This window comes from Zea mays, chromosome 3, assembly GCF_902167145.1.
Source record: "Zea mays cultivar B73 chromosome 3, Zm-B73-REFERENCE-NAM-5.0, whole genome shotgun sequence".
In the NCBI taxonomy this organism is placed as follows: domain Eukaryota; kingdom Viridiplantae; phylum Streptophyta; class Magnoliopsida; order Poales; family Poaceae; genus Zea; species Zea mays.
This window is the reverse complement of record NC_050098.1, coordinates 130,117,614-130,189,702: the sequence shown is the minus strand read 5'-3', so window position 1 is coordinate 130,189,702 and position 72,089 is coordinate 130,117,614. Positions and strand designations below refer to the sequence as shown.

The 72,089-nt window shown below is 44.1% G+C and overlaps 3 protein-coding genes across 3 annotated transcripts; 1 reads left to right on the top strand and 2 right to left on the bottom strand.

The window, feature by feature from the left end:
* Positions 1–16,755: 16,755 nt before the first annotated feature.
* LOC100282989 (uncharacterized) lies at positions 16,756–21,411 on the top strand. Its single transcript, NM_001155893.2, has 6 exons — positions 16,756–16,923; positions 18,183–18,240; positions 19,460–19,531; positions 20,508–20,627; positions 20,780–20,881; positions 20,975–21,411. The coding sequence occupies exons 1-6, from the start codon at positions 16,781–16,783 to the stop codon at positions 21,044–21,046; spliced, it is 567 nt and encodes a 188-aa protein (NP_001149365.2). The 5' UTR covers positions 16,756–16,780; the 3' UTR covers positions 21,047–21,411.
* Positions 21,412–42,640: 21,229 nt separating this feature from the next.
* LOC103650549 (probable glycerol-3-phosphate acyltransferase 3) lies at positions 42,641–45,826 on the bottom strand. Its single transcript, XM_020551126.1, has 3 exons — positions 45,559–45,826; positions 43,976–44,917; positions 42,641–43,867 (listed from the first exon to the last, which is right to left on the bottom strand). The coding sequence occupies exons 2-3, from the start codon at positions 44,729–44,731 to the stop codon at positions 42,944–42,946; spliced, it is 1,680 nt and encodes a 559-aa protein (XP_020406715.1). The 5' UTR covers positions 44,732–44,917; positions 45,559–45,826; the 3' UTR covers positions 42,641–42,943.
* Positions 45,827–49,083: 3,257 nt separating this feature from the next.
* On the bottom strand, positions 49,084–51,670 carry LOC100284375 (30S ribosomal protein S6-like). The gene is made up of 5 exons (NM_001157270.2): positions 51,327–51,670; positions 50,673–50,727; positions 50,511–50,567; positions 50,320–50,397; positions 49,084–49,854 (listed from the first exon to the last, which is right to left on the bottom strand). The coding sequence occupies exons 1-5, from the start codon at positions 51,579–51,581 to the stop codon at positions 49,367–49,369; spliced, it is 933 nt and encodes a 310-aa protein (NP_001150742.2). The 5' UTR covers positions 51,582–51,670; the 3' UTR covers positions 49,084–49,366.
* Between the last annotated feature and the right edge of the window lie 20,419 nt (positions 51,671–72,089).

Sequence of the window (72,089 nt, the reverse complement as noted above, 5' to 3'; positions counted from 1 at the left end):
ATAGCTGACCCTCTAACACTCCCTTAAATGCTATTGAATCATCACTTCTTCTAAAGACAGTAACACATGTATCTGTAAAAAGACAGTTGTAGCCCATTTTACATAATTGCGAAACTGAAAGCAAGTTATAATCTAAAGAATCTACAAGAAAAACATTGGAAATGGAGTGGTCAGGAGATATAGCAATTTTACCCAATCCTTTGACCAAACCTTGATTTCCATCCCCGAATGTAATAGCTCGTTGGGGATCTTGGTTTTTCTCGTAGGAGGAAAACATCTTCTTCTCCCCTGTCATATGGTTTGTGCACCCGCTGTCGATGATCCAACTTGAGCCCCCGGATGCATAAACCTACAAAACAAATTTAGTTCTTGATTTTAGGTACCCAAACGGTTTTGGGTCCTTTGACATTAGATACAAGAACTTTGGGTACCCAAACACAAGTCTTTGACCCCTTGTGCTTGCCCCCAACATACTTCGCAACTACTTTATCAGATTTGTTAGTTAAAACATAGGATGCATCAAAGGTTTTAAATGAAATGTTAGAATCATTTGATGCAATAGGAGTTTTCTTCTTAGGCAATTTAGCACGGGTTGATTGCCTAGAGCTAGATGTCTCACCCTTATACATAAAAGCATGATTAGGGCCAGAGTGAGACTTCCTAGAGTGAATTCTCCTAATTTTGTGATCAGGATAACCGACAGGGTACAAAATGTAACCCTCGTTATCCTGAGGCATGGGAGCCTTGCCCTTAACAAAGTTTGACAATCTTTTAGGAGGGGCATTAAGTTTGACATTGTCTCCCTTTTGGAAGCCAATGTCATCCTTGATGCCAGGGTGTCATCCTTGATGCCAGGGCGTCTCCCACTATAGAGCATGCTTCTAGCAAATTTAAATTTTTCATTTTCTAAGTCATGCTCATTAATTTTGGCATTAAGTTGAGCTATGTGATCATTTTGTTTCTTAATTAAAGCTAGGTGATCATGAATAGCATCAACATTAATGTCTCTACATCTAGTGCAAATGGAAACATGCTCAATGGTAGATGTAGAGGGTTTGCAAGAATTAAGTTCAACAATCTTAGCACGTAAAATGTCATTCTTATCTCTAAGATCGGATATGGAAGCATTGCAAACATCTAATTCTTTAGCCTTAGCAATTAATTTTTTATTATCATTTCTAAGGTTATCAAGAGAGACATTCAATTCTTCAATCTTAGCAAGTAAATTAACATTATCATCTCTAAGATTGGGAATTGAAACATCACAAACATTTGAATCAACCTTAGCAATTAATTTAGCATTCTCATCTCTAAGGTTGGCAATAATATCATGACATGTGCTTAGCTCACTAGATAATTTTTCACATTTCTCTACTTCTAGAGCATAAGCATTCTTAACCTTAACATGCTTCTTATTTTCCTTAATTAGGAAGTCCTCTTGGGAATCCAAGAGTTCATCCTTCTCATGAATAGCACTAATTAATTCATTTAATTTTTCCTTTTGTTGCATGTTTTGGTTGGCAAAAAGGGTGCGCAAATTATCCTCCTCATCACTACAATTATCCTCATCACTAGAGGTTGCATATTTAGTGGAGGATTTTGTTTTTACCTTCTTCTTTTTGTCGTCCTTTGCCATGAGGCACTTGTGGCCGACGTTGGGGAAGAGGAGGCCCTTGGTGACGGCGATGTTGGCGGCGTCCTCGTCGGAGGAGGAGTCAGAGGAGCTCTCGTCGGAGTCCCACTCGCGGCACACATGGGCATCGCCGCCCTTCTTCTTGTAGTATCTCTTCTTTTCCCTCCTCTTTCCCTTCTTGTCGTCGCCCCTGTCACTATCACTAGATAATGGACATTTAGCAATGAAATGACCGGGCTTACCACACTTGTAGCACACCTTCTTGGAACGGGGCTTGTAATCTTTCTCCTTCCTTTGTTTGAGGATTTAACGGAAGCTCTTGATGATGAGCGCCATCTCCTCATTGTCGAGCTTGGAGGCGTCGATGGGGATTCTACTTAGAGTAGAATCTTCTTTCTTCTCCTCCGTTGACTTGAGTGCGACCGGTTGTGCTTCGGGCGTGGAGGGGTCGCCATGCTCAATGATATTTTTGGAGCATTTGATCATTAGCTCAAAGCTCACAAATTTTCCTATCACTTCCTCGGGAGACATTAGTGTATATCTAGGATCACCACGTATTAATTGAACTTGTGTAGGGTTAAGAAAAATGAGTGATCTAAGAATAACCTTGACCATTTCATGGTCATCCCATTTCTTGCTCCCGAGGTTGCGCACTTGGTTCACCAAGGTCTTGAGTCGGTTGTACATCTCTTGTGGCTCCTCCCCTTGGCGAAGCCGGAAGCGACCGAGCTCCCCCTCGATCGTTTCCCGCTTGGTGATCTTGGTCACCTCGTATCCTTCGTGCACGGTTTTGAGCATGTCCCAAATCTCCTTGGCGCTCTTTAACCCTTGTACCTTGTTATACTCCTCTCGACTAAGAGAGGCGAGGAGTATAGTGGTGGCTTGGGAGTTGAAGTGTCAGATTTGGGCGACCTCGTCCGAATCATAGTCTTCATCCCCCGGTGATGGTACTTGTACTCCAATCTCAACAACATCACAACTGCTTGTGTGGAGTGAGGTTAGATGATGCCTCATTTTATCACTCCACATATTATAATCTTCACCATCAAATATAGGTGGTTTGTCTAATGGGACGGAAAGTAATGGAGTACGTTTGGAAATGCGAGGGTAGCGTAGGGGGATCTTACTAAACTTCTTGCGCTCATGGCGCTTAGAAGTTACGGATAGCGTGTCGAAGCCGGAGGTGGATGGAGGTGAAGAGTCAGTCTCGTAGTAGACCACCTTCCTCATCTTTTTCTTCTTGTCACCGCTCCGACGTGACTTGTTGTGTGAAGGGGATCCCTTCACCTTGTTGGCGGACTCCCCGGATGGAGCCTTCCCATGGCTTGTGGCGGGCTTCTCGCCGGTCCCGATCTCCCTCTTGGCGGATGCTCCTGACATCACTTTGAGCGGTTAGGCTGTAATGAAGCACCGGTTCTGATAACAATTGAAAGTCGCCTAGAGGGGGGTGAATAGGACGAATCTGAAATTTATAAACTTAAGCACAACTACAAGTTGGGGTTAGCGTTAGAATTAAATTCGAGTCCGAGAGAGAGGGTAAAAAACAAATCGTAGGCGCATAAAGAGTGAGACACAAGGATTTGTTTTACCGAGGTTCGGTTCTTGCAAACCTACTCCCCGTTGATGAGGTCACAAAGACCGGGTCTCTTTCAACCCTTTCCCTCTCTCAAACGGTCACTTAGACCGAGTGAGCTTCTCTTCTCAATCACACGGGACACAAAGTCCCCGCAAGGACCACCACACAATTGGTGTCTCTTGCCTTGGTTACAATTGAGTTGATCACAAGAAGAATGAGAAAGAAAAAAAGCAATCCAAGCGCAAGAGCTCAAATGAACACAAATGTCGCTCTCTCTAGTCACTATTTGATTTGGAGTGATTCCGGACTTGGGAGAGGATTTGATCTCTTTGGTTGTGTCTAAAATTGAATGCTATAGCTCTTGTAAGGTGTAGGAAGTTGGAAAACTTGGATACAATGAATGGTGGGGTGGTTGGGGTATTTATAGCCCCAACCACCAAAAGTGGCCGTTGGGAGGCTGTCTGTCGCATGGCGCACCGGACAGTCCGGTGCGCCACCGGACACTGTCCAGTGCGCTAGCCACGTCACCCGGCCATTAGGGTTCGACCGTTGGAGCTCTGACTGGTGGGGCCTCTGGGCTGTCCGGTGGTGCACCGGACAGGTCCTGTAGACTGTCCGGTGCGCCGTCTGGCGCTACTCTGACTCTAGCACGCACTGTAGCGCATTGAATGTGTTTGCAGTCGACCATTGGCGCGAAGTAGCCGTTGCTCCGCTGGCACACCGGACAGTCCAGTGTGTCACCGGACACTGTCCGGTGCTTCACCGGACAGTCCGGTGAATTATAGCGGAGCGGCCTTCCATTTTCCCGAAGGTGGCAAGTTCAGCTTCGAGTTCCCTGGTGCACTGGACACTGTCCGGTGGCACACCGGACAGTCCGGTGCGCCAGACCAGGGTGCCTTTGGGATGTCTTTAGCTCTCTTAATTTGAACCCATCTTTGGTCTTTTCATTGGCTTGTTGTGAACCTTTGGCACCTGTAAAACTTATAGACTAGAGCAAACTAGTTAATCCAAATATTTGTGTTGGGCAATTCAACCACCAAAATCAATTTAGGAAAAGGTGTAAGCCTATTTGCCTTTCACATGGAAACAAAAAAAACTAATTTAAATGCTATATTTCGTGCATAAAAATATGATCTCTACAACATCCATGCAGCTAGGCTTGTTAGAACCAATTTATAACATATACTGATACTAATTATGCTACACGGCGTAGATATGTATGCAGTGTGGTACACACCGCGTAAAAACTAAAATATATAAATCGCAACAGAGTTCACAACAACATTCATAATTATAACATACATACAATATAAAATCAACATATATAGCTCATAACCATCATCACATCATAGTTCACAACTAAGTGCTTACAATCACCTCAAGGTTCACAACTCAGAGTTCACATTCACTACGTTGTTCACATTGTAAGGAAAATGTACTCGACCCATTTGGTTAAGGATTTTGGTGTTTGATAATCAACATAACTTTGTGGACTGTTTTCCAAATGTTTGTGTTTTAAAGTTCACAGGATGCGAAGTGGATTGGGCTTAGGCCCTGAGGATGCAACACCTCAAATGAAGACCTAAAAGACACATAGAAGACTCTAAAATATTCAGCACAAGTGCAAGACACAAGACCAAAAGAGTCCAAGCAAAGAAAATTGAAGAATGAAGAAATGGACAACTGACTGGGTGCACTGGACTAGTTTTCCAGAGAGCCTTCTCACGTCTTCAGGAAGCTGGTGCACCAGACCAGGTGAGAGCCCCATTGGATCGGTTCCAACGGTCGGCAACGGCTAGTTGGCAATAGCTCTCTAGCACCGGACCGGGTGAGTGTGCCACCGAACCATCTACAGTGCTGACAGAGACCAATGACTAGCTGACGTGGGGATCCGGACAAGCAGTTCGGTGCGCCACCGGACCGGTCCGATGCGCTGGTAGACAGAAAGTCTATAGCTTTCCCGAACAGCTAGAATTGAGTGGGTACTCTATATAAAACCCCTAGCCGACCATTTGAAGATATTGGAGCACAAGAAACTCACACAAATCATAGAGGCATATTTCCAAGAGCTCCATCACTCAAGTGCCTAATAGAATCACTCATTGATTAGCATAGGTGTTTTGTGAAGTGCTTAGGTTAGTTAGACTGCTATCATGCTTGCTCTAGGTGATCCCTAGTTAGTTGAGTGAGTTTAGAAAAGCCACCTAACCCCTTGGCTCTTGTGTGAGCCGTTGTAATTGTACCAAGTGGGGTGCGTCCGCCACCGTGTACCAGAGGGAATGAGGCCCACGACGTTTCGGCCGGAAGCTCAATAGTGAAGACGGCGAAGAGCGTCCGAGAGGAACCGGAAGCAGAGCACCACTTGCGTGTGGAGAAGGCCTCGACTCTCTACTGAGTTACTCGTCCGTGGTGCTTAGACCTTGCATGGGCTACCCTTTGCGTAGGGGCACCAATGAGGATTAGTCGAGACCTTGTGTGGTTTCGAAAACCTCGGTTGAAATATCAGCGTCATCCACATGAGTTTGCATCTCTACCTTTACTCTTTAGCTTCCGCATTTGCATTCAAGTACTTAAGTTCCTTTCTCTCTATTCCTAGTTAGAATTGTTAGGATTGGAACTTAGGTTGCAAAACTCCTTTTGCGATAGAGATAGCAACACTAGGACAAAACCTAGTTTGCACATTCTTGTTTACATATTTGCATAGGTTTTGTTCTAGGGATTTATTTGTGGCCTAGATTAGCGAAAGTTTTAGAAGTCCTAATTCACCCTCTCTTAGGTGTCCATGTTCCTTTCAATTGGTATTGGAGCCCGGTTTGGCTCATTTGGAACGTTTTAGCTTCACCACTAATAGAGCCGACGCTTTTTAGAGAAAGGAGATGGATACCCATAGGGCACCACACTTTGATGGCACTAACTTCTCATATTATACTGCTAGAATGGCTTGGTACCTAGAAGCAGTTGATCTAGGTGTTTGGAGAGTCACTCGTGACAGGATGAAACCACCTAAGAATCCCGAGAAGCTCACTGCGAGTGATGAAAAAGAAATACACTTGAATGCTAGAGCCAAAAATTACTTGTATAAATCTCTTAGCATAGAAATTTTCAATCAAGTATTCACTTTGAAAAGTGCAAATGAGTTTTGGCTAAAATTACATGAGCTCCATGACGGCACATCAAATGTCCGTGAGCAAAAAACATTGTCCAGTTTTAAATAAGTGCAATTCTTTTGCTATGAAACAAAATGAGCTTGTTAGAGACATGTATTCACATTTAAATCTTGTTATTAATGAGATCAATTATATTGGAATTAATAAGCTAGATGATGCAGACATTGTTAGGAAGCTCATCTCCCTTCTACCACAATGAAAATATGGGAGCAACATCACTATCCTTCACAACTTGAAGGATTTGAGCAACATGACCTCAACACTCGTAATCGGGAAAATTGTGGCATTTGAGATGTCACATAAAATGGGTCAAGAGGAGGAACCAACTTCTTCAAAGACATATGCTTTTGCATGTGATGAACACAAAAGGATGAAAGGCAAGAAGAAGGCTCCAAGCTCAAGCTCCTCAAGTGAAGAAAAAGATGATGATGAAGAAGGAGATGGTCAAGCGTCCATATCATCCTCTAAGGATGAAGAAATGGTCCGACGCGTTAAAAAGGTAATGAGGATGATTCACAAGATTAATCTAATGGGTGTGCCCCTACAAGTCGAGGGTCTTCTCTTTAACATTGACATGAAAAAACTAAGAAATAGAGGATGCTTCGCATGTGGGGAGAAGGGCCACTTCCGGGATAATTGCCCAAATATGGCTGAACCCAATAAGAGGAGGAGAAAAGGCAAGGTGCTTAAGACTTGGGATGATTCTTCAAGTAAAGATGATCCTCCAAGGACCCGCAGCCACCGCTCTTCATCACGATCATCACGTTCATCACACAAATGCCTTATCGCAAAAGGTAAATCACAAGACCCACCTTCTAGTGATAATAGTGATGATGATTGTGATGGTGAGGGAAAGCCCTCCTTAGAAGACCTTGTACAATCCATTAAATTCTTTTATGATGTTTGCACTAAACAAAAGGATCAACTTAAAACTTCGAAAAATAAGTTGCTTAGCTCTCAAGATGCTTATAAATGTTTGCAAGAGAAATTTGAAACTTTTGCAAACTTGAATTATGAGATAAAACTAAAATTGAGCAATTAGAGTCTAAAGGTTCATTCTTACCTATTGATGATAGCATGATTAAAAAGAACGAAAAACTTAATGATAAGTTAGCTAGCTCTCAAAATGCCATTGATAATTTGCTAGAGAAAATGGAAATTCTTAGCATTCATAATAATGAGCTGACTACTAAGCTGGAAAACATCAGTAATACCCCAAGAGTATCCTTAGTTGAAATTCATGAAATTATTAAAAATGATGTTTCTAGTTCTTGCTTAGATTTAATTGATGATTCTAACTCTTGCAATCAAGTTATTGTCAAAAATATTATTATAGAAACATGTTCGGATGAGATTGCATTAGAAAATGAATTATTGAAGCATGAAGTGGCTCGACTTAGTAAGGCCTTGTATGATAAGAAAGGCAAAGTCAAACAAATCCAACCTCCCCAGGATAACACCATTGTGGAAGTGAACAAGCATGTGGAGGGTGAAATTGTGGTTTGCTAGCTATGTGATAAGGAAGGTCGCAAGTTTTACCAATGCAAGGCAAAGACTGAGGGAGAAAATAAAAAGAAACCAACAAGTGAAATCTCCAACACTTACATCGACAAGGTGAATAAGAAGGCGGATACACCATACTTAATCAAGAAGAAAAAGAATGAAAAGGTGATAGCCATCAAGGCCAACAAGCAAGCCAACAAGGAAAAAGAGAGCCAAACGCATCTGGTGCCTAAAGAGATTATCTCAACCATGAAAAGCACCAAGAAGGTTTGGGTCCTGAGAGGGAAGTGAGAAGTCCGAAGGACTTCGAGGAATTTTGAGACTTGGAAAATTGGGATGTATATCATGGGACGCATCACATCGGATCAAGACTATTGACAAGTGGGTTAGTGAATACTTTGGACCCAAGTTCCCCACCCATGAATTTATTGCAATTTCCTATTTTTAGATATGCGTATCTAATTTCATTTTGTATCTAGCTTACCTTTCATGCCTAGTATTTCTTTTAGTACCCTTTTCAATTAATATAAGTTTTCAATTGGTGTTACTCATTGCATACATGCTAGGTATATCATATGGTAGGAATGCTCGGTTTTAAATTCGTCATTTTGAGAAAACCTACATGTTTTAAAATGGTTTAATAAAGAACGACACATAGCTTAATTAAAAATCCTAGATAGATGGCACTATTGCTTGTTTCAAAAGTTATATATTTCAATTGGTGGCATTTTGAACTATATGTGCCAAAATTCGGATTATAGAGAATTTTCCCCTCTTGATATCAAAATCAAAGTGCATGTTTCCTACAAATATTCAAAACTTGTATGCACACTTTTTAGGGGAGATTACTCTATAATCTAAGTCTTTGAGACTAACACTACTTTTCAAGTCTATTATGTGTGTAGTAGTCTCATTGAAGGAAAATGGAGTCCCTAGAGAAAGACAATGTACTTCCACTGCAAGAATACCATCATCCAAACCGTTTGATTGGTATCATCTTTCGATTGGTATCTTTTACATATCTTCTCCAATGTTTGAATAGGCTATGTCTTTTTCATCTTATGTCCCCCATGTTGCCATATATGCATATGTTGTTAAAAGTTTCATTTGATATCACTAGAATATCTTTTATCATTTAGCTATGCATAGTTTTAGGGGGGAGTTCGTCTTTTTCAATCATGTCTTGTTTCCTCTTATATTCATGTGCTTTTCTTAAGTAGAGGGTTTTCCGATAGGGGGTATGTCCTTTTCCGTGAAAGGTGGAGAATACTTTTCCACATGAGGTGAACTTTGTTTTAGGGAGAGTAATTCTTTTTAGAGGGCAAGTCCTTATTTTGCTTCATATATGCTTTATCATGTCTTCCTTTTTGGTGTTTGATTCCAAAGGGGAGAATTTTATGGACCAAAGCAAACCAAAGTTATCAAATAATAAAAACCACCAATTTTAACCCTTTTGATCCTATCAATTGGTTATCTTGTTGGTTTCGGTCCTAAATAGGAAGTATGACATGGGGACTAGTTGCATATGCAAGAATGTGCTTAATATCAAATTGACCACATAACTTTCAATTTGGTATCGCTTTCATCTTGCCTATGCACATACATCCATAGCAAGTAGAGTGCATGTTTCTATTCAATATTTGATATCTACTTGCTTTGGTTGTATTGTCATCAATCACCAAAAAGGGGAGATTGTAAGAAAAATGGACGTGGCCCATTTGGTTAAGGATTTTGTTGTTTGATGATCAATGTAACTTTATGGACTAATGTTTTCCAAGTGCTTGTGTTTTAAAGTTCACAGGATGCGTATTGGATTGGACTTAGGCCCTGAGGATGCAACACCTCAAGAAGACCTAAAAGACACATAGAAGACTCTCAAATATTTAGCACAAGTCCAAGACACAAGACCAAAAGATCCCAAGCAAAGAAAGTTGAAGAATGAAGAAATGGGCAGCTGATTGGGTGCACCGGACCGAGGCACCGAACTAGTTTTCTGAGATGCCTTCTTAGGTCTTCAGGAAGCTGGTGCACCAAACCGAGTGAGTGTGGCACCGTACCGGTTCCAACGGTCGACAATAGCTAGTTGGCAATGGCTCTCTAGCACCAGACCGGGTTAGTGTGCCATCAATCCGTCTACAGTGCTGATAGAGGCCAACTGCTAGCTAACGTGGGGATCCAGAAAGGCGGTTCGGTGCGCCATTGGACCAGTCCGGTGCGCCCATAGATAGAAAGTCTGCAGCTTTCCCCAACGGCTAGAATTGATTGGGGACTCTATATAAACCCCCTAGCAGGCCATTTGAAGAAATTGGACCATAAAAAACTTACCCAAATCATAGAGGCAAATTTCCAAGAGCTCCATCACTCAAGTGCTTAATAGAATCACTCAATGATTAGTCTAGGTGTTTTGAGAAGTGCTTAGGTTAGTTAGACTGTTATTGCGCTTGCTATAGGTGATCCCTAGTTAGTTGAGTGAATTTAGAAAAACCACCAAACCCCTCGGCTCTTGCGTGAGCCGTTATAATTGTACCAACTATGGCATCTTCTTGCGAGACTGCATCAACCGCGTTTGTGGTGCGGCCGCCACCGTGTACCAGAGGGAACGAGGCCCACGACTTTTTGACCGGAAGATCGATAGTGAAGACGGTGGGGAGAGTCTGAGAGGAGCTTGAAGTGGAGCACCACTTGCACGTGGAGAAGGCTTGTGGCTCTACGGTGTTACTCGTCCGTGGTGATTAACCCTCGCATGGGCTACCCTTTGCGTAGGGGCACCAACTAGGATTAGTCAAGACCTTGCGTGATTTCGGATACCTCGGTAAAAATATCGGTGTTGTCCATGGGAGTTTGCATCTCTACCTTTGCTCTTTAGCTTCCACATTTACAATCATGTACTTAAGTTCCTTTCTCTCTATTCCTAGTTAGAATTGTTAATATTGGAACTTAGGTTGCTAAACTCCTTTTGCAGTATAGATAGAAACACTTAGATAAAACCTAGTTTGCACATTCTAGTTTATATACTTGCATATGTTTTGTTCTAGGGATTTTTTTGTGGCCTAGATTAGTGAAAATTTTAGAAGTCCTAATTCACCCCCTTTTGTTTGTTCCTTTCACACATCACTCAACACCCACACAATTCATCTAGCTAAGCATCAACGACAGATAAAACATAGTCTTTAGCTTCAAAGTTCTCTAATATCAAGAATATCTGACGTTGTTTCTAATCTTCTTTCAGTATTTTGAGACCAAGTTGAAGTACCTTGACTTTGAAACCACACCTCTTAAGTTTTTTAGTATACTTCTCCATATTCATTGGACCATAGAAAATATCATGTGTTGTTTTTTAGCAACCTAGGAAATTGTTGATCGATGCTTGTTTTGTGTGGGAACTACTAGGTGTGTGGGACGTCCTCAACCTCTTTATGTTGGATGGAGCAGTCGGGGCAGTTGGGACGATTTTAGTCAGAATAAGTAGAGATTTGGGGACAAAGTCAAAATCGACATACTCAAACAAAGCTAGCCATGTAAGCACATTCTCACTAAGTCCTTTTCCTTCCTTCATTACAAAAAAAAATATCAATTAGAAAGGGTCTACTAATGAAAAAGTTTGAGATTATATTATAGTTTCCATTGTTACCCTATGATCTTTGACTTTATTTTCCATATGAATAATATTGTCTTTTAATTCTTCTAAACTCGTGTCTTTTGCAAAATCATTAAATATTAACCATTCATTTACATGATCATTAGTAGCTCTCCATTCAATTCCTCCTCGAATGAAAAACTCGTAACTATAGAGACCAAGACAGATGTCTCATTCGAGTTCTAATAGTTCACTATAAATATATAAAAGAAAATTAAATCATACATAATATATATAATATTGTTATGTAAATCAAAGCATTATTAATCCTCGTAGAGGAGCTTCCACATGATTTCGACTACAAATTTAATTGAGCCAGATAAGTCAACTAATAAGAATAACTTTTTGAACTAAAAATGTGAGCCAAATGCATGTAGCCTTGGGGTTACCTGATTTTGATGTGTGACGACTAACACGGTCATTGGTGAGGACTGGCGCGATCGATTGCTTTGGATCAGGTGTGCACGTTCAATGTCAAACGACCGAGTTTGGCATTTATGTGCGGATCGGTGTTGAGACGCACAACCTGTAGCGGAGAAAGAACTCGAAGAAATGTATTCCATTTGGCGATCCATTTTCACTGACCGAGACAATTGAACTTGTATATATATACAACTAAAAATATAAATTAATGAGAGCATTTTTTGTTGAAATTTATCCCAAATTAAGCAAGTATTTATTGTTTATAAAAATAATATGAAATTCCTAACATGATGTATGAGTTTCCATTGTATCCATCTGTCCCTCAAATTCCTGTGTTCTCCCTAGTCTAAAAATTTCTCTAATCTTTGACATAATGTACATTTCACTATTTTCTAAAATTTTCCCTAACCTTTGACATAATGCACATTCCACTGTTATATAATTTTTTCTAGTCTTTGACATAATCCACATTGAACTATTATCTAAAATTTCCCTAGTCTTTGACATAATGCACAATACTACTTGTTTCTTTCAAATGAAAGAATTTCCTATATAACAAAATAGTATTAGTGTCTAACCTCTGACCTAATGATGACATCGAGGGGGCACTGGTACGGAGATAGCAATGCAGGTGTGGAGATGACAACACAGTGGCGGAGTGCCACAAAGGGCTAGGTTTTTGCAGATAGGGAAAGGATGAGTTTATATAGTGCGATCATTAGTATCAGTCCATGCCATAAACCGATACTAAATGTCCCTCTTTAAGTACCGGTTCGAGTTTTAAACTGATACTGATGCTAAGTCATTAGCACCGGTTAATACCAAGAACTGCTACTATAGATACAACTTTAGGCTTAAGACATGCACCCGTACTAATATTATTTTATTAGTTTTTTCTAAACAAGGTGTTATTGACAAAGATAGTACATTAATAAATATGTGCACATACAAATATACAAATTCTTTCCAAAGGACATGTGCACATACTAATATACAAGTCCTTTTCAATGAGTATGTGCACATACAAAAATACAAACTCTTCTAATAGAAATGAGCACATACAAACATACAAATATCTAAATGTACATATAGGTTTTTTATAAAATATATAAATCTTAAAATAGTATTACATATTTTTAGTCCTACGGAAGTGTGAAAATACGTCTAAGATCCATGGTCTTCCATGCATCCCTAACCTATTTCAACCCTATGACCTTTTGTGCAGAGGTCTTAGGCCAAGGGATTTTGGGCCAAAGGGTTTAGTGGGAGGGATAAAGATGCTCTTATAATTAACTAGCCCGTAGAGTAGGAAATAAAAAAAATATTTAACTAAAGGCTAGTTTGAAGAAGTATTTTCTTATTTTTTTGCCTAGAGACTAGTTCATTTTTCAAGATCTTCTCAATTTCACCATGAGTAGTACCTAAAACATATAAAACACAAAAATGGTGTAAACAATATGGATAGATGTAAGCATTATGGACATTAAACCAAAAGGCTATAAAATAAACCCAGGGACACATACTCTAAACTTTAAGTGATATTCAACACATTCAGACTCAACGCAATAGTCACAAACGAGAAAGGAGACACCCCTACCTGAAAATTGGTACTAAGGCTATCTTCAGCAACTTAATCATCCACATACCTATACTCAAACTTAATACTACGAATAATATAGTCTACAATGTAAAACAGTGTTTTGGATAACCATATGAATAAACTGTTGGACACGGTCTAAATCCTTCACTTTTAGTACATGTTATATAAAAGAACCGGTTCTAAATAAATTTTGGTGGGAATTCCAATTGCTATGGCGGCACAGGAAAATACCTGTAATAAGTATGGTCGTTAAAAAAATGGTACCAAAAGTCATCTCTAGTTTTGGCGCCAAGTGGTTGGTGGTTTCAACCGGTACGAAAAAAAAGTTTTACGTTAGTACTCGTTCATTGGTTGTATCAAAGAACTGTTACTATAATCGGGTTTTTAGTTGAATTGGTACTAAATATCTTAATCTTCGGTTTTGCTGACGTACTCATTTTTACCTTTAGTTGTGTTTTTTTTGTCAGTTTTACCCTTCCCGTGCTATAGAACAGAAGAGTAAAATTGAGAAAAAAAACACAACTAAGGGTAAAAATGAGCACACCAGCAAAACCAAGAGTGCCACCATAAAAACACCAAAAAGTTATATAATTAACGAAGCCCCGCTGTCTAGTATAAGGAACTAGTCGTCGACGCTCGATCGGCTGCCCCTGCTGCATGCCTATATATAGAGAGAGAGAGATGCACGCGAGAGGGATTATATTACCAGCAGGGAATCCCACTGCACTATCCCGAGCAGCAGGGACCGGTCGAGCGAGACATGGCTGCCACTGCCAGCAAGACGAGGAGGGCGATCCTGGCGCTCTTCATCTGGGCCATGGCCATCCTCCTCTTCATGGCGGCGCTCCACCCCAACGGTAATTATTGACCAATCAATTAATCATCTTTTTTATGTATATATATATTCACCGCTGCCTGATTTCGTTGGCTCATCGTCTACAGCGTTGGCCGCCGCCGACGAGATCTACTGCATGTGCTGCGCGGCAAAGACAGAGTGCACGTTCGACCCGACCTGCTGCACGGACGGCTGCTGCCGCATGAGACCTTGACGTACAAATACGCCCACCGCCCGATCGAGCTTAATTATCCTCCTACGGCCGGCCGGGCCCTGCTGCTGCATGCATATGCGCATGCACGCCGCCGGTCGCCGGCCGCCGGTTGCTGCTGCTTGTCACCGGGAATACATATATGGATATATATATATATATATATATATGAATGAATGAAATAAAAAGCCAGCAGCGAGCGGCCCTGAATGTGTTTATGTTGCATGTTAGCTTTATTCATTCAGAGCACGCGCGCAGAAGCCCGAGGGGGGATCGGAGGTTCTCAGGGAACCATTGGAACCGGCCTTAGAGCTTCACAGAGAAGTTGCAAGCTGAAAGAGCCCGAGCCTGATTTTTTTTTTGCAGATTTTGGGACCCTTCCGTGGGTTTTTTGAGTTTTTAATTTGGACATAGCTAGTTTCTTGTCCAAGAAATTTTCTTATTTATATCTCTTTGGACTTTGGTCATACTACTCGATCTTTCACATCTCAATAGAAAAAACATTTTTTTATATTTATAAGATAAATATTGGTCAATAAAATTTACCCTATTTATAAGTATTGGTTAATAAATTTGCCCAATTTGAATGTTTATTCATTATTTATTTTTTTCTTCTTCAAAATTATGAGTTTAAGATGTATTTGAAATTGGCGACAAATAAAAAAATAAAGGGAATATTTGAATCAGGTGTTCGGTTCCACCCAACTAAAGTTTAGTCTCTGCCACATCGAATGTTCGAATAATAATTACAGGTATTAAATATAGCCTAATTATAAAACTAATCACATATATAATGAAGAATAAAATACGAGACAGATTTATTAAACTTAATTAAGTCTATATTTAATACTCATATTTGAAATTCAAACATTTGATTTGGCACAAACTAAACTTTAGTCAAGAGAACCAAAACCATAGACTTATCTTTGTGTAATAGAAAAAGCTAGAAATTGGATTTCAAATATGTAGACCTAGTTTTTTCCCTATAAACTAGCTTCATAAAATTGGGATATAAACCAGTTTTATAAAGTTGTGGTGCTTCCAAATAAACCCTTAGTTTTAGGGATGGTTGGCGTGTAGCCGTGTGCCTTTCTGGTTGGGGCATATCACTTCCTCCCTCCTGTTGCCGGCTATGAAGTCTGTTTTGAAAACTCTAAGCATAGGATAAGATGTTTGCATGCTAATTAAAATTATTAAATATAATCTAATTACAAAACTAATTATATAGATACAAACTAAACAACCAGACAAATCTAATTTGTCTATGATCTGTGCATGTGATACAACAATAAATACTTGCTAATAATGGATTAATTAGGTTTAATAAATTTATCTTGCTATTTAGTTTTATATGCATAATTAATTTTGAAACTAGACTATATTTAATATTTATAATTGGTATTTAAATATTTGATGTGACATGCTGAACACCCCTATAATATGCTTGAGGCGTGTCCCCTGTTTCTGCCAAACAAGAAGCAAATAAGAAGGGGATGGACTCCGCTACTTTGGAATTAGGTATGACAACTGGTATATATTTATTGGGTAGTATCGTCCTATATTTATATCCATGAAAAGAAATTTTACGTGCCAAGTTATCCATATCTGCTCGTGGTCTTCTAGAATCTTATCTATATGTTACTTGTTGTGTAACTAAAAATAGTATTAAATCCTAACATACCAATCCCACAAAAACGTTGAATTTAAAATAAAACAAATCATATAATTACATATAAATAAATTTATAGTTCACAAATGATAACTAGAGAATGATTTTTTCTTTTAGCTAAGATGGACTCGAGTGGTATGATACGAGTAGATTTTACTTAAAGTTATACAGGTATCGATAATACCCATTTGTACTATACCTGTCTATCCGATGGATAGAGTTTTTTACCTACTAATATATTCATGGATAGAGAAATTATTTTATACCCCGGATTAATATTGGGTAAAATCCATCTGATATTCACGTTTCAAGTATCTATTATCATCTCTATCTGGAATTCATCCAGGACGTTTGGCCCGAGCGGTCTAGCAACCATTCCCAGACGGTGGGTTTTGTGGGCCTTTTATTGTTACCCGCCCTGTTTGTGCTCGGCCCTGATATGTGCTTATACTTGCTCTTTAGTTAGTCTGACTGTTGCTCCTCTCTCTCTCTCTCCCTCTCCATTTGGGTCCCCCTTCTCTTTCTCATGGCGGCGGCGGCGGCGTCGACGCCGCAGGGAGTGGCGGAGCGGCGGGGCATCCCGGCAGCGGCCTTCGTTGAGGACGTTGAGGCCTACCTCCGCCAGGTCGGGCTCGACGTCAATTCCGCGCTCGCTTTTCTCCAGGAAAGGTGAACAGAACTCTCAAAAACTTTGGTACGGTGGTAGCCTAGGGATCTCGTTAGGCTGCGGAGCGCGCTTGATTCGGGAGTAGCGTACTGGTACCGCTGGCCTTGCGCCTGTAGTGTCGGACACGATCTGGATCCACTGTGCGAGCACCTCCGACACGTAGCTTTTGGAGAAGAGATGTGGCTGCTATGTTCGGATGCTAACTGCGCGTTTGTGGCTTGTGATAGTGGTGTTTGCTGACCAGATTACGACTGCTAGTAATCGAATTGGCTGGTTCTGGGTTTCTGCGGCGTATTGGACATCCTAGCCCGGATTGCTGCGAGTTGCGAATCTCGATACCCCTTCGCAGGGTCCAATTTGTTTCAAGCCATTTGCCTCTAGTTTTGGAGCACCTTTTGTTTTACTACTTGTTTGGTGCATATGCTGTGCTTACTTGGTCCCTTACTCAGCTACCATTTATGGCTTGGACACTACCGTTTTGCAATTTGCAATGGTCGCTCCTTTTGTTTTGGTTCTAACGTGCTTGCTGATTATGTAGTTTGATAGTAGGAAAGAGCATTTGGTGCTAGTATTTGCACAACATAAGAAAAAGATAATTCTAGTTGGTTGTGGTGGTAATCTGGGTTTATTCTCTGAGACACTTTTTTTTTGGAAAACTTACTGTCTTGTGGATTTATATCGCTTGGTCTATTTTTTTATCTTTCATAAAGCATTACCTTTCCATCCATTCAACATTTCTTCTTAAAAAAAATGTGAACTTCTGAATGTACCCCTGTTTACTACGAAGTGGACATTGCATTTATAATATGTTCTGTTTTCTTTTATTATAGCAGTATCTTTAAGCAATGTCTGTGACTAAATGGGTCATATTTAGTTTCTTTTGTAGTTATGAATGAAATACTGAATCTTAAAATTGCAAACTCTTCCATGAGCTGCCCGATAAATGAGTGGAAGGGCTATGTCCAGTCATTAGGCAATGTTCATTCCATATTGGTTGAACGTTGTGTGAGGTGTTACTTGCTTTGAAAGAGTCATGGCTCAGCTGATATCCTTGACCAGTACAACAGGCCATAAATATATATCCAGTGATTCCTTTCTAATTCCATTGTCTGGGTACTGAACTTGTGACCATTATCTGATGCCAGACCCGACAATACTGAGTGCTGGGACATGAGGAGAAACATAACATGTGCTTTTCATGTTTCCATCTATTGCGCTTATTTCGAGGAGAAACATAACATGTGCTTTTCAATTTGTTTAGGCTGCAGCAGTACAAAATAGTGGAGATGAAGCTTCTAGCACAACAAAGGGATCTTCAGGTGCTCATATTATGTTCCTTAAGTTTTTTGTAGGCTTGCTTATGTGATGTATAATATTCACATGATTAGTAACATGGTTTTTAAAGCGGTAAGGCGGTCCAAGGTGTTGGACCACCGCCTGGACGCCTAGGCGAGGTAGGCGGGCAAGGCGCCTAGGCGTTAGACCACCGCCCGGACGCCTAGGCGACGCCTTAAGAACAGTGATTAGTAAACTTAGTGTTGCCTCATGAAGTCAAAGTGAACTTATGAGTGAAAGTGTGAAGATTTGGTTTTACATCTAAGGTGTTCATCATGAACCTCTTAACTATAAAGAATAGCTCCCAGAAGTTCATAATTTCTTCATGATTCCAACACAAGCCTGGTATTCCATAGCACATGTGTTCTTAATCTAGTATTGATTGAAGTTACTCCCTCCTTTCTAAAATTTAAGTCAATTTAATATTGTACTAATTCAAATCTCTCTAACATCGACCAAGTTCATAGGAAAATATAGCATATAGTCCCTCTGTTTCAAATTGTAAGTTGTTCTGGCTTTATCTAGGTACACAGTATCTAGCTATGTATCTAAAAAAGCTAGAATGACTTTTGAGACCTATGGCTAAGCAAAAAAAACAGAGACCAAGAAAAAAACTAACTCCCTGTGTGGTCGGCTGCTGCTAGCTGCCCATTAATGCAGCAATGCACATTCACCTAACGCATACAGTGACATTGCAAGCTGAACTTCTCTGCCCATTGAATACGGAGACTCTCAGCTTTTGCTGGATGTGTTGCTCGTCGGATATGGAAACCTAACTTGGCTTCAGCGGACGGTGCATGACTGCATGTTCGAAACAAGGCAACACCTGCATACACACTGTGATAAAGCAGGTGCTGATAGAAATACACTGATCAGACTTTGAAGCTTTTCTTGACCTTAGGCAATGAACAAAACTGGACAGAGGGAGTACCAGATAAATGCACTATCAAGTATCAACACATATTTCATCTTGGGTCTAATTAAACTTACTTGATGTTCTACACGTTGTGTATTTTTGTACATAATTGGTCAAATTTAGATAACTTTTATCTAGGCAAAACTAAAACGAGCTACATTTTAGAATGGAGTATTGGATTAGTAGTAAATATTTGAATTTCTGTTCATGGAAGACTTGCCATGTGTGATAAATATTACTTATGTCCGCAATCAAATGTAACATATTAGCCTCTGTTCTGTTGACAGGCAAAGATTCCTGATATAGAGAAGTGCTTGGATATTGTTACAACATTACAAGCTAAAAAGGATTTGGGTGAGGTTTGTACAGTTTCCTGGAATCAAGTTATATACTTTCCATCTTCTATAATGATGATGGCACTATTGTTGCGGCTGTACATTAAGCCTGCTTAATGTTCAGTTTTGACTCTTTAGATGGTCCATTGGTTCCTTTACCTTGTGTTCTGCTACCTAGAAACCTTAGATCCTGTACTTCAACTATATCTCAAATTGTAGCTTACTTGTTTATTGTGTACTTTCTGCAACTTCTGTTGGTTAGTAACTCAGTATGCATTTTCATTTATGTCTAATAATAATAATTTACGTTGTATAAGGATTTAAGCATGAAAAGTAAATGAAGAATTGAATTCTCAGTAAAGCACCCGACCCAAGGAATTTTGATTGGAAAATGTTAGGGCATGTACAACCTAGACACTGCTGCACGGTACTCCAAGTATAAGACACAACTAAAACACAACATAATACAGTGGTCATGTCTAAAACATGTGTTTTACCATATTCATTGTACCAATCAGAACATTCAATAAATTAAGACACAACTAAAACACAACATAATACAGTGATCATGTCTAAAACATGTGTTTTACCATATTCATTGTACCAATCAGAACATTCAATAAATTAAAGTGACCAATCAGCTAGTCTTCTGTCTCGAAGATAGAGCTAAGACACTGTGTCTTCGTCAAGATACATGTCTTGAGTTTTTTTACATCACCCCCTTAGACACACTCTAAGACAACTTAAGACACCCATTGTACATGCCCTTAGTGTACCTGAACCAGGGTCCAGTGGTTTCATTGCTTGCACTACATACGTGTCAAATTGTTTCATCTGCAGTGCCATTTAAAATTGCCTATTGCCTACACATCGTGCGCATTTGCATGTAATTAAGCTGTAGGTTCAATATTTTTTAGGCTAAAATCATGCTGGATTCTAGTTTGAACTGCACTTGAGAAAATTAATTATCTCAATCGAAGCTTCCAACTAACTGATGCAGGCACTCATAGCTGATTTCGAATTGTCCGAGGGGATCTACTCCCGTGCAAAAATTGAGGATACTGACTCGGTGTGCCTGTGGTTGGGTGCAAATGTGATGCTGGAGTACTCTTGCGATGAGGTTATTAAACAATGACCATCCATATTTGTTTTTAATTCCCTCCCAGGCCGAGTTAATATATATATATAATATATATATATATAATACATTTTTACTTTTATTTTAAAAATAGACTCGCTTTTTTTAACCCATATTTCCTGAACCTTTTGCAGGCCAATGCCCTCTTGAAGAAAAACTTGGAAAATGCCAAGGCCAGCTTAGAAGTCCTTGTTGCTGATCTCCATTTCCTGCGAGACCAGCAAACCATCACTCAGGTAAAATCGTTGTGACCAGCTTAAATGATCTTACTTCGCATGGTTACGTTGGGCAATGTTTATACCATGGTCTAACACCTATACCTATACCAGGTTACAATTGCTCGGGTATTCAACTGGGACGTGCACCATCGGAGAAGCAAACAGGCCGTAAAAGAAACCTGATTACTTACATCACGAGGCCGACCAATGCGACTGGGACTTTTTTTTTTTGTACCTTCTGCTACCTCTGGCAGATTAGCCCGTCATAGCAAGCAGTTTGTTGTTGTATCGGTTTGTTCAGAGTTTTACGGTGTGGGAACATTAGTAGAAATGTCATTTCACTGCCTTCTTTTCCCCGCTGGATCGCATTTCACAAAATATTTCCACCATTCTTGCAGAGAAGCCTTGCTATCGCCAAACTACTTGGAACATTTTGTCCCGCCTCGGAACTTTAGGACTTTTTTCCCCGTGTTTCTTGCGTTTTTCTAGTAAGAAAACGAACTGGTTCATGTATAATTCCTGCTTTTCTAAAGGGGCTTCCTTTTTTACATCTGTAGGGCTATACTGCTTGACAATTGGATTTTACCTTGCCATCAGAGAGATTGATGAAATCTCCATAGTTATTGCAAATAAGCAAAATATTTTTTGCAACCTACATGTGCGGTAAAATTGCATATCCAAGGAGATTGATGAAATCTCCGTAGTTATCGCTACTAAATTTCTTTTTACCACCAAGGATCTTTAAGGGGGTGTTTGATTTCTAGGGGTTAATTTTTAGTCCCTACAGTTTATGAAACCAAAAGCCCCCTTAGAATCAGAACACCGAAGCTGAATACATCGGGTTTGATCGATAAGAGAAGAGGCCCTCGCAAGCATACGCATAAAATGGTAGATATAGTATGTCAAATTAATCCACTATATATGGTTTAGCCTAGCATGAATGTCTATTAGTGCAGCAGTTTATATGAAACTTATGATGTGCCAACCACTCTTCCTGTAGTGCGTTCTTCAATGTTATTTGAAAGGTTATTTATATTGGCATTGCATGGATTGACCTTGATTGAGGTTGTGGACTTATGCTTGTTCTTGGCTGCATGGATAGTTGATGTGCCGGTGTTGGTTGAGGTAAAACGCGGTTGGTGTACATGAAATAGAAAAGGAGAAAATAAAAATTAAAAAAAAGGAGGAAACATGGCCGTATGCTTGTTCAGGTTGTGGACTTATGCTTGTTCTTGGCTGCATAGAGAGGGTTGCGTATAACGTTGATGTGTAAGTAGTGTTGGTTGAGATGAAACATGGCGGTAATGTAAACTACTAATTTTAGGGAGGGAAAGTATATTTCGGGACTAAAGCTAGGATTCTATACCTGCTAAGGGCTGATTTGGTGGTTAGTGATTCCGAGGGAATGCATGGAGAGAAATTCCCTTGCAATTCCCATGGATCCCCTCGGGATCACTAACCACCAAATCAGCCCTAAGCGAGATGTTAGGACCATGCATCGATGTACATGGTAATTGTGTGTGCGTCGTTGTAAATTAAATGGAAAAAAGGAGAAAATTACAAATTAAAAAGAAAAGGAAAGGAAAGAACTGGAGCAGCAGCCGCACAGGCCCATTCGGAAGAGGGGAGCCGAGGGCTCAGCCGTCTAGCTTCGTTATACTCTATCACAGCTATCTCATTTCATTAATATCTTAACAATCGAAACTCCGATCGCCATGGTTCTAGTGAAGTTAATTAGTTGCATAATTTTTTTTATCTAATCTAGTTTGATCAAAAAAAAATCTCAGATCGATCGGAATCCCGTTTCTACTAGAGGAACAGAATTCTATCCGCTTATTCTTTTTTTTATAAAAAAGACGTGAATTGATTTGATCCTGTAATTAGGAGGAGGCGTTAGTTATAATTAATTTTTGAGTGTTTCCGCAATCCTCACGCCTCCGATTGATTCTGCTGTAATTCTCCGGTTGTCAGGTTGAGGAAAAAAAAAAGGCAAGCTTGGCAAACGGATCCACATTGTTGCTCTAGGATCTACTACTAGATGATGATGGGTGGCGGTCAACGTTCGTAGCCGTAGCTGTACAGTAGTAATTGCCTCGACAAAGAAGCTGACAGTCTGAACTGAGACTGTAGCAGCGTTTTTTTTATTTACTGTTGACGCCTTTTCGGAGCGCCAAACACTCAACAAGAACCGTGGCGGTGCCCTCTGCACAGGGGCGGACGGTCCGCGCGCAGGGGCCGGACGGTCCGCGGCCTGGTGCGAGGCGCGGTGGTGCTCTCTGCGCAAGGGCGGACTGTCCGCGGCCTGGGGCCGGATGGTCCGCGGCCTGGTGCGCTGCTGGGACTTCTGCCTGACGGCCGGACGGTCCGCACGTACGCAGGGACGGCGGATCGCCGACGGCGCCTGGATCTCGCTCCCGGGAGGGACCCCGTCGGGGAGTAGAGATCCTAGGTGGTGTCTAGGCTCGGGCAGGCCGACCTAGACTCCTCTAATCGACATAGAGTCGAGGAGAGACGGAGAATTTGGGGATCGAGTGGCTAAACCTAAACTAGACTAGAACTACTCCTAGGATAAAATGCGAATAAAAGTTGTATTGATTCGATTGTTGATGATTACAAATCGGCCGTAGACCTCTCTATTTATAGAGGAGGAGGGCTGGACCCTTTACACAACTGATTCCGAGCTAATCCCGCGAATATAGCTAACAACCGTAGCACAAAACTCGGAACCCTAATCTGTTCTGCGCACGCGCGGACCGTCCGGCCCACAGGCGCGGACCGTCCGGCCCACAGGCGCGGACCGTCCGGCCTCAGGGCCGGACAGTCCGCCGCTCAATTCTGGTTCGAACATATGCCCCCCCTGCCTTTTGGTGGAGCTGGGCGAACCAAAAGCAACTAACTCGATGTGATTACATCGGTTTTCTTAGGCATCTTGCCACATACTAGGATGGTACTGTTTGAGGAAACACCCATTCAAAGCCTTAGGTAAATCCTTGCCTTGTAATGTTTGTAGTAAATAAGCGTTACCAGACATCACCTGTTTCACTTTATAAGGACCCTCCCAGCTTGGCGACCATTTCCCGAACTTTCGGTCTTTATTCCTCAGAGGTAGAATGGTCTTCCACACCAAGTCTCCTACTTGGAATGATTTTGCTTTGACCTTCTTGTTGTAGGCCCTGGCTACCATGATCTTGTCCTTTTCTATTGCTCCCAAAGCTATCATCCTCTTGTCGGTCACCTCATCAATATTATCCATCATTGAATTATAATAATCAGTAGCAGTTAGATCATTTTGTCTGGCAAACCTGACAGCATTCAAACTTATTTCCACAGGTAACACTGCTTCCTGCCCATAGACAAGCTCAAAAGGATATACTTTGGTAGCACTATGCTTAGATATTCTATGAGCCCATAAAGCTTCAGACAAAATCTTATGCCAATGTCTAGGATTGTCAGATACCTTTTTCTTTATCAAATTAATCAACGTCCTATTACTAGACTCGGCCTGTCCATTGGCCTGAGCATAATATGGAGACGAATTAAGCAGCTTAATTCTGTATAATTCAGCAAATTCACGTACATCCTTTGACATAAAAGAAGTACCTTGATCTGTAGTCAAGGTCTGGGGAATGCCGAATCTATGAATAATATGCTCAGTTATGAACTCAATTACCTCCTTGTGCGTCATGTTCTTTAGAGCAACGGCTTCAGTCCATTTGGTGAAATAGTCAGTGGCAACTAACACAAACCGATGCCCCTTTGATGATGAAGGATGAATTTCTCCAATAAAGTCTAATCCCCATCCTCTGAATGGCCAAGGCTTGATGATAGGATGTAATTCGGCTGCAGGGACCAACTGTAGGTCGCCGAATTTTTTGACACACTTGGCACCCCTTGTAGTACTTGAAACAATCAGCTGTCATACTAGGCCAATAAAAACCAGACCTTCGCAACAACCACTTCATCTTTGGAGCTGATTGATGGGTACCACAAATTCCTTCATGTACGTCGGCCATGGCTAATATAGCATCATCTGGGCCCAAGCACTTAAGCAGGATATCATTAACCGTTCGGCGGTAAAGTTCATCACTCATCAAAACATACTTGAAAGCTGTTCGCCGAATGTTCTTATCTGTCCTGATATTGGGATTTTGCAAATAATTAAGTATAGGTATCCTCCAATCACTTGTATCGGCTTCATTGTCAGCCGAATCGATTAAGAGCACCTTTCTGGTAACCTCGGACGGTCCGGCGTCAACACGCGGACGGTCCGCGACCTGGGATTTTGGCTCTGCACTGGTTATCAGATTTTCAGTTTTGTGAAATTTCCCTCTCTTTATCCGATAACCCGATGCATCTTGTGCCAAGTTGTTAGCTCTATGATTCTCAACTCTAGAGATATGCTGAATACTGAATTCATCAAAAGAATGGATTATGCTCCAACATTTCTCAAGATAACTATTTAGAGTACCATCAAGACATTGATATTCTTCTAACACTTGTTGGACAACCAGCTGAGAATCACCAAATACCTTCACATGTTTTACTCCCATACCATTTAACAGTTCTAAACCGAATAGGAGGGCCTCATATTCAGCTTGATTATTAGTGCAATACGTTTTCAATCGGCTAGAGAAGTCAAAGGAGACATTACTTGGTGAAACAAGCACAATGCCAATTCCTTGCCCTTCATTGCAAACCGATCCATCAAAATATAAAGTCCAAGGAGTAATAGTGAGGTATGACATGTCTAGTTCATGAATATCATTAACCCGATGTTCTACAATGAAATCCGCTATGACTTGGCCCTTCATAGATTTCAATGGTTCATAGGCCAAGTCATATTCTACGAGTGCATAAGCCCACTTACCAATTCTACCACTCATAATTGGGTTATGCAACATGTATTTGATCACATCGGCTTGACCAGAAACAGTGCAATGACTAGACAATTAATAGCATCTACATTTGGTGCATGCAAAAAACAAGCATAAGCATAACTTTTCAATAAAAGTGTACCTTGTTTCAGCATCCACCAACCTTCGGCTTAGATATGTCACCACATGCTCCTTCCCCTCGGTTTCTTGTGTCAGAACAGCCCCAATGACCTTATCCTCAACTGCAATGTATAATCGGAATGGTACTCCTGCTCGTGGTGCTTTTAATACGGGAGCCGAAGATAAGTATTTTTTGATGAGATCAAATGCTTCTTGTTGTTCTGCCCCCAGGCGAATTCGGCATCATTCTTAAGCCGAAGAATAGGGGTGAACGCATCAATCTTCCCGGCTAGGTTAGAAATAAACCTTCGTAAATAATTCACCTTGCCGAGAAACCTCTGTACCTCGACCTTACAGGTCGGAGGTCCCACATTCCGAATAGACTTGATTCGGTCAGGGTCTATTTCTATACCACGTTCATGTATGACAAATCCTAAAAACTTACCAGCCGACACTCCAAAAGCACATTTACGTGGGTTCATTTTCAAACCATACTGACGCATTTTATCAAAGGCTTTGCGCAAATCAGCTATATGAGAACTAAACTCAGCCGATTTGACTACAATATCATCAATGTAAACTTCCACAGTGTTTCCTAACAATTCATGGAAGATCAAATTCATAGCCCTCTGATAAGTAGCACCAGCATTTTCAGACCAAATGTCATGACAACCCACTCAAATAAACCAATGAAGCCTGGACATATAAAGGCCGTTTTAGACGCATCTTCTTTGGCCATGAAAATCTGATTATATCCGGCATTACCATCAAGGAAGCTAATAATTCTATTTTCTGATGCATTATTGATTAATGTGTCGGCTATGGGCATGGGATATTCGTCTTTAGGAGTTGCTCTATTTAAATTGCGAAAATCAATGCATACTCTAAGTTTACCTGACTCCTTCTCCACCGGCACAATATTGGAGACCCATTCTGCGTATCTGCAAGGTCTGATAAAATCAGCTTCTAGCAGCCGGTGGATTTCGTCCTTGATGCGTGGGAGAAGATCTGGACGAAATGTTCTAGCTCTTTGCTTGAAAGGTCTGAAACCAGATTTAATAGACAGCCGATGCTCTACGATCTCTCGGCTTAATCCAGGCATTTCAGTATAATTCCAAGCAAAGCAATCTGAATATTCCTTCAATAGACCGATCATCTCATCTCTAGGATCGGTCTCCAGGGTCTTGTTTACAAAAGTTGGCCTTGGAGTTTTACCATCTCCTATGTCAATCTCCTCCAAAGGATCGGCCGATGTAAACCCCTGTCCTAGTTTATCAAGATCTCTGAATTCCTCTATTATGTTTCCCACAGAGGAATTAGAAGATCTTTGTGTGACGGCGGACTCTCCGGTCTCGGGGATCGGATCATCCGTAATACTGTCCTTTTGCTGTGATGTATGTTCGGTCTTAAAGTCCGAACCCTTTTGTGAAAGACCAGACCATCCGGGCTTGGAAGCCGAACTGTCCGTGGCCAGAGACTCATGAGTTTTGTGTGTATTCATCATTTAAACTTTATTTAGGATTTAGCCGATTCTCCATCGGCTCTAGCATTACAGGAATGAAACCTTTCTTATCTATACTTATGAATTGGTAATCAGAAAAATCTACTCCTGTGAGACATGTAGCAGTCTCATAAGTCCAGAGTACAGGGGCATCAGCCACAGCGATGCAGGTCGATACATCAGCATGTACTTGTTCTATGTCATCACCTACCCATTGTATTAGCATTTGATGTAATGTAGAAGGTATACATTGATTGGCGTGAATCCAATCTCTGCCTAGAATTAAACTGTAATTTCCTTCTACATCAGCGACGAAGAATGCAGCAGCAAGGGTCTTAGTCCCGATGGTTAATTCAACGGACGTGACTCCCCTGGCTTTGATCGAACTATCAGTTCCAACACCGCTGAGGGTCATGTTGGTCTTGACAAGTTCGTCATCTTGTTTTCCTAATTTTCTGTATAATGAATAAGGCATTAGATTTACAGCCGCCCCTCCGTCTACCAACATCTTAGCAATCGGTATCCCATCAATGTGACCGCGCACGAAGAGCGGCTTTAAATGATTTACCGATTCCTTTGGTTTAGTAAAGGCGGCTTCTTTAGGACCAAAATCAAACTGGGCAACAACAGGCTCATCGTCGCCGATGATAGTACAATCGGCAGAAAATGTAATAATATTTACATCCATACCTGGGCGTTCTGGAGAAGCCTCGTAGTCGACCAGGTCTTCTCCCAGCAGGTCGTCCTCTTCCATTGATGTTGTCGTGTCGTTGGAGGCTTCCTGGTGAACGGCGGACGGTCCGCGCGCAGAGGCCGGACGGTCCGCGCCTGGTGCAGGTTGTCCAGACGCTTCCTGGTGAGGGACGGACGGTCCGCGCGCAGAGGCCGGACGGTCCGCGCCTGGTGCAGGTTGACTTTCTATTTCCATGGCCGTTTGTTTTTTCTCGACGGCCTTTGGTCTCCATTTCTTTTGCGGTGGCGGGTATAGTGGATGCGTGTCATTGAATATCTTTTCCGCCTCTTTCTCCTGGCTCTCCTTCACTCTTAGGCGCTGTAATTTTCTCTTTTGGGATCGTGTCAATCCTGTCGGGCACCATCGAGGCATGGAGTATTTTGGATCGGCTGTTTTGACGATAGCCGTATCCTTTTTGGTTGTGTTATCCTTTTTGGTTGTGTTGGCCGATTCACCAAAAATCATCGGCCCTTTATTGTCCCCATGTATGACAACATCTGCAGTGCCTATTTTGATGATGTCTTTTTTCGTTGTCCTTTGAGTTGCTACAGGCATATGCCCCCCTGCCGGATTGGTCGGTTTAGGAGGCCGAGTAGTCCGGCAATCTTGTTGGGCCTGTGCCTGGTGACCAGATTCAGCAGCGCTCAATCGGTCTTGCACTGGCGGCGCCAACCTATCAAAAACGGATGTTTGGGGTGCCCCCCAGGCGGGGTACTGTGGCATCCCAAATGGATATGGTGGCATGCCCCACATTTGATTTGGGACATATGGTGGAGGTAAGTATGTGTATGGATATGGCATAGATGGATAAGGGGGTGGAGGTGTCCATGTCGGCATGTTAGGTCTCAATTGTACAATAGGACCTTTCATTTCATCCGATTGGTGAGGTGGTCCAATCGGCCTGACCTGACGTTGCTCATGAATGGGTGAGCGGGGTCGCTTTGGTGGCCGGTCACTGGGGCCGGCCTTCTTTTTCACGTATTTAGACAACAATTGATCGAAAGTCGGGCCAGGCTTGATCAGCCGACCAGCTGCTTTAAATGTATTTGTTTTCCACGTACCTATCTCGGGTCGTCGTGGTTTGAAGGTACGTGGTCGCTGCGGGTCCTGAGCACGGCCGGACTGTCCGCTAGAATCCTCCGGACCGTCCGGCGAAGCGTCGGACCGTCCGCGTCTGGACGGCGGACTGTCCGTGATGCGCAGCACGGGTTCCCGCAACTGTCTTCCCGTCTGCGCTTGCCCCCCAGTGCTAGAGGCTGTGATGGTCACCTTTAGGGTCTCCCCTCCATCGGGAGTCTTCTCGGCCACCACTTTCCTGCAAGAAGCTTTACAATCCTCATCGGCCCTTTTAGCATTGCCGATGATTGTTTCCTTGCCTTTGCCTTTATCAGCTGTATTTGGCCGAATCAGGACTTTCTTGCCCTCGAAGTCAATCATGTTCATCGGAAAGGGCTCTGTATCCACCTGCATTTCCTGAAATTTCAATCGTCCTTCGTTAATGGCCGATTGAATCTGTCGCCGAAATACATTACAATCATTAGTGGCATGAGAGAATGAGTTATGCCACTTGCAGTACGCACGACGTTTTAGCTCGTCGGCGGATGGAACAGTGTGATTTATTTTAATATTACCATTTTTTAGTAATTCGTCAAATATTCTATCACACTTACCAACATTAAACGTAAACTTAACCTCCTCTTGCCGTTTCTTTTGAACCGGCTGTAAGGAGGCACAAGCCGAAGATTTGGCCTGTTTTGGCCAAACCATTTCAGCAGCGTACACTTCTGCTGATTCGTCATCTGAGCTACTTTGGTCGCATTCTACTATATGTACGTTGTGACGCATTGTTTTAGCAGTTTCTTTGCTCCGGCTTTCGCAAGTCAAAGCTCTCTGGTGTAACTGTGCTAGTGTAAAAAATTGGATGCCTTCTAATCTTTCTTTTAAATAATATCGTAGACCATTAAAGGCTAATCCTACTAGCTGTTTCTCTGCTAAATGAATTTGAAAGCATCGGTTTCTTGTATCTCGGAATCTCCGGATGTAATCATTAACCGATTCATCTTTTGTCTGTCGCAACGACACTAAATCTACCAAATCCAACTCATAGTCACTGGAGAAAAAATGATCATGAAATTTTTGTTCTAGATCCCCCCATGATGAAATGGAATTAGGAGGTAAAGTGGCATACCATGCAAACGCGGTTCCTGTTAGCGATAATGAAAATAAACGTACGCGAAATGCCTCTGTGTCGGCCAATTCTCCCAATTGTGCTAAGAACTGGCCTATATGTTCGCGTGTGTTTTTCCCTTGATCACCCGAAAATTTTGCGAATTCGGGTATTCTGGTTCCCTGTGGGTATGGGTGGTGATCAAATCGGCTGTCATAAGGTTTCCGATATGATTGCCCCCCAGGGACCATGCTTACTCCGAGCTTATCTCGGAACGCCCCGGCTATTTCTTCCCTCACTATATCAATGGCATCCGGTGCAAGACCACCGGCTCTCTGGTCAAACATAGGTGGGGTTGGTTGCATGTTGGTATGTTGTCGTTCCCCCCATTGGTTTGAGCTACGTGGTGCATTGCCACTTGCCCTATATGGTTCGTATGTTTGATCGTTCCTTTCTGGCCTTCTAGGTGGGGCCGGAAAGTTTTCCTGGGTTCTAGATCTCGAATTAATAGGTTGATGCATTGTATAGTGCGATGGGAAGTGTTGCTGGGACGGGTGAGGATTCAGGTAGCAATCCTCCTCAAAAAGGTCGTGTGCGGACTGTCCGGTCATTGGCCCGGACCGTCCGTGATTATGTGCGGACCGTCCGTCGTTGTACGCGGATGGTCCGACTGGGTAGTTTGGGTTCTGTGCCGTGTGTGGCGGCTCGGGCGCATATCTAGGTAACTCATTAAAAATAGGCCCGACTGTTGCTGGCCCGGACGGTCCGCGCTCACGTGCGGACGGTCCGGGCATGTGCAGATCGGCTGATTTGCTGCCGATTTGCGGTTGCTTAGGGTATGTGTCCATCGGCATCCCATAAAGGGGTTGTGACTGGTCGTGACAACCTGTAGCCGATGTGTTACACACGTTATCTCCTAACTCAACCTCGTGCGAAGGAAAATTTGCGGTACTAGATTTATCAAATGCACGTACTAGTCTCTTAAGATCGCTTTGCATACCCCCTATGATGTTCTGCATTTGTTCACGCTGATCTTCTACATAATTTCTAAGAGATTGCAGATCGTTGGTATTACTTACATTGGGGATATCTGGCGTGGGTTGGAGCGAAGCCGGATCCGTCGCCCGATGTCGGACGACCTTGTTGTTCCTGTCCACTTTGAAGTTGGCCAAGAACTTCGCTTTCGCCTCCTGGATCATCCGCTCCTTGTGCTCTTCGAACTGGAGCCGCTCGTCAGCCGGCAAGGTTTCCCAAGTCGGCTCTATGATGTTGCTTGGAGAAATATCAGAGCTTTCCCTTGAACCGGCCATTGAGGGCCGATTTGATGGGCTTAGATGTTTTTTCTCCAGCGGAGTCGCCAAAAGTATGTTGACGCCTTTTCGGAGCGCCAAACACTCAACAAGAACCGTGGCGGTGCCCTCTGCACAGGGGCGGACGGTCCGCGCGCAGGGGCCGGACGGTCCGCGGCCTGGTGCGAGGCGCGGTGGTGCTCTCTGCGCAAGGGCGGACTGTCCGCGGCCTGGGGCCGGACGGTCCGCGGCCTGGTGCGCTGCTGGGACTTCTGCCTGACGGCCGGACGGTCCGCGCCCTGGGGCCGGACGGTCCGCACGTACGCAGGGACGGCGGAAGATCGCCGACGGCGCCTGGATCTCGCTCCCGGGAGGGACCCCGTCGGGGAGTAGAGATCCTAGGTGGTGTCTAGGCTCGGGCAGGCCGACCTAGACTCCTCTAATCGACGTAGAGTCGAGGAGAGACGGAGAATTTGGGGATCGAGTGGCTAAACCTAAACTAGACTAGAACTACTCCTAGGATAAAATGCGAATAAAAGTTGTATTGATTCGATTGTTGATGATTACAAATCGGTCGTAGACCTCTCTATTTATAGAGGAGGGGGGCTGGACCCTTTACACAACTGATTCCGAGCTAATCCCGCGAATATAGCTAACAACCGTAGCACAAAACTCGGAACCCTAATCTGTTCTGCGCACGCGCGGACCGTCCGGCCCACAGGCGCGGACCGTCCGGACCGCGGACCGTTCGGCCTCAGGGCCGGACAGTCCGCCGCTCAATTCTGGTTCGAACATTTACCTATTGACATCAAGAGATCGCAGACCGCAACTGCTAACCGTCTGGGTCGACATTCATCCGTTTGGTCAGCGTGTAAACCTGTGGTGATGTTTGCTGCATGGGCGAGAGTTGACCAGCACATCCAACAAGTCCTCGAGTCTCTCTCTCTTGATCAAAGCTGACCCAATAACTACTTGGATCTACCAAACTGGAACGAGCAGCGGCGCCGCCCAGCACCGAACCGGAACGCCACGGACCACGGTCAACAAGGAGAAAAGGCTTCAGCTCCCCTGGACGCGCATTGCATTGCATTGCATTGCATTGCACCACAGCCACAGGCCCTGCAGGCCTGTTGCGGAGACGGGGATGCAGCAGAACTCAGCATGATGATGCCTCCTCCTCCTCCGATCCGCCACGCTGTTCATCAGTTTTGAGTGCGCCGGCCGACAAGGCAGGCGGTGGCGAGACGGCGATAGCTAGGCTCTGCCTGCGCTGTCAAAATTTCACCCTGCGATCTTCAATGTACCAGCTGCGCCTGCGCTCCGATGCTGACTCACCGACCTCACACGCTTTATGCAGCTGAGATGCTTTTGAACCTGGTCAATACGTTGCTGCTGGCTTCGGCTTCCATTTCAGACTTCTCCAGGTTCTTTTCGTCTTGCCAGATGGCACGGCACTGACTGGTGCCCGGGAACTGGGCTGGCCCCCGGACCGGTTCAGGTGCTTCAGGTCAAATAAGTTTAGTCCTACAAGGTTCAAAAAAACCTTTGGACGGTGCCGTGTCACACTAAAGAGTAGAAACAATAGTTCAGCTCGATCGTAAAGCACGTCGTGCCTTCATCGGTTCATGTCAGTCCAGGCCTGATTCATATATTTGAAGCATATGAAGTCTAAATATTACAACCACTTAAAGCTCATATCTTACTAAATTAAAAAAATAAATAATACGAGTTTCATTGAGCTAGGCCGGCTGAAGCCCAGCCATGCGTGCAGGCCGTGCCGAGTGCTTGACATGCCAAAATTTGAAGACCAACTCAGGACCGTCTTTAAGTCATGCTAGTCCGACCCATATTATTTTGTAATAAGCTATGTTTTATACTACTATTTTGAGGCCAGCACGAAGCTCGACCATCAGCACTGACTCTAGTTTCAACTCTAGCTATAGCAACCTATTCTGGTAAAAGAAGAAGAAAGAAAAAAAAGTAGCTCTGTCCAACCGACCTTTTTTTAGTTAGTCAAACGAGTTCTTCAGCCAAGGAACATGCACGCACTCTCGTTTTTTTTTCAAAATAAATCTTGTGGCCACACCACACACACCAGATATATACAATATATATAATGCCGCCTTATTAATGCGATTTATTATTCCATCCTATCTAGCTAGTTTGAAGAAACTAGTATATACTAGTATACACCACAAAGACAGTCGCTATCATCAGCAGCCTAATAGCCTCATCATCAGCGTTGTCGTTATTGTCGCGCGCTTGTCCGCCGAATCATAAAAGTCGAGGGGAACATTTATTGTGTCCACATCGGGAAACGAAGATCTTCGGCGATGGTTTTTAAATTTGTTTTGTTTTTATCCGATCGACACTAGAACTGCAGCACTGTGCGTGCTCGCTGCTCGTTTACAGCCACGCATATGCACGTGCATCATGGTGTGTTTTAGAAAGCGCACTCAAAGCGATTTAGCTTATTTTTTGATAGGTAATATTCCATCCGTTCAAAAATAAAATTCGTCTTGCCTTTTAAAACAATAATTAGTATATTTGTTTTACATAACTATCTGTTTGGTTGGTTTTAATATGTACTTCTATAGTGTTTTTTTGTCTATATTGATTGCAACAGTCCAAACAGTCAGTTTTAATTCGAAATAAACAACAATCCGTATAGATAAAAATTAAGAGCTAAAACGATTAATATTTTGGGATGGAAGAAATAGTACATGGTACAAACAGCTAAGCATGCACATATAATAGGTGCAGCATCTGCAAATGTTGCAGTACAAATATACACATGCTGATCACATTCTTCCTGGTCCAGAATATTGCCTTATTGGCACTTTAAATAGACCTATATTTATATATTATTCGCGTGCAAGCTCGGTGCTTCAGTCCAATGCAACAGTGACGCTCTAATCATGGGCCGCTACAGAAATGCCGACTCATCACCATATTTGCTGCTAACTAAATATCCTCGAATGGCAAACGCAGCACTGCGAGAAAAAGAATATCGTCTCGTCCAACTCACTCATTTATTAGCGCCCATGCTAGTACGACCCATTATTATTATTATTATTCCATAATAATCCGCGGCCATGCCATGCCCTGCCCGTGCATATGCTAGCCAAATTAATTTCCTGCTGCTGATGAATAATGCCACGTACGGTACGTCCGCCAGTTGCAAAGATTCCGACAGAAACAGAAGTTTTTCTGGTTCATTTTGATGGCGTCCATTTTTCTTCTCACTCGGTCGAACCAAGTGTTGGCAAACTTGTCGGGCCAGCATACGTATGTACCCTTAATTTGCTTGGTGACAAAGCAACTCAAGTTTGCGACAGACTGCCTTTAGAGAGATGAGCTCACTAAATACCAGCGCGGAGTTTAAATCTATACTATACTTAAAGCATCAGTTTCAACGGTCGTCCCGCGTCATATTTTTACAAATAACCCCTTATAGCTATTTCAAATTCGTCTCGTGTCATCTTTTTACAAATAATCCCTCATAGCTATTTCAAATTAACCCGGTCCGGCACAGGCTAGACGCTCGTGGGCCACAACTCTGGCCTAGACACATCATGCTGGCCTGCTGACTGTGTCGGGCCAGCCCGTTAGCCCGTCGGTCCATTTGATTAAATCATCGTGCCCGTCGGTCCATTTGATTAAATCAGCGTAAAATATTAAAAAATGGTGTAGGAGGTGGGGTTCAAACACATGCCCTGATGGAAAAAGGGCAGGAGACACGGGGTAAAGCTGTATAATCAGTAGAACATCATGCTCGGATGTTTTTAATATTGAATATAAATTGTATATATGTATATACGTTTTTTTGTAAAATAAAATATATATAATCGTGTCGGGCCGGACCAGCACTACGGGTCGAGGCTACAACCCAAGCACGGCACGACGTTCTTGGCTCTTGCAAACATTAGGTCGTTTCTGAGACCACATTGGCGCAATGGACTCCATGGTGTTTGAAGTTGCTGAATTGGATGGATCAACAATGATTTGTCACACTAACAATAAAATGAAAGATTATTTATTGGTTTTAAACGTTAGTAATTGCTACGAATTAGCATAATTTATATGGAGCACATCCAGTTTTTATTGACATCTTACTTTAACAATCACTCTATATTTTGATCTATATTTTTTATAAGTTTGAGTTCATGTGACTTATTTTAGAAACTTGAGCTCACAAACTTTCTCTTATTTGGTCTCTGTATGGTGGAATTATGTCAGTTTATAATCTCTGTTCGTTCAGCCAGTCGTTGTGAACTATCTTCTAATCGCTCACTTCATTGGTCGTGTTGTACCAAGACATATTGGATGGAGTAAACAATAACATCAGTTAGCCAAATAAAAAAAATATTATACGGAGAGCGGAGACAATCAATAAAAAATCTTGAATTTTTTTGGTGGATAGTTTACATGGATATTGTTGTAAACCGTCGCAACGCACGGGCAACCGACTAGTGCTAGTATAAAAGATGGCCGGTCGGATCTGTTTAATCAAGTTTGTTTAGCTTGTTTACATTAGGCTATCATTAACGGCTTATCTCTATCTTCGTCCTCGTATTTAAACTCTACTTTGCGAACAGTATAGTCTACAGTGTAACACAGTGTTTTGTTGAATAATTAGACAAATTCCAAATTAAATTCCGAATATAAATCATGACCAAATCAGAAGAACTGAAATAAAAGCCAAATCAGATGATGCGTACTGATTAGACTTACTGATTGTTGGCGCGCGCCAGGATCAGCTGAGTCGACGATGTCAGAAGATCACGAGCAGTCGCGTGAAGACGCTTCCCAAAAACCTTATTCGCCCTCTCCTGGTGCAGGATCTAGAAGACGAAGGGTTCCGGAGACCTGCTCTCCTGATCGCAGATGCACCTCTGCGGTCGGGACGAAGGGAACTAAAAGGCGGCTCAGCTATGAAGAGAGGCGAAAGCGAACTGGGATCTGGGGATGATTTGGAGGCTGGCTGCCGGGCTCCTTTTATAGGGCCGAGTCCGCGACCCCCGTGCTTATCCACCCACGAAAATCTCGCAATCAGTTGAGATTTTGTAGCGATCGGTTAGGATAAGCGTAACAGCCAAGAAACCAAAAAATCAAACGGCAAAAGGTAGCCGCGCCCCCGCAAGGCGAGGGGCCGGATTTCGGCGGACCATTCACGCGCATGTCGTGCGCCCGCGCCCTTCGCCCCGCCCCGGCCCGGCCCGGCCAGGCCAGGCCAGGCGAGGCGAGGCGAGCGAGCGCGCGCGCGTGTGGCTCTCCACACTCTCTCCTCTCATCCATGACTTGGTGAGTGAGTGTGGCTTCCATATTTAAGTTAGCTCTACTCCACAAGAGCTAGCAATATGGTGCTATTGGTTCCACCTATCCCTTTGCCATCCACTTATATGGGCTTTTGAGATTTTCCTGGGATTTATTTGAATAACTTAATTGGGCCAAGCCCATAAATCCTAACAATCCCCCACCAGATCTCAAATGCCCATCTGCAGTTTTCGCCACTGTTCACTACTGTTTAATATACTAGTTTTTCAGCAGAGACTGTTAAGTTGAACTTCCGCCTAGAACTCCAAGTTACACCAACCCACAACTTGGACAATGGACTATGCCTTGAATTGCAAGTTTTGCGTGAATGGGTTTCACTTGAAGTCATGACTAGTACTTGGCTACCAGTAGTCCCCTTCTCGGGTGGAGCATATACGTCGTACTCCAAGGTCTCTTCATGAGTTTACTAGAGATCACCCAGATCTCATAGACTGCGACGTTAGACAGTCTAACTCATATAGGTGTGTTCTTTCAAGAATGTTCTGCAGGACAACATCTTCGCTAATACAAGCCAACAGAACACATTAAGGCACAAAGCCAACCTGCCTTACAGCATTTGAGAGTATTGCATCTTTACTTAGAGAGGGTCAAAAGTTACTCTCCTCAGTTCACCAATGGCTTGTTCTTCCCAGGACCTAATTCACGGGATCTCCGATCACATAGACTGGGTTTCCACCATGGCAACTTTATTCGGGTCTCATACCCATCTCTCTCGATGCGATTTCTATCACATTACGTGGTAGTCCCTTGGTAAAAGGATCTGCCAGATTTTTATCTGTTGAAATATAAGTCACACTTATAACTCCGGAGTTTCTCAACTTTCTGACAGACTTCAATCGTCTTTTGACATGTCTTGATGACTTTCCATTATCCTTAGAACTCGTCACTTTAGCAATCACTGTCTGATTGTCACAGTTCATAAGGATAGCTAGTATTGGTTTCTCAACCACCGGCAAGTCCATCAAGAGTTCACGCAACCATTCTGCCTCAACGGTTGCTGTGTCAAGTGCAGCTAGCTCGGCTTCCATGGTTGACCTCGTCAAAATGGTCTGCTTGCATGACCTCCATGATACCGCACCTCCACCAATAGTAAAGACATAACCACTGGTGGCATAAAGCTCGTCTGCATCAGATATCCAGTTCGAATCACTATATCCTTCAAGTACTGCATGCTGACCAGAATAGTGAATTCCATAACTCATTGTACCTTGCAGGTAGCGCATAACCCGCTCAAGTGCATGCCAATGATCAGTCCCGGGGTTTGACATGAACCTACTCAATTTGCTCACAGCAAACGAGATATCGGGCCTTGTTGCACCAGCAAGATACATGAGTGAACCGACAATCTGAGAGTATCTCAATTGGTCTAAACCAATTCTCTTGTTCTTTCGCAGTGTCACACTGGGATCATAAGGTGTTGGAGAAGGTTTGCACTCAGAGAAGCCAAATCGCTTCAAAACCTTTTCAACATAGTGAGATTGCGAGAGAGTAATCCCACCATCTGCCTTAATCAGCTTGATGTTTAGAATCACATCAGCTTCTCCCAGATCTTTCATATCAAAACTCTTTGATAGAAAAGACTTGACTTCATTGATCACATCAATGTTTGTGCCAAATATCAATATATCATCAACATATAAGCACAATATAACTCCTTCGCCCCCACCACAGCGATAATATACACACCTGTCTGCCTCATTAATGGCAAAGCCTGCAGACGTTAGAGTAGTGTCAAACTTCTCATGCCACTGCTTTGGTGCTTGCTTCAGACCATACAGAGATTTCAATAACTTGCACACCTTGCTTTCTTGACCCTTTACTACAAATCCATCAGGCTGTTCCATATAGATTTCCTCGTCCAGCTCTCCATTAAGAAAAGCTGTCTTTACATCCATCTGATGAACAAGGAGACCATACGAGGCAGCCAAAGAAAGTAGTACTCGAATAGTGGTCATTCTAGCAACAGGTGAGTAAGTATCAAAGAAGTCTTCTCCTTCTTTCTGAGTATAGCCTTTAGCCACAAGCCTAGCCTTGTACTTTTCAATTGTACCATCAGGCTTGAGCTTCTTTTTAAACACCCACTTACAACCCACGGGTTTGCATCCATAGGGTCGATCAGTGACTTCCCACGTACCATTTGAAAGAATAGAGTCCATCTCATTATGAACTGCTTCTTTCCAATCATCTGCATCTGGAGATGCAAATGCTTCTGCAATGGTAGTAGGAGTATCGTCCACAAGGTACACAATGAAATCATTACCAAAGGATTTTTCAACCCTTTGTCTCTTGCTCCTTTTAGGAGCATCATTGTCATCCTCCTCTAGGACAATTTCATGTGGCTGTTCAAAACTCTCAATAGGTGTATTATGTTCAGGAATTATCTCAGAAGAGTATCTAGAATTGCTATGAATGTCTTTCATTGGAAATATATGCTCAAAGAAAGTAGCATCACGTGATTCCATAATAGTATCAACATACACATCAGGAACTTCAGATTTAACTACTAAAAATCTATATGCTATGCTACACGAAGCATATCCAAGAAAGACACAATCCACTGTCCTTGGACCAAGCTTGCGTTTTTTATTAATTGGTACATTGACTTTCGCCATGCACCCCCAAGTGCGCAAGTATGAAAGTGATGGTTTTCTCCCAACCCACTTCTCATAAGGGGTTTTCTCTTCTTTGCCCATAGGAATTCTATTCAGAACATGACATGAAGTCAGGACTGCCTCCCCCCACCATGCCTTAGATAAACCAGAAGTGTCTAACATGGCATTCACCAGGTCAGTCAACGTACGGTTTTTCCTTTCAGCAATCCCGTTTGACTCGGGTGAATAGGGAGGAGTCCTCTCATGAATAATGCCATGTTCTGCACAGAAATCGTCAAAGACTTTGGGAAAGAACTCACCACCACGATCTGATCTAAGACGTTTGATCTTTCTCTCTAGTTGGTTTTCAACCTCAGCCTTATAGATTTTAAAGTAGTCTAAAGCCTCATCTTTAGTTTTTAGCAAGTATACATAGCAAAATCTAGACGCATCATCAATCAATGTCATGAAGTATCTCTTACCACCTTTTGTCAACACACCATTCATCTCACAAAGATCAGAATGTATGAGTTCTAGTGGTGCCAGGTGTCTCTCCTCAGCAGCCTTATGAGGCTTTCGAGGTTGCTTCGACTGCACACAACTATGGCACTTAGAACCTTTGACTATGGTGATATTCGGAATTAAACTCATGGTTGCAAGCCGAGACATAGAGCCAAAATTAATATGACACAAACGAGAATGCCAAATACTCGCAAGATCATCAACATTAGCACAAATATGGTTCACAGACTTATTATTGAAATCTAACAAAGAAAAGCGGAACAAGCCTCCGCAATCATAGCCTTTACCAATAAATTGTCCAGACTTGGACACAACTAATTTATTGGACTCTAAAACTACCTTGAACCCATCTCTACATAGAAGGGTTCCGCTAACGAGATTCTTGTGTATAGAAGGGACATGATGCACGTTCTTCAGCTGCACGATCTTTCCCGAAGTAAACTTCAGATCCACCGTGCCAGTGCCATGAACAGAAGCATGTGACCCATTCCCCATTAGCACGGAAGAATCCCGGGCGCCCTGATAAGAAGAGAACAAGTTGATGTCAGAACACACATGAACATTAGCACCAGTATCAAGCCACCAGCTAGGTGATTGAAATACTGAGAAGATGAAAGGTAAATTACCATACCCTTTGTCTTCCTCATTGCTAGCGACCACTGTGTTGACATTGCCCTTTTTGCCACGGCGATCCGCTCGATCGGGACAATCCTTGGCAAAATGACCCGCCTCGCCACATGCGAAACATGTCAATTCAGCCTTGTTCTTCTTCTTCTTGAAGTTGGTAGTTTTGTTGGGCTTGTTAGATTTTGGCTTTCCTTTGCCCTTGTTGTGGTTCTTCTGAACCATGTTGGCGCTGGAGTGGCCCTCGCCTCCTTTAGATCCCGTGTCCTTAGCCCGAGCTTTCTCCTCAACATCCAGAGACGCTATCAGATTTTCAACTGATATCTCCTGTCTCTTATGTTTCAGAGCTGTGGCGAAGTTCCTCCATGTAGAAGGCAACTTTGCAATAATGCATCCGGCCACAAATCGGTCAGGAAGGACTATCTTAAGGTGGTCGAGCTCCTTGGCTATACACTGTATTTCATGAGCTTGCTCTACAATAGAGCGATTATCAACCATCTTATAATCATGAAAGCTCTCCATGATATACAGGTCACTGCCAGCATCTGATGCACCATACTTAGTAGTAAGTGCATCCCACAACTGTTTCCCGTCTGTGTACTGCATATTCGCATCAACCAGACGGTCAACAAGGGCGCTAAGAACGGCTCCCGTGAACATAGTATTGGCATGGTCGTACTCTTTCTCCTGTTCAGGAGTCAGTGGACCCTCAGGTCTGCCTTTACTAACATGAAAGACATTCATAGCAGTAAGCCAGAGCGTGGCCTTGACTTGCCATCTCTTAAAGTGCATACCATTAAACTTTTCTGGCTTCAGCGCGTCGGCAAAAGCAGCCATAGAAAAACTAGGAAATTGTCTACAATAAGGTTTTTGGATTGTTGAATAATTAGACAAATTCCAAATTAAATTCCGAATATAAATCATGACCAAATCAGAAGAACTGAAATAAAAGCCAAATCAGATGATGCGTACTGATTAGACTTACTGATTGTTGGCGCGCGCCAGGATCAGCTGAGTCGACGATGTCAGAAGATCACGAGCAGTCGCGTGAAGACGCTTCCCAAAAACCTTATTCGCCCTCTCCTGGTGCAGGATCTAGAAGACGAAGGGTTCCGGAGACCTGCTCTCCTGATCGCAGATGCACCTCTGCGGTCGGGACGAAGGGAACTAAAAGGCGGCTCAGCTATGAAGAGAGGCGAAAGCGAACTGGGATCTGGGGATGATTTGGAGGCTGGCTGCCGGGCTCCTTTTATAGGGCCGAGTCCGCGACCCCCGTGCTTATCCACCCACGAAAATCTCGCAATCAGTTGAGATTTTGTAGCGATCGGTTAGGATAAGCGTAACAGCCAAGAAACCAAAAAATCAAACGGCAAAAGGTAGCCGCGCCCCCGCAAGGCGAGGGGCCGGATTTCGGCGGACCATTCACGCGCATGTCGTGCGCCCGCGCCCTTCGCCCCGGCCCGGCCAGGCGAGCGAGCGCGCGCGTGTGGCTCTCCACACTCTCTCCTCTCATCCATGACTTGGTGAGTGAGTGTGGCTTCCATATTTAAGTTAGCTCTACTCCACAAGAGCTAGCAATATGGTGCTATTGGTTCCACCTATCCCTTTGCCATCCACTTATATGGGCTTTTGAGATTTTCCTGGGATTTATTTGAATAACTTAATTGGGCCAAGCCCATAAATCCTAACATGTTTTGGATAATCATATGGGTAGAAAATTATTGGACACAGTCTTACACTCTCACATGGATGTTTTCCCTGAAGTACAAATTTAAGTGAACACCGAATATATATGAGATCATTTGTCGGTTAGGCTATCTTCGGTATCTTATCCGTGTCGATACTTATATTTAAACTTCACTATATAAATAGTACAGACTAAGATACAAAATAGTATTTTTAATGACCATATAGCTAAATTGCTGGACACGATCTTATCTAGCCTATACTCATGGCCCATGGACGCATCAGGATCACTCTCAAACCCATAACGAAACTTGCTTGATTACGCTCCTCAAGTAGTAGACAAACTCGTCTCTTCTTATATATATGTCCTCCCCTGTATATGCTGATGACGGTGAATATGGCATATATACATACAGTATATAATATAATACTCTTTCCTTACATACAGAACATTTTCTAATACACATGAACCTCTACGTACATTTCTACTACTAGCCACAAAAGGTGTGGGACGATACGACAAAAAAAAAGAGTGCATCAAACAGCTTCAATCCACATCTGATACGGTCATATGTGCAGCTGGCATGCAGCCAACGAGCTCGAACAACGGGCGCATGCATGTCGGCACGCGCTAGCTTAATTAGTTACTTGCCGCTGGCGGCAACGCGGCGCGGCAACGGCGCCGTCGTTGCCGACGAGCATGAGGTACTTGTCCTTCCTGGTGAGCATGGTGCACTCGTACCCGAGCGCGTCCGCGATGAGCCGCTGCACGCGGTTGGCCACGTCGACGCTGCTGGCCGCCGCCTTCTTCTTCTTCCCGTCGCCCGCCACGTCCGCCGTGTCCACCCTCTTCAGGAACTGCACCGTGTAGCACACCCTGGGGTTGCACAGGAAGTAGAAGGGGTCGGCGGCCTTCCACCCGCTCGCCGTGGTGCCGTAGAACATGGAGGCCTCGGCCGCCAGCGCCACGGGCACCACGCCGCCGGCGCCGCCGAGCTCCGCGAACAGCGGGCTGAAGCGGAGCAGGTACGGCTCGCGGCACGTGGTGCCCTCGGGGCACACCACCACGCTGTCGCCGCGGGCCAGCAGGCGCGCCATGGCGGCGCCGTCGCGCGCGCGGTCCCGGGCCAGCCGCACGGTGGCGCCGATCGGGGAGATGAGGTCGGACACGCGGCTCAGGCTGTAGGACACGGCGCGCACGGGCCGGTCCAGCGCGATGGACACGTACACGGGGTCGATCAGCGTGCGGTGGTTGCACGCGTACAGCTGCCCGGACCCGCCGCTGTTTCCCGGCGGCGGGAGTGAGCCGCGGAGGCGCCACGACTGGCCAGTGGCGGCCAGCAGCGCCGTGGCGACCTTGTACGGCAGCGCGAGCGCGACGGCCAGGCGGAGGATGGCGAGCGCGGCGCCCAGAGGAAGCCACGTGAACATGGCCACCGTGTTGAGTGGCGTCGGCAGAAACGCGAGCCGGCCGTCGTGGAAGACCAGCGGGGTGGGGTAGTCGCGCCGCGCCAGGCGCCGCCACTTGCTCTTCTCCTCCGGGCATACCACGTACACCTCCTGCAGAGAGATGGTGGTGGTAGTCAGCAAAAGCAAAAGACACATCGCTGTCGATCGTGCATGGGATTGGTGATCAAAGCACGCTACGCGCGATACGAGTAATACGACCTTGCAAGTGGACGCGAGAGGGCTGCTGGAGAGGAACGCCACGGAGCGTGCAGCGGAGAATCCCACGACGTCGCCGGCGCCTTCCCCCGCCGACGTCCTCTTCGTCATCAGTGCCATCGTCGCCTCGCAGTCTTCACCACCTCCCTCCATGAGACCAGTGTAGAACCCCCACGCCGTCTTCATCTCCCTCGCGGCGACGGCGGCCGCGGCCGGCACCTGCAGGTACTCCCTGAGGAAGGGCTCCACCATCACGCGCGGCATGGCGCTGGCCCACACAACCCGAGCCGGGTCGCCGACACGCCGCGCGGCCTCGAGCGCCTCGGCCGCCACGTCCTCCAGGAGCCACCGCGGCAGGACGGCGCGGCCGGCGCGGAACGTCCGCGCGCGCAGGCCGCAGAAGGCGACCGCGGCCATGGCCCGCACGGCCAGGTCGCCGCCGCCGAGGCAGCAGTAGCAGCAGCGGATGGCGGGGTAGAGGAGCAGCAGGACGAGGCCGCGGAGGAAGCTGCCGGCCTCGAGCGCGACCAGCATGAAGTAGGGGAAGAGGGAACGCGACAGGAGCAGGGCGCCGTCGACGTCGACCACCAGCACCGTCCCCGCGCTGCCAAGCCGTGCCGCGGGAGGGGCGTGCCTGTGGACGGTGGGCGATGGGCTGTTGCGTGCGGCTGGTGGCTGTGGCCGGGGAGGAGTGGCTGTGCCGGCCCGGACGATCGCGGGGAAGAGCTCGCTAGCCGCAGGCAACATCTTCCACGCCATGGAGACCTACTACGTGCTCTGGGCTTTGTTGCTAGCTAGCCGCTACTGCATTGCACTTGCACACCACCTGGCGACTATATATATAGCTAATGCCTAAACACACGGCATTATACCTATACAGTATATGCAGGTAGAAGGAAGCTCAGATATTGTTTCTCCATAGTCTGTTACTGGAGTGATCGATGTCTGCACACAACACAAATTCCAATATGGAAACATACGTGATCATCGAATGCTAAAAGAATGAATGTACATGTGCAGCCGTGCAGGGCTTTTGCTAAGGACATGTACAAACTGGATACTTGTTCAACACTAAATTTGACAGGGTAGGAAGGTCCACGCCCTAGACACCAAATTTGGCATGTACGAGCGGACCATCTGGCCTTGCATTTTGGCCTGGACGGTTCACGCCCCGTACGATCCGGAATTAGATTAATTCAGATTATAGTTCTTATCCTTTTATTCTAATGACCCACGGAAAACTGTTGGGATCCATCTAGGAACGTATACAGACCTCTTCCTATATATAAATGGGTACGACCGATTAAGACACACACAATCTAATTGAACCAATGTATTTAAAATCTAATGGTGCCATCGGAGCCGAGGTTTGGTACCTAAAACCTAAGCCTCGAACCTAAATCCTTTGGATTTTAGGATCCGGTTGAGTTTTAGATCTACAACAAGGAGAGGAAGAGATCACTCATGTGGCACAATCTATAACCCTAAATCGAAATCTTCAAACCCTAAGTAAACCCTAACCCTAAGATCCTAAATAGTATTCACCCGAGCATACAAAGAAAGAAGAAGATGCACAATGGCCTTACCTTATTCGTCGCTAAAACTGGCGACCACAATAAGAGGCGACCCAATTTCCCGTCTCACGGGCGCAAGCGCGCACGAGTCTTAGGACGCCGCAATGATCCCACTCAACGGCAGCACTCTCACCCTTGGGTTTGCTTGCACATCAACGAGAGGCAGCATGAGCACCACCACCACTCCGCCATGATCTCCTCACTCTCACCGAAGTAGGGATGGGACGAAGGGAAAGAGGGCCGGGGAAAAGAGAGCACAGTGCCACTAGGGGTAGGAGAGAATGAGCTAGGATTTAGGATCCCGACAAAATTCTTGCCTTTTATACTTGGGCGTAACAAGTTCTAGCTATCGGATCTAAGCGAACGGTGCAGATCAGATGAAAATGATAGTGGGCTGGATTTAGTCTAGGTAGCCATAAAACTTTCCCGGCCTAGGGCGCGGGAAGGCTAACCGTTCTATGGGCTGGTTTAGGCTGGGTTTTGGACAAGCACTAAGTTTCTCGTTTATCCATTTTTATATATTATTCTGTATAATTATACATATATATAGCATTGTATATGATTAAAATTGTTGGAATAATATTAAGTTAATTTACTAATAATTTACTAAGCTAAGTTTTAAGCTTAAACTTAAGTTTTAGATAAGTTTTTGCTACTAATATCTGTTTTATTCTTTAAATAAAAGAGATGATGAATGAGATAAAGTAAAAATCTAATTGTAACTAAGTCCTCTCATTTGTACCTAATCAAAACCTATACAATCTAGTTGAAAGGATACCCAATGGGAAGTAAATTGGGATTTCCTAAATTATATTGTGCAAAGTAAAGACTACACTCAAATCCAACTTTCACGCCCTTGTGCCTAATATATGGTAAAAAAAAATTGAATGCTACTATAATGGTGAGTGAAACAGTGGTGTAATATCTTGCCTAATGCATGAGTAATTGTGTTCCATGCTTGAAGACCTAGAATTTAGGTTGATCTTTTCTCTTGTTCTTGCACGACCATTGCACGCACGCGTCGTGTCTCTTCCTCTCTCTATGCGTCGTGCATTACTATGGTTTCCATTTATGCTTGACTAGAGTGTAGAACATAAAGACGCTATACTTGTTCTGTTGGTTGACTGAGTGTGAATTTAGGTTTAGAGCCAACAACCATAGTTGAATTCTCATTTATGTATAGTTCTAAAGTTTTATCATTTAAATGTAGAGTGCATAGAGTGGTGAACGGAAGGGAAGGAGTGGCGCACGACACCAGTGTGAAGTGACTGAAACTGATGCTTTATAGTAGTCTCGTGCGTTTAGAATGATAAGCAATGGACGAACTTTAGTTGAGGGACCAACTGTTGAAGGCCTGAATTGAAACCAGCAAACACGTGATCCAGCAAAACTGAAAGTTAAACTAACAGAGACAGCAGTCAGTTTCTAGTTCGTGAGAAACAGCTAGTTAGTAGTGTAATACAAGAATCTAAGCACATCACGATGAGGGAAACAGCTTTGATTCGTAGGAGAAGCGATCCAACTGAATCCTCTGTGCGAAGTCAGAAAGAAACTACCTACGATGCTTAACGAGATGCTTAAGGTCTTGTTCGTTTCCATCGGATTGCACCCGGAATCGTTCCACCTAATCAAAGTTTATATAAATTAGAGAAGTAATCCGGTTAGAAATCGTTCCGACCCATCAATCCGGCAGAAACGAACAAGGCCTAAGGAGGTACGACGGGTTCAGATCGATCCATCACAGCTCTCGATGGAAAGGCAGTGAAAAGCTTCATAAGTTTGGAACAGGTGAACACAAACATTTACATCTCTTGTTGTTTTTCACACATACGTCGTCTGTGTTTCAGTTTGTCAGGCGACAAAACTGGAACATCAGGTTACCGACTACGCGTGCCAACGGCGGCTTCAATCAAAATCAAGAACAAATGTGTACAGCCAGTAGAGGGCAAGCCAACACACAATCCACTAAACATTGTGGAAACCAGCAGCGCGATACAGCCAGCAACCAGCAATGGCTGGCGACGATAAATGCCACCGGATCATAGCCACAATGTCTGATTGGAGACATAGGAGCGTGTACCATGTCTAGCAGTACACTGATTGAGAAACGTTTAGGCCGATCAGTCATGAAATGGACCCTACAACGACATGAAGTAGATTACAGCGAGATAACAGGCAGATCAATCGCGAAGATTCCTCTAATTACTAGCAGACCATATTTATGATGGACTCAAGCAGCGAGGTACAGATTACAAGTCCTGGGCTATAGTATACACAGCTGATCACGATATCATCTGAAACCCAACTAAATGAAACATAAAGCAAATTATGGTAGAAGAAAATGAGGTGGCCATAATTCTTTATTTTTTTTAAGAAAAGAAGTAGCAGAAATATGGAGCTGCCAGATGTAAAACAAGCGAACACAAGCCATCACATTAAAAAAATCCGAGATGGCAAAAAAAAAAAAAGCCCGTTGGTGTGGTAATCTGAAACATGCGAAATAAAGTGGTGACGATAGGCTGATCAATCAAGGAGTTTCCTCCAATAATAGCAGATCAGATGCATGATTACCTCAAGACTTGCAGGTGAAATGCTACAAGTTAGCTGAGAAGCGAGCAAGATTCCCGAACTAAATGCTAGTTGTTGATCATTTGATAGAAACTTGTGAGGCAATTAATACAAAACAGTCCTGAACATTCCTTAGTGCTTGATCATTGATGAAGTTTGTGCAAGGTCCCCTCGCAACCATCATTCCTTGTCATCACATGACCTGAATCAAGTTGGCAACGCGGTCATGTTTTGTCAGTACATAATAGTACAAGTTCCTCCAATAAATAATGTTTGGAAACGATGGCGTGCCACGGTCTTATTCCTTGCGTCGGTGTCTGGATGTAAGCGTTGTCGAGTTGCTTCTTTGGCAGTGTGTGGCTCGTCTTGGGAAGTCGAAGCTGCTCATCTCTTGTGTTTGAGCTTGGCAACGATGACTCTAGATGTTTGTGTGCGGGGGTTGTCGTTGTCTAGGTTGTTTGTTACGGCGTTCGCTGGTTTTTCTACCGTGTGCTCTATGTAGGCTTTGGACCCGGTTTTCCTTAAAACTGGGTCAATTCCATTCCTTCAAAAAATGTTTGGAATACTAGCCCCTGCTCTCTGGCTTCAAAAACTAGTCAAGTACACGTCAACAAACCCGCTGAACTAGTGATGAGGTGCTGATATATTTGGTGTAATAAAATGAATCTAGCATGTTCGGTCGTCAACAAAAGAAACACGGACTCTCCAACCAAATACAAAACTTGCACACACATGAAGTTAGCCTTCTAAAATAAAGAGAAATGAACAAAAAAAGAGAAGCCTGCCAACAACTTGCAGATCAACAAAATTGGAGGAGCTTTTATGCTCCAAATACTTGATGCATGCACAAATTTAAAGCAGAAACCAAAGGGTTGCTTCCAACAAGTTACCCCTGGGAATGCTACAAGATTCACACAACCCCCGCTCCTGCTGAATGGCTGAGGCAAGCATCTTTGGGGTCTTTGCGTGTACTCATACCTTATTTGCAGTCCGAGAAGGCTGTATTCAAACTAATAATATAGTATTTAAGCTTTTGGTTTCCTTGGAAAATAAAGTTGCACAAAAACAAAGGTGCACTAAAGAAAGCATTTACAAGGGCTGTACCAACCATAGCACATATACCTATCTCATTATCATGCAGTGGTCCTTGGCATCAGAAAAAAACACCTAAGTGAAACTTCCTCATCATACAGACACAGATAGTCCTTTCTATAAGAGCTAAAAAGACTTAAACTAAGTGGAAAACCATACACTAATGCTGCCTCAATACCTTCTCTGATGTATACTTCTTCACCTTTAGCTTTGTGTTCCTTCTTCTAGTGTCTTCGTAATTATCCTCATCAGCTTCATCGACATAAATAATTTCAGGCTCATCATCAGCTTCAACATCATCCTCATCATAATTGGCAGACTTTGGCTCACTCCTAGCATCCTCATCCTCTTCCTCTTCCCCCTCATCTTCATATTCATCATCAAAATATTGTTGAGCTCGCAGAGTGTGAAATACTGGTGGGGGAGGGCAATCTTCAGTAATTGCCTCATCCCGTTTCATAACCAGATGTCTGATGATCCTCTCATCCTTGTCTAGCAGGGTCTTGAAGTCATTGATGTATCTTGACTCTATCTCAAAGTTCATTAAAATGTAATTGGCATGTGTTGCTTTCTTTATTTTGTAAGCAAGCCTGCGCAGCCCCCAATTGTTAAGCCTCCATATCCTTCCTTTCTTCTCCCTGATAAAATCTACAAGGGAACAAAAAAAATAGTTGTATGTTAACTCTTCAGTAGTATATTTACCAACTGTTAGACTATTTCATAAAATGTAAAAAAAAAGAGATAAGCTCAGGTATATTGGCTGATTGAAGCAAATATAATAGAAACACGTACAGCAAAACAGCAAGGAATAGAAAAACAACATTTTCCTTCCTGGCCTAGAGATTGCACATAAGGATGGGAAGCACAAAGGCAGCAAAAGCAAATCAGATAACACTAGCAAGTCTAGCAGGAAAAGGCCTTATTATAAGAGTGCCTAACCTACAGGCAGAACATGACATATAAGTACCTTAGTTTTCCTCTAGCTCTAGGTGGTTAAGATTAACTCATTTAGTTAGTATATTAGAGAGAGAGAGAGAGAGAGAGAGAGAGAACTACAGCGTGCTAAAAAAAGTCACCACCACACAAGTGATGTCTGAGTGTTGATAGACATACCTTGTACTTTTGATACAACATTTTCAACTTCTTCAACACGGTCCTCATGAATTAGATAAACTACTTCATAGTGCCGCACTGTAAAAGGATGAAGTTCAAACTGAACTTAGAAAGCCAGCACAAATGAACAGCAAGCGATGCCAAAATAGAAAACAATAGCTGGACATAAGAGGAAAGAAAAGAGCTCTTACTTCTTTTCAGATTTAAATCACTTTCTAGCTCAATATTAAGAAAATCATACAGCTTTTCTGCAAAAAAGGATTAGAATGATAATAATATTCACATGAACCATAAAAAGGATCTTTACGGTACCAAAATGGACATCTAAAAAACTTTATAGCAGAAAAGCGAACCTTCGTCTGCATCAGCAAATTCTGGTGACACTTGACCATCCTCTCTCACCATTTTCTACAAAACAACAAGAATAAAAAGCATGTAGTTATTAAGCCTATTGCAATAGCTTTCAAGCTTCCCTATATAAAGCTTAAAAGAATCTCCTGTTTCTACCACAACTGACCAAATCCATAATTTTCATTTGCCTTGGGAAGATTTCACCATTTTATTTTCTATTTCCTGTTCCCTCTAGTGGGAAACTACTAAGTGCTCGTTCCATAAATTTCAGTTCTATAGGAAAATGTCCCTGTTGTCATGAATAGAAGATGGTATTGATTGGCAATGGTTACTATACAAGAAAACTAAAGCACTGTAGAGGTTTACACACAGACGCAACTATACAAGCATATAACACTAGAATATTCCTAAAAAAATCTCATATCCACCATTCGCAATAAGAAGGCCTGCTTACACATATTGCATTCAGGTAATGGCTGCTGCCGAGTCATTTACTAAAAGTCTAAAACCATTGCACTCAGGGAAGCATCTACAAGCAGAAACACGGAAGCAACTATGTCCTTATTCTCATCTCCCAGGCTTGAACACTAGATAGAAGCACCTAGAGGCAGCCTATCAGGGAATGGATGAACAAAGTTACAAAAAAAGGACCGAACCTTTCTAAGCAGGACGGCCTCGGGGAACAGCCCGGCAGCCTCGCCCGGCTTGGGGGTGAAGCTGTGCGTGTCCACCCGTTCCTCCGTCTCGCTATCCCGCCCCCTCCCCCTCTTCTTCTTCGCCCACACTGCCACGGCCCCCTGCCGCCTCACATCTCCTCCAATAGCTACGCGCAAGCAGTTCATACGCATACGATACGGCGCCGGCGATGTCCCGAATAGGAACAGAGCCCTCGGCACTGCGGTGGCCTCCATGGGTATTGGCCGGAGACGCCGGAGAGCGAGGTTCTTGCCGGGGTCTTTTTTCCGGTGTGGCCGTGTGGGGACGCCGAACGAAATGAAATGCGGGCGAGGAGAAGGATAAGGTGATATTTGGGCCTTCATCTAAATGAGATGAAATTTGGGCCTTCAAGTGTGCGTCCATCGTTTTTTGATCCTAGCTGAAGGCCCGACCTGTACTCCTCTCGTCATCCTCTTCGTTTTGACCTTCTCTGTCGAGCTTTTTCTAGTATAATAAATTTCATGTTGTGGCGGACGGGCGTAATGTTCGTATTAGAGTACGAAGATTATATTAAAATGAATAATATATATATTATTATCGATCTTAATGCCTTATAATGTTATGTTAACAACCAATACATAATATTAATATAAAACAAATTATATTTTATAATGCGAATATCACAACAATAAAGTTTAAAAAGTGATAACTAAAGCTAAGCAAACTCGGCTCGCGCATAAACAGAAGAACGCAGTTTGATGTGTTTTATTAGGCTTTAAATAAGTCGTCAGTAGAGCTAGACAAAATACTTATGATTTGTAAGCTCGCTCGACTCTATTTCAATTTTATCATAAGCTAAGCTAACATATCATCTTGATTTGTTAGCGAGCCAGCTTAAACCGAGCTCGAGCTAGCTCAATAGCTCGAATGAGCAACCATCTGTTAGCAAAATAACACATGCACTTATATTGGATAAACTAATAAGTAGTGCTGGATATCAAGCTAGCTCGACTCGTTAAGGAATCAAGCCAGAGAATCAGCTCGACTCGACTCAACTCGTTTAGTTCGTGAGTCACAACAACAAAAACAATATATGTATATATACAACAATATAATCAATTGTTAATTAATTTTAGACCAATTTAACACTAAAAGAGTATTAGTACTAACAATTTTATATATAACATCAATTCAACACCAAATTAACACAGATCATCACTTATTAGTTTATCCAACACAAGTGGAGACTTTGTTTTGCTGACAAATACTAGCTCGTTCGAGATGACGAGCTGGCTCGAGCTAACTCCTTAACAAACCGAGCTAAGATGCTAGCTCAGCTCATGATAAAATTGAAACAAAGTCGAGTCAGATCTGAGTCGAGCTAACCATGAGCCGAGCGAGCTGACGAGCGTTTGGTGTTGGGTTGATGTGGTATATGAAATTATGAGTATTAATACTCTTTTCTAGCGTTAAATTGGTCTAGAATTAACTAATATTTTATTATTGTATATATGTGTATCTTTTTTTTGGCTCGCAAGCTAAACGAGCCTGCTCAAGCTCACAAATGAGCCAAGCTGATTCTCTGGATCGATTTTCTAGCGGGCCATGTCGAGAAATCTTGTTACCTTAATGGGCCAACTCAAGCTCGACCAAGCTGAGCCGAGTTGACTCTATATCTAGCCCTAACTATCAATAGCAAGCAATGTAAAACTAATCACAGTAGCAGCAGAGCACACACACACTAAATCTCAATCGACATCATTTGGGTGACGATAGATTGGAGAGCAGGTAGGGAGACAACAGAAAGTCGTGCACAAGACCATACACATAGTGCCCCCACCACAAAAGCAGATGAGATGAGATGAGATGACGATGCAGAGCAGCAACACCAGCCATCTATGGGAGCAAGGGCGATTCCAGGGGCAGAGGCATGTAAATAATATAAAATACCTTCTAACAGACCCCTCGATCTGATTTGTCCCCCCTCCCAACTCAAATCCTGGCTTTGCCCCTACGTGGGAGCAGGAGCGAGGGCAAGCAGCATATGAAGGTAAGCAACATAAGAGGGAGGGAGGATCTCGTACCTATAGAGCATATTAGAGCCGCCCTTGAAGGCTTCCACGGCGACGCCCGTAGAAGCAAGGGCGAGAAGCAGGGGCCACAACTTTGCTCGAGGAGGGGGTGTTTGAGAGGGGGTAGGGCGGAGAGGGGAGGGGAGAGAGAGGAGAGGTAGCGAGTGGGGCGCAACAGCGAGCATGAGAGAGGGGAGGGCAATCGACGGTGGGAACACCAAGAGTGAGCGAGGAGAAGTGGTGATGGGGGAGGGGACGGGTAGCGGCTGCGTGGCCCGAGGGGAGAGGGAGGTTGGGCGCATAGGCTGCTCGGCCCGATTGTGTTGGGCCATTGTGTGTGGAGGGGAAGTAAATGCACGACACACACGTTTAGTGTGTGACACACGACCACAGTGAAAACTGGTGATTTACAATATTAGAGAATAATATTTATATAACATAGTTTTTAAAATAATATTTATAATTTAGGATTTTAAGATATTATTTAAAGTGATAAATTTCTCTAAGATAGTATTGTGACTTTCTTTTATACCTGTTTTGACGTAGATACTGGAGTATAGATTTAAGAATTGGAACCAGCTTTCCAGAATTCTATTGTTTGGTTGCACATGAAATTGAGATTTGGAATCAGAGATCCAATTCCCTGGAATTGGACTATAACTAGAAACTCCCTCTCCCGATACAGAGTATTACTCCTATGTATCGAGTGGAATTGAACCACACAATTCCGAACTCTAATTCAGTGGCATCAAAATAATAGAATTGGAATTACAACTCATTTCAATACCATGGCTGATTTGTAATTGAACTCAATATAATTCCACGTCCTCCAATATCAACAACCAAGCAAAGTATTACTTGTTTTAATTTAATAGTTTCTAAATACCTTTAACTTTTCCTTTAAACTTCATGGCGTCGTTCCCCTAGGCGCAGCCTCAACACCTGCTCCCTTTGCTCCTAAAAATGATTACAAATCTTTTACAAGTTTAAATTTAAAATATGAAATAATCATTTTATTTTAATAAAAAGGAAATTCAGTTAAATTAAAAATACTCTATGGCTAAAAGAGATCTAGATATAAAACATGTATCTCATACAACTATGATTTAATAACAAAATATATTGTCGGATACCTAGAAACGGGGTACCCAAGGCAAGGCCTACAAACCTCTCTCTGGCCTATTTACCAAAGTCCCCACTGAGCAAGTCTGTGAACCGTGGCGACCGACAAAGTTCCCACCGAGCAAGTCTGCGAGGCAGGACAATAAACCAAAACCCTCACTGAGCAGATCCGCGAGGAAGGAGCCCGAGCCAACGTAGTCAGCCCATGACGACCGCGACAAGACGCAACATTACCAAACCACATCCAGACCATACATACCGTACCAAATGGTCTCTGACAAGCACGATGGAACACCACTCGTACGCCCCCAGACATGTCCTCACTAACTCGCGGTGTCGGTCAACTCTGGTCGCAGAGACCTGATCACCGATGTCTCTATAGTGGCCCATACACAGGAAAGGACGAGACAATACCCTATACCAAGTGTATACCTGAAAGCATCTAGGCCCCTGGGTGCTTTTAGTGATGTGACTAACGTGTGTTTTGCAGAGCAAATTGTAAGGTGGGCCACATTGCAGGGAGTTGCGCTACAACTGTGAAAACAATCCCTCAGATGAGAATTTGAAGCAATAGTTGAAAGAGGTGAATCAAAAGATGAAGGACTTCATATTTTCAGTGTCGAAGGAGTTGTGGGACACTTGGTATAGAGTTAGGACATCTATTTTTGTTTTAGCCGTACTATAAAGAGGGGTTGTGGATTAGTAGTTTGACCAAGAGAAATCTAGTGTAGTGTCGGTGCATGTTCCCACTCACAACTAGTGCTAGATGTCACTCTAGTGCTTACTCACAAGTTAGAATAAAAAACGGGTTATAAAATCACAAGAAAAGAAAATGTGTTGCTGTCCTAGGGGCACCGGACTGTCCAGTGGTCCCCTGGATAGCGGGCCCGAGGGCACCCGAGAACTAACCCTGAGCTGTGAAAAACCCGAGAGCAAACAATTCCGAATAGTTGAATTTTAGCCAGCACCGGACATGTACTGTGCAGTGTCCGGAGCAACTCTAGAGCAATGGCTAGATGTCAAAACTATCTGTTGGGAATAGTTGACGCACCGGACTGTCCGGTGTGCCCATGCGCAGTAGAGCTGTGCAACGGCTAGTTTTGGTTGGTGGGTGTATTTATACCCCCTCCACCAGCCATATTAGTGTCTTGCTACCCCAACCACATAGTATTCATTGTTAGAGCATTGCAAGTCCATAAAGCGTAGTGAGGTGATTAGCAAAATTATAATCCCTCGTTAAGACCTCATTAGTGCGCATGAGAGCCACCTAGAGAACACACCACATGCATTAGGATTCTCTTGGTCAAGTGAAAATCTATGGCTTATTAATCTTGGTGATCAACATCACCTAGACGACTCGGTGGCGATTGGAGTTCGGTGATCACCCTAGAGGATTTGTTGGTGACCCGACTTGATGGTTGTACACGGTCGTGAGGGATCCACCGTGTCGGAGAGGCAAAGGATCATCTCATAGTGAGCACTTAGTTCTTGCGAGGACCAAGGGAGAGCGATACCCTTGCGCGGGTGCTCCAACGGGGACTAGTGGAGAGTCTCGACTCTTTGATACCTTGGGAAAATTTAGAGGAGTCTTCTTGTCCCTACTTTACTTTCCACATTTACTTTGAACATTTTACTTTGTGTATTTTCTTTGCTAGTATTTGCAATAATTTCTTAGGGTTGTTCTCTATTTCATAGCTTTTACTTCTTGCTAGTAAATTGGGTGAAGTTGGGCTCATGTTTAGGGTTTAATCTTTTGTAAGAATTTTAGAAAAGCCCAATTCACCCTCCTCTTGAGCATCGTGATCCTTTCAATTGGTATCAAAGCTGTGTTGCTCATAGTTTAGCTTAACCGCTAGAGTTACGATGTCCGACGGGGATGGACCTCCTCCCATTTTTGATGGTGACGATTTTCCTTGTTGGAAAATTCGTATGGAAGCTTACCTAGATGCTATAGATATTGGAGTCTACAAAGCCACCACCCAAGGGTTCCCCCAACCTAGAGATGCCATAAACCTTTTGGGTGATGAGAACAATTATGAGAAATGGAACGCAAAGGCCAAAAACGCTGTTTTTACGGGTCTTTGCAAGAATGTGTTCAATAGAGTTAGAAATCATAAAAATGCTCATGATTTGTGGTTGGACATTTGTGCTCTGCATGAAGGTACTAAGAGTGAGCATGAGGAGAGATATCATATTGCTATGAGAAAGTTAAATTCCTTTGAAATGCTTGCTAATGAAACTGCAAATGATATGTACTCACGACTCAATATTCTTGCAGAGGAAGTGAATGGATTGGGACTCACTCCTTCAATGGATCAAGTTGGGTGCTCGATAATGAATGTATAAATCATATTTGGAGATAGTAGCAAGGGTGGTAACAATTGAATCTCAAGTGCATATTATTTTCAAATCTTATCTCTTTTGTGACTTGTGTAGCCACTAAGGAAAAAGAAGCACTTGAGGATATACATAAGTTGTTGATTATGAAATAAAGGTCCAATTGTAAGATAAATGAATATTATCATATGGTCAACAATCCAAAACTATGTGATGTACTCTCTCTAGTTAATTTGGATTTGATTCTTCTATATTAGACACTCACCATAATATGGATTAAGTCAGCCCTTTAGACTTCATTGAATAACCATGCATATCATCCATGTCATTCAAAATATATTATGCATGAGGGCTAAAGGGAAATTTAGTCCATATCATGAGGTTTCTCTATTTTAGCAACTCACTTTCCTTCCACATATAAAGGGTTGCTAAATAAGAAACTAATGCGTGTGCTACTAATGCCATCTCTTGTGTTGAGTTTATCCATAGAAAATCTATGTTAAGAGATGGTGCTTATTATTAAATTGGATAAGTCACAAGCGTAAAGGATACTATTCAACTAAAGTAAGATGAAGTTGATAAGAGGCCAAGGTATGAAAACTTTCTCTCTTTAAGTTGTTTTAGTATTTTATCCTTAGTGGAATGTACCATAGTATATGTTAAATTCCTTGCAATATAAAATGTTCAATAGTGCATATACTTTGACATCAATCATATGTGTGCACTAATTTAAAGGAATTTAATCTATCCTAATGGGTTTCAAGTATGATGATTCATTTGTCATCGACATATAAGGATCCTAATTTGTGAAACCCTCTCTTGTGTTTTTTAATGCTCTCTTTTCTAAGTGTTTCAACAAGGTCCTTCCAAGTTCTTTGAAGATGGATTCAAAATCTACAAATATAAGAGTATTGGTTCTTTCAATCATTGAGTTTCAATGGGCCTCATATCAAGTATGATCGAACCAAGCAAAGATGAATGAAGTTCAAGATTACTTGGTTGGATGAAATCATAAAGAGAAAAGAAATCACAGTGAATCAATAAGGAAGTTGAACTATATTGTAAACCAAATAATGAAGAAGTAGTGACATAATCACATAATATCCTTCATTATGAGGTTTGAGGTTCATATTAGCATGCTTTACCCTTCAGGATTTCAATTGATATACTTTTAGTTCTTAAACTTTCAATTGGTATAATTTTCATCATCTATTTAAAGCATGTTATGTTAAACCAGGATATAGTGAAAACTTCACCTTTAACCTCATATTGTTGATGTGCATAAGTGTACTTTGTGTACCCTTGCATGCACAAATTGAGAGAGAGTTTAGCCTATATCTTGTGAGACTAATGATTTCTTTCAAGTTCATGTTGTGTAGTCTCACACCTTAGTGAAAGGAGAACATAATGAGGATGAGTGGTTCCAAGGAAATGATCAAATATTTACCACATGTCACCCCATGGATTAGTTCTATTGGGGAACGATATGTGTTCTCTAGCATAAATTCAATTGTTTAAAATATATTATGCCTTGACCAAGATATATGATGAACTCCTCTAAGATCTTAATTGAATCAACTGCATGTTACAAGTAATTTGAGTACTTGATGCATACATTTAGGGGGAGCTCATTCTATATCCTGTGTCCTTAAAGACTAACATTTTCTTTTAGGCCCCGTTTGTTTCCTTTCATTTTGAGGAATTGGAATCTTACTATTGGAATAGGCTATTTTTTTAGAATGTGACATTCCACCACTTTCCAAAGTTATCATATAAGCCTATCTCGAATTCATAGGGTGAGAGATGGAAATTGATTCTATAGATTTACATGCTATTTTTTTGATGTACAACTTATAGCACACTATTCTACTTTCTTCGTTATAACATGAATGTAGTATATAACTATATCTCTCATATGATTTAAGGTAATATACAAATATATTACATATATAAATATATGAACTTAATTAGTTTTGTCTAAATTATAATTATTAAGATGGAATTCAATTCCAATGAAACAAACGGGGCCTTAGTGAATTTGTGTAGTTCTTTGAAGAGAATGAGTTTCTGTTGATTTTTTAAGAGGATAAGTTTCTCTTTGGCATGCTAAATTGACTCAATCCAAGTCATGATGAAGACTGATGGGCATCAATGAAAATTATCTTGCTTTGTGTAAAGAAGAGCAAAGCCTATCAAAGAACTGAGTTGGAAAACAATCATCTTGGTGGAGACCATGTGGCGTAGAACAAAGTTTGAAATTAAAAAGGAATTTTTGGGCAAAGACAATCGCTTCCACTGCAAATTTGATGGGTATCAAAGATTATTTGCTCCAATAAATGTATCTTCTATACATTTCATAAGAAAATAAGTTCCTCTTGTATATGCTACTCCAACGTCATCTAAAATTGGTAAATATTTATCACGTCCTTTTGGATTGCAAATGTATAAAGTAGCATAGCTTATAAATTCTCCTATCTAGAACTTAATTGATTAAATAGTGCACATGTTCCTTATGTTGCATGATTATGTTCAATTGATACTCCTTTTATGCCAATGGTACTTTAAATTACAAATAAGTATTCTCAATAGGTATCAATTGAATACATATATATGTGTGCAATAAAACTTGAGGAGAACTTAATGTAATATGCAATTAGTGATCTGTTTATCTATCAAATTGTATCAATTGGTGTTTTTCAATTGGTATTTTCGTACATGATCACTAGTTGTATAATCCATACTTGTGCAATTTTCATGTTGCCTCTTGTTATGATAAGAAAATGCTAGGTGACATCTAGACTCCAGGTATCAAGATTTATCTTTCAATTAGTATGACAATATTCATTTGATATCTTGGACCTATGTCACAACTATGCCAACAAGAGCTTGCAAATGAATTCTAAATCCAACACAAGTCTGGAAACCCCTTGAGAAGGTAAAACGTAAAGGTACATCACTTCATGTCACTTCTACATTACTTTTGTGTCATCTAAGGACCCTTTTCATGATAGCGTGTTCAAATCTCGCTTAATTAAAATTTCTTCCCTTGATATCCTTTGTATCTGTCGGAGAGGAAATCTTCAGTCGGGTGGCGGAATGCACCCGCCCTAAATTCTAAGATGAGGAGGGGCCTAAGCGTTTTGCCTGTCTGCTAAGCAATGAACGAACACAAGAACACACAAGGGTTTAGAGTGGTTCGGGCCGCCGAAGCGTAATACCCTACTCCACTGTATGATGTATTGAGCTTGAGAGCTTGTAAGAACTTGTGAGCGTCTAAGTGTGTCTGAGTGAGCCTTTGGTGAGCTTAAGTCAGCTTATGTGAGCCTATGTGAGCTTATGTGAGCTTATGTGAGCTTGAGTTGTAACGTTGCGTGCCTCCCCTTTTATAACTGAAGGGGGGCACGTACAAGGGTGCTGAGCCCCGACATGCGGGCCCAGGGACATAACGGATGTAATACTTGGAGCAACTAATGTTGGTCGCCAGAGCAATCTCCTTGCGCCCTGATATCCGCAGCCTGCGTAGTATCGGCGTGCAACGGAAGCTTCACTAGCAACATACGAGTGATGATGAGCATAGTGTATGCCGCAGCACGGGCGTACTGCCTGCCACCGGAGCGGACGGGCACGCCGCCTGCAGGATGGCCTGGCCGCCGTTCGTCAGTAGAGCGAACAAGGCACATTAAATGCTGAGATGGCACATCGCTTGTCAGTGGAGTAGACAGGGCGTATTTAATGCTGAGGCGGCACATCACCTGCCAGCTTGACAGGTGGCGCGCCTCCTCCGCAATAAATGTGCGGCCCAGAGGCCTTATGTCTGGCTCCGCCCGCTGGCTTACGTCACGGGCAGTAGGCCACGTGACAGCATCGGGTCTCCGCCTGAGCGGGGAGTGGGAGCGCTCGCGGTATGGTCCGGACACGTGTCAGCACCGGACCCCCGTCTGGCCTTGATTAAGGCCTGGGTATTCTTTGCCTTAGAATCCCGGGACCCCACTATGAGTAGCCCGGTCCCCTCCTGAGGGGTCCGGGACCCGTCCCAGGGGTCTGGTTTGCACCTGTGGAGGTCCTAAACCTCGCCTGGTGGTCCGGGCTGTGCATCCAGGGGTCCGGCACTTTCCCGTGGGGGGTCCGGACCCACTGTCGCCACCTTGGAGTATATTGTCTTTCTTGGCCACGTGGCGGCCCCGGAGCCGTCCATGTTGTAGGGTCAGGTACTGCTTGCCACGCGACTACAGATAGCCGCATGGTCGCCGCACTTTCATACTGTAGTAACGGTACCCCTGTTCCAGGGTACTGACAGTGGCCCCCGGGCCCGCCTCAGGGGAGGATATGAGCCTGCAGGTGGGGCCAAAGCTGGATTGTTGATTAGCGTGCTGCTTCCGTGCGCTTGCTGACATATTTATTGCTAGTCCGCCCTCGGTCACGCCAATTGCCACGCCTGTCCCCACGGCTGACTGACCTGTGACCACCGCACTTGATGGTTTTGCTAGGCCACGCGTGGGGTGCCTCGATACCGCTGCATTGGTTTTGAAAATTTACCTTCTCTGTCTTCTGCGGAGGCCCCGAGGAGGCGCGGAGGTGAAGAGGTGCACTACCGCAGATGGTGGTGTGCTCCTCACGCGGCGGTTCGCCTTCTCCGCACACGGAGACCGACGCCCAAGGAGCATGACTCATGGGCCCGGGCCCCCGTGCCAGAGGCTGGGGCGCTGCTTTTGGCGGAGACGAAGAGGCGCATTACCGCGGGCGGTGGCGTGCTCCTCATGTGGCGGTTCGCCTTTTCCGCACACGGAGGCCGACGCCCAAGCAGTATGACTCGTGGGCTCGGGCCCCCGTGCCAGAGGCTGGGCCGCTGCTTTCAGCGGAGACGAAGAGACGCATTACCGCAGGCGGTGGCGTGCTCCTTACGGGGCGGTTCGCCTTCATCGCACACGGGGACCGACACCCAAGGAGCATGACTCGTGGGCCTGGGCCCCCACGCCAGAGGCTGGGTCACCCCGGCGTGCGTCGGGCGAGATCTTCTGCGGCGTCTCGGGGTGTTAGTGGGGGAATCTTTCTTTAAAAAGGGACTCCCCCGAGCGTGGTAGCCATTCTCATCACTCGCAGCGCCCTTTCGCCCTCGAGTTCTCCGCGCTCTTCTGTCGCCGTAGCCACCATGGCCTTGCTAGATCCTCCCGAGCGCCTCCAGTCCGAGGTGGCACTCAGCTTGGTGCGCAACCTGCTCGGATGGGGTGTGCCGACGTTCGCTGGAAGGATCTGTGCCGGCGCCTTTCCTCACGGTGATCTCACCGCCGGAGAGTTCGTGCTCTTCGTCTCCAGCCGCCCTAGCAGGCTGGCGCTGCTGATTTCGCCTTTCTTCGTGCTGCTGCTGGAGGAGCTTGGCCTCCAACCTCAGCACCTCACGCCGTGCTTCATCCTTCAGGCGGCCATCATCGCCTACCTCTGCAAGGTGTCCGTAGGGGCGACGCTTCTTCCTGCTTCTTCCTCCAGCATTCAGAGGAAAGGATGTTCACCAGCCTTGTGAAGGTGGACAGCAGGGAGCTGCGGCTCCATCCCCCGCGCGAGCTTCAACTCCATGGAGTGGGATGCGAGCCGTGCTGCGGCTCCATCTCTCGCACGTCCATCTCTTTGGCTTTGATGGTTTCGGTGCCGCCTCCAACGATGACCGCTGGCCTGGCTGCTGAAGACGCCACCCAGGAGGTCGTACAAGACATCGTACACCATGGAGATGGCGGCCGCGTGCTCCCAGCGTGACCCTACTGATGTCGAGTAGGTCATACTTGTAGACATAAGGCTAGGGCCCCGCTTGAAGGCGGATGTAATAACTTTGTTTTTGTAAGGTACTTTTTGAGTACTATTTTTCAAGCAGTGTTAGCACTAATCTGCATACTATTTGTCCCTGTTGTGTGTGGCGTTGCCGACTCCTCCCTGGTACCTGGCCCCCCTGGGATGTAGGCTCGACGTGTCGAGACTGGATACCAGCATACCTAAAAGAGTTGGGAACGACCCCTAGGAGGCAGCCTCGACTGGGACCTGGACACAGCTTCGGCTACGGAGCATTAGTAGTACACCCATAGGACCCATCGTTTGACATTAGCTATCCTTTGATACATGCATGGGACCTGCAGGTTTTAGTCTGGGAAGCCAAGTTGTGTGTCCGGACCCCCTAGATCGCGGTTCCAAATACTAGGATACCCGTCGCAGAGTGGTGGAGCCTGCAGGCTTACGGTACGGGACCAGACTAAGCGGCTACACGGCTCCGGACCACCCCAGGAGACAAGTATCCATTCTCTAGAGCCGGACCCCAGGTTGTCGGACCCACAGGACTATAGCTCCAAATACTAGGGTGCCCGTCACAGAGTGGTGGAGTGTGCATGCTTTGGGTATGGAACCAGGCTAAGCGGCTACACTGCTCCGGACCACCCCATGGAACGAGCTCCTGTTCTTTAGAAATGGCCCCCAGGCTACCAGACCCCCTGCTTTCGTAGAGGGGTCCTAAACTGCAGGCCTGGCTACTCAATTCGGATGTCATCATGCCAGGACAGATGGGAACTGTTCGAGTGGGTTAGGTAAAAAATTATATCCAGAAACTGCAGGATAAAGCCATGGAGGCAGGAGGATAAAACTGCCATAAGAGCACATCTGAGGGGGTAAATCTTCTCTTTATAACTCGACATGCATGGGTGCAGGCCAATAGGCCAAGCTTATGAGGGCGGACCTCACCGGGCTGGCGTACACGTATGCACAATCCTAGTTACAAAAGGGAGAAAAACTTCACCCCTCAGACTTGGTCCTATGGATAGGACTTACAGAGATGCTCCAGGGGTTAGGAAGAGTACTCCAGCTGTAGCAAGGTGGTTACCCCCAGGTCGGCATATTTCCGTCACCTTGAAGGGTCCTTCCCAGCTGGGGGAGAGTTTACGGGACCCTTCTCGGTTCAGTACTCGCCATAGGGATAGGTCCCGACCCTGGGTTCCCTACTATGCACGAACCGTTAGTAGCGCCTGGGCGCCTGGTCGCAACGTGCATTTCGGGTCGCTGCTTGCCCTCTGCGTTGATGGAGTCCACATCCTTACGCTGTGGCCGCTCCTGCATAGACTCGTTAGAATACTGGACTCATGAGGAGCCCATAAAGGTTTCCGGGGGAAGACAGGCTTCGGCCCCGTAGACCAAGAAGGACGGGGTCTCCCCGGTGGCCCGACTAGTTGTCATCGCCGGAGTTGGAGTCTCCGGTGAAAACGTCCTTCAGGACTCCCTCGGGTGACTGATACCCGAGGTTTGGTTCTCCCACGGCCACCTCGCCGTTGTCGACCCTTTCCTTGCCAGGCCGGCAACGAGGAGGGGAGCCGTCCTTGGAGGTCTGCTCGTGTCGTTCGCTGACGCGCTTTGCGAGTTCGATGATCTCGGGACACTCCGCGATGTTATGGCGACTGTTGGGGTGTACAGGGCATGAGCCGCTGTTACCCCTCTGCAGCCGTGGGCGCTTGTTGCGCTCGTTTCGGCCCCCAGTCGCAGCTGCAACAACCGGAGCAGCAGACGGCGGCCTCTCAGAGCCGCGGTTCTTTTTTTTTCTTTTTGCATCCTGAGAGACGGCACTCGAGCCACCCGTCTAGGCAACCTCGGTGTATGGTGCCGAGTGCCATGCACGGCCCTCGGCAGCCCTGGCGCACTTGTCGGCTAGAGCGAAGAGCGTTGTGACAGTTTCCACGTCATGCGTGGCCAACTTCTCCAACATTTTTTCGTCACGCACACCTTGGCGGAAGGTGGTAATGATGGAAGCATCGGAGATACAGGGTATAGTCCCTCGTACCCTGGTGAAGCGGGAGATGAAGGTCCAGAGAGTTTCCCCGGGCTCCTGCCTCACTGCATGGAGGTGAGCCTCCACGCCATGCCGCTGATAAGCACTAGCGAAGTTCGCTGCGAACCATGCGCAGAGCTCTTCCCAGGAGTATATTGATACTGGGGTAAGGTTCATGAGCCAAGTCCGGGCAGGCCTAGACAAGGCAACATGAAAATATGTTGCCATTACGGCGGTGTCTCCACCTGCTGTCGTAATGGCAGTGACGTACACCTGTAAGAATTCCGACGGGTTGGACGTATCGTCGTACTTTTCTGGCAGGTGCGGCCGGAACTTGGGGGGCCAGGTCGCCGCACGGAGATGATCCGCGAGCGCGGCGCAGCCCACGTCGGCCAATGGGACGCCTGCCTGGATCCGGGCGCCCGTTGGGGTCTGCGGTGCTACCGCAGCAAAATCTTGATCGAGGTTGCGACCCTCGATGTTTAGCCGACACTCACGTGCCCTCTCTAGAGAGACTCGAGCGTCTTTGCGATCCTCGAAGTTTTGTTGGTCTGTGCACCCCTCACAGAGGGTGAGCGCACAGACGTCGTCGCCTCGCGTTGACACTGGGATGACCGTGGCCTCGACCTGGTCGAGCCGGAGTGCGCCATGCCGAGCAGTCAGTCGACGTCGTTGCGCCACTGCTTCATGACCCCTAGTGAGGCCGTGGAGCTTGGAGGGTAGCGCAGCAACTCCCTAGCCACAGACAACGCCCCCAGAGCTGCCCTTGATGGAGTACGGGATGTCTACGAAGCTGTATGCTACTGCGCAGCGTGCACAACAGCAGTGCCCGGCACTGGGTGGTTGGGAACCTGTGGCGTGGAAGAAGCAGCTTCTTCCTCCACCAGGAAATCCACCGAAGTCTCGGCGCGGTGCTCAACGATTTGCACCATCATGCTGAGCAAGAAAACAAGCAAAAACTTAAAGCCTAGGCCCCTACCTGGCGCACCAAATGTCGGAGAGAAAATCTCCGGCCGGGTGGCAGAATGCACCCGCCCTAAATCCTAAGATGAGGAGGGGCCTAAGCGTTTTGCCTGTCTGCTAAGCGATGAACGAACACAAGAACACACAAGGGTTTAGAGTGGTTCGGGCCGCCGGAGCGTAATACACTACTCCACTGTGTGATGTATTGAGCTTGAGAGCTTGTAAGAACTTGTGAGCGTCTAAGTGTGTCTGAGTGAGCCTTTGGTGAGCTTAAGTCAGCTTATGTGAGCCTATGTGAGCTTATGTGAGCTTGAGTTGTAATGTTGCGTGCCTCCCCTTTTATAGCTGAAGGGGGCACGTACAAGGGTGCTGAGCCCCGACATACGGGCCCAGGGACATAACAGATGTAATACTTGGAGCAACTAATGCTGGTCGCCAGAGCAATCTCCTTGCGCCCTGATATCCGCAGACTGCGTAGTATTGGCGTGCAGCGGAAGCTTCACTGGCAACGTACGAGTGATGATGAGCACAGTGTATGCCGTAGCACGGGCGTACTGCCTGTCACCAGAGCGGACGGGCACGCCGCCTACAGGATGGCCTGGCCGCCGTTCGTCAGCAGAGCGGTCAGGGCACATTAAATGCTGAGACAACACATCGCTTGTCAGTGGAGTAGACATGGCATATTTAATGCTGAGGCGGCACATCATCTGCCAGCTTGACAGGCGGCGCGCCTCCTTCGCAATAAATGCGCGGTCCAGAGGTTTTACGTCACGGGCAGTAGGCCACGTGGCAGCATCGGGTCTCCGCCTGAGCGGGGAGTGGGAGCGCTCGCGGTATGGTCCGGACATGTGTCAGCACCGGACCCCCGCCTGGCCTTGATTAAGGCCTGGGTATTCTTTGCCTTAGAATTCTGGGACCCCACTGTGAGTAGCCCGGTCCCCTCCTGAGGGGTCCGGGACCCGTCCCAGGGGCTGGTTTGCACCTGTGGAGGTCCTGAACCTCGCCCGGTGGTCCGGGCTGTGCATCCAGGGGTCCGGCACTTTCCCGTGGGGGTCCGGACCCACTGTCGCCACCTTGGAGTATATTGTCTTTCTTGGCCACGTGGCGGCCCTGGAGCCGTCCACGTTGTAGGGTCAGGTACTGCTTGCCACGCGACTACGGATAGCCGCATGGTCGCCACACTTTCATACTATAGTAACGGGTACCCCTGTCCTAGGGTACTGACAGTATCCTTTTTGGAGATTTATGACAAAGGGGGAGAAATTGTGCATTAAAGCTTACCTTTAGTCTTATGTAACTAAGTGTTAGAAGACTTTTGAAAAGGGGAGAAATAATTAACAAAAAGGGGGAATCATAAGAAAACATAAGATGTAGAAAGATGATGAATGCATACTATGTCATGAGCATCACGTTTATTCTAAGACACATTGCACCCCATGAATAGTATGATATAAGTTGTCTCCATACTTTGACCCAAATATGTGCTTTTGGCATTTGAGGCCAAAAATGGTGTTTTTTGAGGTGCACATATTTAGGGGGAGGAAACTATATCATAGGATTCAAAAACGTATTTATCAAATACTATGTAAGCTTTAAATATGTTGTCATCAATCACCAAAAAGGGGGAGATTGAAAGTGCATTCATCCCTTTTGTGAGTTTTGGTAATTTGGATAACAACATGTTTAAAGGTCTAACAAGTTTGCTAAGTGTTGAACAGGAAATTCAGTATGATGAACATACTTGAATATTATATAATGATCGATGAACACAGATTCAACATAAGGTTAAATAACTAATGAGACAATGCAAATGGATATAATATGATCTCTATATTGGTTTGAATATATGGACAATACCTGAGAAATCACTACAAACATATGGTCAGAATAGAGGATGAAGTGATTAAGAGGATTGGTCAAGCCAAAGTGAATAAGATATGAGGAATCGTGAATTGGCTTGACCATATTACTATCAGTCCATATATGCTTCTATGAGAATCAAACTAGAGCTTGATTGATCTTAACAGTTATATCTAGAAGACATTCAAGCAAGGTTCACAATATTGAAAAAATGATTCTCTCAATGGATGCTCAATATGATGTGGCTCAAGAATGGTTTGATAGGATGCAGATAGCAAGGAAAGGGCTTCGAGGAACTAAGCGAAGGTGAAGGCCAAGCAACGGCTTGTGGACAAGGTACCATGGCTAAGGTGAAGAAGAGAGTACTTGCACTAAGTCGATGAACTAATCAGCTATGAAGAGTTATAACATGTTGATGCATGAGTAAGGTGACTTGAAGCCATAATTTGAACTCATATATGGTGATATGGTACAAGTCACAGGGTTTGATTTGTGTTTGCTTCAAAAGTTGAGACAAAGATGTTTGTAATACTTATGAAGCAACGCCATGGATAAATCACACATGAGAAACAAATTACTCAAGGAGTTTACTTAATTATATTTTATTTAACTTGAGTATAGGAATCGTCGTACTATCAAGGGGGGTCCAAAAAGAAGGTTGGTGTTTGCCAAAGCTCAGGCCACTATATTCAAAAGCTATTTAAAAAACCAAAATCCCTTGGACACTCTGTATCTAACTGTTGTTAGGATTGAGAAACTGAGAGTGTTCCTGTTGAAAAGCAGTTGAGCTTTTCAGCTGAGTTGAGCTTCTTCAGCTGCAGTTGAGATTTTTCAGCTGAGTTGAACTTCAACTGAGTTGAACTTCTTCAACTGCAGTTGAGCTTTTTCAGCTGCAGTTGAGCTTTCTCAACTGCAGTTGAACCTCAACTTTAACTCTGAACCTCTTTGACCATACACCAGTTGAACCTGCCTCTGGCCAGTGGAACTGGGGTTTTCTCTCCTAAACTTTCTGATCAAGACTAGTTGAACTGGTCCACAGGGGCGGTTCAACCGGTCTCTGACCCCTCCGGTCAGACTGTCCAGCAGTCTGCCAGTCAAACTGGCAGACAGGCTGAAAGGTCTGCAAGGGGCGGTTCAACCCCCCCCCAAAGAGGTTCAACCGATTTTGGTCAACTTGACCAGACTATGCAACAGTCTGCCAGTTAGACTGGCAGACAGGCTGACAATCAGACCATGGGTGGTTCAAACTGCCCCTAGGGCGATTCAACCGGTCCTTCCAAGAAAATTCAGCCCAACGGCTAGTTTTTAAGCCCCACCTATATATACTCACTCCTACCTCTCTCCCCATAAGAGAGCACGATTTGAACTCCATTTCTAACCTGAGAAACACCTCCCACTCTCTCTCTCTCTCACACATCTCTTGCCTCTCCCATTTCAAATCTTTGGAGAGAAATCTTTGAGTGAGTTTGAAAGCTGTGGTTTTTGTGCTTCATCTCTAAATCCCTCTTGCTCTTCTTCATTCGAGCTTTGGTACTACATCGAGTTATTTGTGGATTCATTACTCTTGGAGCTTCTAGCTTCTAGACGACTAGGTGTCTCTTGTGAGTCTCCAAATCTTGTGGAAGACCACAAGAAAGTTTGTATTACTCGCTCGTTGAGCAAAGATTAGTGTGTGGGCTTGACCTTTGTGGTCGGTGAAGGGAGGATTAGGTTTGAAAGAGACCCGGCTCTTTGTGGGCGCCTCAACGAGGAAGTAGGGCACCTTTTGTGGTGTGTCCGAACCTCGGGATAAATCTTATGTCTCTTGTGTTCTTGTTCATTGTGTTTGTTTGTGTTCTTCATTCTCTGACTATTCTGTGAAAGAATTGTTCATATCTTTTTGGTGTGTGGATCTTGAGAAGTGCCCTTCTCAGATCTACTAATTTGAACCATGTGGATCATCTAGGACATCTCATTTCCAAAGATAACTGGGTGAATTTCGAGATCAATTCAGTGTTATATCTTATCATTTAGTTGAGCTCGTGCAAACCAGTTGAACCAGTTTTGACACCAGTTGAACCGGCTTTACCCAGTTTGTTTCTAGTTTTTTGTTGAAAAAGTTTTAACTTGCCTATTCACCCCCCCTCTAGGCAACTTTCACAAGCTCTCAGTGAGTCGCAAGTCAGGTGGTCGGCCAATAGGTCATTTGCTCGGTTCCACGTCTAAGGTCATTGATAGAGGACAAGGCCCAATGTTCCATGAGATACGATAACTTCATTGGGTGAAGATCTCGACGTTGATGATCCAAGGCTCCGAGCGAACGGATCCTCGCAATCACTACACCACCGCTCCGTTGGTTATCGCCCGTGACACACGAGTGACCTCACCATGAAGTCTTATCCTTGCAAGCGCAATCAAGAACACAAACAAGAACAGGAAGGACGCAACCAAAACTCTGTTGATTACGAGTTGGGGTCTCACAAACCGATGAACGACGACACCGTTCGATCAAAAATATGATCTAAGCAAAACCCAAACCATAATGTGGTAGCGACTGCTGGTAAAATAGAGGTTAGGGGCATGCGTGTCCCCTAGTCGCACCCCTATTAGGCTCCAACATGATACATGGCCTAACAACCCAACAAACAGTGTCATATCACCAAAACAGAAAATGAATGCTGATTTGTTTCGACAATCACCTTTGACACCGAATGAATTTTAAGGTGGTTCAAATTGGGATGGAAATCTTATCTCCTTATATTTACATCTATATAAAGCCCCCTAATTGGAGTTTGGATGCATCCTAGGCGTCCGTTTTAGTGCAAACTGGTTCTGGACTCCAATGTGGAGACGGTATTGAGTCGGACTTGGCTTTCTCTTGTTGTGAACGTCCTAGCTTCTCCTCCTTGACATCTTGGCATTTCCCAAGTTATTTATAGTCCTATCCAAGGTTCCTAATCATCAAAACATCCATGGCACAAAGCGTAAGATCTAAAATACAATTGACTAGGTAAGAACGAATCTGGAGATTTAACTATCGTGCACGTGCTCGTGTTGTCAGCATATGCATTATTTGTATGAGAGTGATGTCCTCATCATCCTCTCCCACTTGAATTGGACTCATCCTCGACTCAGTCGGTGGCCAAGGGGGTGGCCGAGCAACCCTAAGATGTACAAGGCCTTTATGTCTAAAAACATGCGTCGCTTAATTCTACTAGATTATGGACATCATCTTGTTATGTCGATTCCCATCAGCTCCGAACATATTTTGATGTGGGGTTACTTGGGTTGGAAAGCTTATCTCCTTAGCTTTCCAACGATGTCTAGAACGTCGAAAACGGAGTCCGTATGTAGCCAGGGCGTCTGTTTTTGTGAGACCCACTCCTGTAGTCCGATGGACTTCAAATCTCATTGAGCTTGGGACTCTATGATTGATTGTGCCTTGACCATATAGTTTACATCCATGTACTCATCATTCTTCCCTTCTTGGTTTTGAGTCATCCTCGACTTAAAGTCGTTGGTGCCTACAAAATATATTGATGTAGTGCTTGATGTCGTCCAACCTTGCTCCACTACTTGAAATTGACCATGTTATTGTAAAACATACAAAGAAGAACACGTGGAACTAGACATGATACGGTTAGCTTTAACACAACCCTCTAATTAATCGTATTGTTAAATGAAAAAAGGAGATTTCATATTTGAATAAATATATAGTCGACGTACCATATATTCTCCTTTCCAATTATATCTTCCAATAACATGATATGTATGATTAGATAACTATGGCAAATTAGCACTAAAAGAAAGTTTATCCTCTAAATTATTTAGATTACATAGAACATCAAATTCAACATAGCCCAAAGTATTTAAAGAAGATAACAATTTCAGCTCATCATGCACACTAGTTATAGAATTGAATATTCTAATTTTGGAACAATTAATAGAATCAGAAGCAACAATATGTAGTTTGTTCTCTAGTTGTGGCATAAAAATAACAGTATTATCATCACACAACTCTTCTTTATCACAAGAAACAACAAGACAATCTTCTTGTAACAAAGGCAACTCAGATTTATCTGAAGGCATGATATCAGTAGAATTACTCAAATTATTTTTAGTATCATCCATAGAAAGAAATTGTTGTCTCATTAGTGCTTTCACATCAGTCCAATTTTATGGTTTCTCATAGCATGCAAATTATTCCACCAAACTAACGCTCATTCGTTAAAGTACTAGTCACAAAAAAATTTGCCTATCACATATACGATGTCGTACAAAAATCTTATTCATTGACACTTCTCATTCAGTATATTTATTTGCAATACTTGCATCAAAAGAAGCGAAAGATGGATAAATATAACCTGAGGGAGACGAATCGACATCAATGGTGTCGCTCTCAAAAGTTTTACTCAATGCGCGCATCATCTCCTTCAATTACATATGGGAGACACTCACCATTAGTAGGCTTAGGGCCCTTATCCTTGTCTATTTGGGTCTCTGGTCCTATCATTGATAATAGAAAATAGAAACAAAGGCAACAAACAAAAAGTATAAACCCTACAACTACTCTCAGGGGTGGTGTTAGAACACAAGTTATGAAGCGTTTTAACCCGCTCTTACAAAGTTCTTACCAG

Bases quoted from the DNA above. Each gene is read 5' to 3' on its own strand.
- LOC100282989 (NM_001155893.2), top strand. From the start codon at position 16,781: ATGGCGGCGGCGGCGGCGTCGACGCCGCAGGGAGTGGCGGAGCGGCGG. The intron at 16,924-18,182 runs GTGAACAGAACT...CAATTTGTTTAG, and splicing joins CTCGCTTTTCTCCAGGAAAG to GCTGCAGCAGTACAAAATAG. The intron at 19,532-20,507 runs GTTTGTACAGTT...TAACTGATGCAG, and splicing joins CTAAAAAGGATTTGGGTGAG to GCACTCATAGCTGATTTCGA.
- LOC103650549 (XM_020551126.1), bottom strand. From the start codon at position 44,731: ATGGCGTGGAAGATGTTGCCTGCGGCTAGCGAGCTCTTCCCCGCGATC. The intron at 43,868-43,975 runs GTCGTATTACTC...ATCTCTCTGCAG, and splicing joins CTCTCGCGTCCACTTGCAAG to GAGGTGTACGTGGTATGCCC.
- LOC100284375 (NM_001157270.2), bottom strand. From the start codon at position 51,581: ATGGAGGCCACCGCAGTGCCGAGGGCTCTGTTCCTATTCGGGACATCG. The intron at 50,728-51,326 runs GTTCGGTCCTTT...GTTGTTTTGTAG, and splicing joins AGGCCGTCCTGCTTAGAAAG to AAAATGGTGAGAGAGGATGG. The intron at 50,398-50,510 runs GTAAGAGCTCTT...ATCCTTTTACAG, and splicing joins TGATTTAAATCTGAAAAGAA to TGCGGCACTATGAAGTAGTT.